This window comes from Lissotriton vulgaris, chromosome 1_1, assembly GCF_964263255.1.
Source record: "Lissotriton vulgaris chromosome 1_1, aLisVul1.2, whole genome shotgun sequence".
Lineage (NCBI taxonomy): Eukaryota > Metazoa > Chordata > Amphibia > Caudata > Salamandridae > Lissotriton > Lissotriton vulgaris.
Window position 1 is genome coordinate 251,886,616 of NC_141685.1, and position 72,089 is coordinate 251,958,704.

The 72,089-nt window shown below is 47.1% G+C and overlaps 6 non-coding genes across 6 annotated transcripts; 1 reads left to right on the forward strand and 5 right to left on the reverse strand.

Moving 5' to 3' along the window:
* Window positions 1–15,385: 15,385 nt before the first annotated feature.
* On the reverse strand, window positions 15,386–15,457 carry TRNAE-CUC (transfer RNA glutamic acid (anticodon CUC)). Its single transcript has one exon. It is a non-coding gene; the product is annotated as a tRNA-Glu (tRNA).
* Window positions 15,458–16,619: 1,162 nt separating this feature from the next.
* On the reverse strand, window positions 16,620–16,691 carry TRNAD-GUC (transfer RNA aspartic acid (anticodon GUC)). Its single transcript has one exon. It is a non-coding gene; the product is annotated as a tRNA-Asp (tRNA).
* A 528-nt stretch (window positions 16,692–17,219) lies between these two features.
* TRNAY-GUA (transfer RNA tyrosine (anticodon GUA)) lies at window positions 17,220–17,305 on the reverse strand. The gene is given in 2 exon segments: window positions 17,220–17,255; window positions 17,269–17,305. It is a non-coding gene; the product is annotated as a tRNA-Tyr (tRNA).
* A 1,191-nt stretch (window positions 17,306–18,496) lies between these two features.
* Window positions 18,497–18,569, reverse strand: TRNAF-GAA (transfer RNA phenylalanine (anticodon GAA)). Its single transcript has one exon. It is a non-coding gene; the product is annotated as a tRNA-Phe (tRNA).
* A 700-nt stretch (window positions 18,570–19,269) lies between these two features.
* TRNAP-AGG (transfer RNA proline (anticodon AGG)) lies at window positions 19,270–19,341 on the forward strand. Its single transcript has one exon. It is a non-coding gene; the product is annotated as a tRNA-Pro (tRNA).
* A 33,874-nt stretch (window positions 19,342–53,215) lies between these two features.
* On the reverse strand, window positions 53,216–53,298 carry TRNAL-CAG (transfer RNA leucine (anticodon CAG)). The gene has a single exon. It is a non-coding gene; the product is annotated as a tRNA-Leu (tRNA).
* Window positions 53,299–72,089: the final 18,791 nt, after the last annotated feature.

Consider the following 72,089-nt stretch of genomic DNA (forward strand, 5'->3'; position numbering starts at 1 on the left):
AAGCCTGAAGATCGTGAGAAGCTTCGTGTGGAAATTCTGGAGGAAGGCCTGCCACTTCATCGACCCCTGTATGTCGTCGTGGTCTGAAAGTCTTTGCTGAAAGGTTCCCCGCTTTCCGATGGCTACGAAAGACGGCTGCCCTGACTGTCGCCCTGTCTTGGAGCCATTAGACGATTTGTAGTGCGAGACAATAGACGGGTCTTCTGGCGACGTCATCGATATTTCAGTTAAGTATGAGTGGAGCGTCTCCCAGTCCTTAGTTTTGTTTTGGGTATCCCCTTGGGATCTTTGATTTGGGACTTGCAAGCTCCAAAGCAGAGGGACTCGTGTATTCGCGAGGCTATAGTATTCGATATTCCCTTGAAGTTTGAAGCTAGACTAGAGAGCGCCTGGTCTTAGCAAACTTGGAAAGATATTTTGTTGCGGATGTAATAGGGATTCCCGATTGGGGGACTCGTGTCCGGTGGCTCTGATTGGAACTCCGACCTATGAGCTCTATTTAAAACATGGTGTGGGCCCTATCAGGTATAATGACGTATGGATTAGATATGCTAGGAAGGATGGTGTCCTGAAGTGGCCCCAATATAGTAGCTTTGAAACTGAGATTTTAGATAATTTAGAAGTCAAACTGTTCAAGAAGAAAGCCCGGCTGGCGATGTTTGACTCTTTCCGCCTTTGGCGAAAGGAAGCCAAACAGAAAGAAATTAAGTTAGCGAAGAGAAATAAAAGAGAACGAGGTATTTCGATGGTGCAAGCTGCTATACAGTTTAGAGATAACGAAGAAGAACAAGAGAGTGAACAGTTGCTTAGGCAACGTAAAATGGCGATAGATAAATGTTATCCAGCTTTGCCACCTCAGCAACAAGATGCAAAGAAAGACCTTGAGAAAGATCCTTTGATGGCACATTTGTTGAGTTTGCCACCCCCTTATGTGCAGAGTGCTACAGCACCTCCGCCACCTTTAGTTGCGCAACCTCCGGTTGCTTTGCCTCCTGTGGTTCTACAACAGCCAGCTCCTCTTCAGTTTGCTCCTATTCCTTTGGCGCAGCCTTCTCAAGGGCCGCCGACTTTTCTACCTCCTTCGTCTCCAACTCCTACTCCTGTATTATCTACTCCTTCTGCTACTGCTCCTATGCATACTTCTGCTCATCCTGTTTTTCCTCCTGTTCTGTCGTCACCTTCTCTTTCTGTTAGACAAAGAATGACCAATACTGTTACTGGTCTCTTTTCTCCTCTCTTTGGGTCATTGGGTATAACCCCTGTTTCAGAGCGTAAACAATTGCGCAGCCAATTGCCTGGTCCCGATGAGCGGACAGTTTTGGATCATTTAGCGCGTAAATGGGTTACTTACCCTTTAAGGTATAATTTTGAGTCTGTTATGGATGTTTTCCATCAATGGGAAGCACAGACGCAGAGATATGTTTTTGGGACAATGTGTACTTTCCTTCGTGAAGAATGGGAAGATGGTGAATTGGGACAGTCTCCGCCTGAGTTGTTCCATATACAGTCCGAGTTTGCGAAGGGAACTATAGTGGGTGTTGATGTTGAGAAAGCAGTTGCGACATTGTTGTCGTTTAGGAGTGAGTCACCTTCTAGGCCGTTGTTTGAGCCTGATCCTTCTGTTAGGAGAAAAGTGCGACAATATCCAATGAGAGAGGTTCCTCCGGTGTGGAAAGATGCAATTCAGGCTGACGCTGGGTTGGGTATTATAGCCGCACCGGCTCATTTTCAGCGTGTTTGGGTACATGTTCCATGAAAACGAGTTGAAGTTTTGGCCCTTTAGCAGTCTTTGCCTGATCCACGTAAAAATCCTGCAGGGTACTATAAGGAATTATCACAGACTGCCGATTCATGTATTATGAATGTAGCCGACATAGACATGTTGTTTGGGAATATTGTCCCACAGCCTATATGGGGAATGATTCGTCATACGGATCATGCGCAAGAGTTAGGTGATACATGGGCTAACATTGGCGCTACAGATGCTAGACAAGTTGGTGGTGCTAAAGCAGAGGCTTTAATTGCAGAACTCCCTGGTAGGATTGTTAATTACATGAAGACTTTCATGCCTGCCGTGAGTGTTAATTGGGACAAGTTGTCTGAATGTAAGCAGAAGAAAGACGAAAGTGTGTCTGACTTTTTCACTCGGTTCGAAGAGACGTTTGTTGACCATAGTGGTCAGGACATGAGTACGGAAGCTGGTCAACGGTTGTTCGTTGACAAGTTTGTGAATAATTTACTTCCCGAGTTGAAGGATTCTGAGAGTGCTTGGGCTGTTTCTTCATCAGCGCAGATTTTGGCTACTGCCCAGTACTATGAGAATAGAGATAAAGACGAGAAAGATAGAGCCGACAAGTAGACTAAAGAGCTAAAGACGAAGGTTCTTTTACAGCAAGCGTATCCGCCCTGTAATAATCAGCGCGATTATCAGCAGCCTCAGCAGTATCAGAGAAACTCGCAAAGGTTCGAGTCTTCTCAACAGCGGTTTCCTGTAGGTCCTAATCAGTGTGCGTATTGCAAAGAAGAGGGTCATTTTAAGAGTAGTTGTCCGGTTCTGTTACAGCGCACGAATGGTGCTTCTGGTGTGAGAGGTCGAGGTGTTCAGCAAGCTCCTAGAGGTAGAGGACATGGTGTGTTTCCTCGGAATGTGCGTTCTTTGCCTCCACAGAATTCTATGAATAGCTTTGATCAGCAGAATGGTGCGTCTGGTAGGACGGCTCAGTACTATGCGGATGATTACTATGTCGAAGGTGAGAATATGGATGGTAATGATTGCTAGGACAGCCATAGACAAAGAGAGGGAGTTGTTTCAGTTCCAGTAGATCAGAGTGGACCTTATGTTAAAGTGATTGCATCAGGTGTGTCAGAGCCTTTTCTGTTGGATACTGGTGCTGCAAAGAGTTCTATTATGCACTCTAAACTCCCTAGCGCACCTTTGTCTGGCTTAACGAATGTTTCTGTAGGTTTTTCTGGCACCCCGGTTACTAATCGGATTTCCAGTCCATTGTCTATTTCTGTTGGACCTTGTGAATTCGAAGCACCCCTTATTCTGACGACAGGTTGTGGTGAGAACTTGTTGGGATTAGACTTGTTGAAAAGATTGTATGCGACGCTACATTGTTCTCCTTCAGGAGTACAGCTTACATTAGGTAAGAGAGTGATCTCTCCGATGTACTTATCTAAAGATAAACTTTCAGTTGAATTGTCTTCTCTCCCTGACTCTCTTTGTGCGACTGGTCCTAATGATGTGGCTCTTTTGGAGATTCCGCCATACGTTGTGACGTTGAAAGCGAATGCTAGATTGCCACGTATTCCCCAATATCAGATTTCCAGTGATGGTGAAAGAGCACTTCTGGCGATCATCTATGATCTGATTGAGAAAGGTGTGATTGAAGAGACGAGAGGTAATGTGTGTAATAGTCCGGTTTTGCCTGTTCTGAAAACAACTGATTCTTCACAGCCTCCTGTATATAGGTTCGTGATCGATCTCCGCGAGGTGAATAAGATTGTTGTTCCGCAAATTCCTGTTGTTCCAGATATCACCGCTTTACTGACTTTGATTCCGGCTTCAGCCACGTGGTTTTCAGTGATTGACTTGAAGAATGCTTTCTTCAGCATCCCGATTACCGTGGAGAGTAGAGATATTTTTGGCTTCTCTTTAGGAGGCCGAAGTTTCCGGTTTAAGCGCGCTCCTCAAGGCTATTGTGAGAGTCCATCGATCTATAGTCAGGCTTTGAAAACACAGCTTGATTCGATTGTTTTACCTGATGGTGCTGCCCTTATTCAGTATGTCGACGATTTGTTAGTTGCGGCTGACAATGAAGAGATTTGTAAAGAGGCTACTTTGTTGTTGTTGCAGCATTTGTCGGATTTCCATCATAAGGTGTCTCTTTCGAAGTTGCAATATTGTCGACAAGAAGTTACCTACTTAGGTCACCTCTTATCGAAGGAGGAAAGAAGATTGACCCCAGAAAGAATTCAAGCTATTGCAAAAATGAGTGTGCCTACGACACAGAGAGAAGTGCGTGCTTTTCTGGGTATTACATCATACTGTAGACAGTGGATCCCTAATTTTTCTTTGCATGCGAAACCTTTGATAGCTCTTACTGTTAAGGATACTCCAAATCCTATTCCTTGGACTGACGAATGTCAGAATAGCTTTTCAGAATTGCGCGATGTGTTGTGTTCGGCTCCTGTGTTGGGTACTCCCGACTACAGTAAGCCTTTTACACTCTATGTCCACGAGAGAGAGGGATGTGCATTGTCAGTTTTGACACAGCAGTTTGGCGATAAGCAGCGTCCATGTGTTTATTTTTCGTCGACTTTGGATCCGGTAGCTAGAGCGTTGCCGAGTTGTTTGAGAGCTACAGCGGCAGTGGCTGTTTCTATTCGACAGTCTGCTGGCTTGGTGATGGATAATACATTGGTTGTGATGGTTCCACATGCAGTGGATACCTTGTTGAATCGCACCAAGACACAGCACTTAACTAGTGCTCGGTTGTCAGCTTATGAATTGAAACTCTTAGCGAGTCATGTGCATATAAAGAGATGCAACACGTTGAATCCAGCTACGTTGTTGCAGATTTCAGTTGAGACAGATGTTATTGAACAGCATGATTGCTTCCTTAGGACAGAGGAAGAAACGAAAGGGAGCATTGACCTTAGGGACACTCCTCTTCCAGAATGTGATGGTACCTTATGGGTTGATGGTTCGTGCTTTAAGCTTCCGAATGGTGATACGACTGCGGCGTATGCTGTTACGACTTTGCATATGATTGTTGAAGCTGCACGTATTCCACATAATTCAGCACAAGCAGCAGAGTTGATTGCATTGACAAGAGCATGTGTGTTGTCGAAAGGAAAACAAGTGACTGTGTATACTGATTGCCAGTACGCGTTCGGTGTGGCTCATAGTTTTGGACGTTTGTGGAAAGAGCGTGGGTTCCTGACTTTGCATGGGACTAAGATTCAGCATGGTCAGTTGGTGAATGAACTGCTTGAATCACTTACTTTGCCGTTGCAAGTTGCGATCGTGAAATGCAGTGTGCATAAGAAAGTTATTGATGATGTTGGTCGTGGTAATGCGTTTGCAGGCAAAGTTGCGAAAGAAACTGCGAGAGATGTGATGAGTCGAATGTATGTTGCGGGTCCGGCGAGATGGGTTCCGGATAGAAGTATGTGTAAAATACGATAGAGAGCGTGAAGTCCATCCAAGCTGAAGCTACAGAGAAAGAGTTGAATGAATGGAGAGAAAGCAAGGGTAAATTGGATTTGAATGGTTGTTGGATTGAGTTGTCAGAGCATCAGCGATGGTTGTTACCCGATGCGTATGTACTTCCAGTAGTTACGATGGCTCATATAGGTGTGAAAGGGATTTGTAAGTTGTTAGCTCCAGTGTGGCACAGTGCAGGAACTCCTAAGTGTGCAGAGAATTTGGTCAGGAATTGTATGGTTTGTTTGAAATACAATCCTGGTAAGGGAACTCCAACTCCAGCTGGTCATTTTGCTCCTCCGACGTATCCGTTCGAGGCTTTGCAGCTAGATTTCATCCACATGGAGAGGTGCAACAACCTGAAGTACGTGCTCGTAGTTGTTTGCTCTTTTTCAAGATGGGTGGAAGCATACCCTTTGAAAGATAATACTGCCCTGTCCACAGCGAAAGCCCTTATTAAGTAATTTTTCCCTAGGTATGGATTGCCGAGAATGGTCTGGAGTGACAATGGGAGTTAATTTGTGGGTCAAGTGATGAAGAGAGTGTGTGATGGGTTAGGAATTTGCCACAAATTCCATGCTGCAAATCAGTAGAACGCTATAATGGCACCCTTAAGCTAAAACTGGCCAAGATTCAGGCGAGCTCTGGTCTTCAATGGCCCGATGCCTTACCGTTAGCACTCCTGTGCACAAGAATGACTGTGCATTCACGAATGGGACTTAGTCCATACCAGGTCGTGTTTGGTCGCCCGGCAAATATGTGGGGAGTGCCGCGGCCGACAAAATTCAGTGAGATAGAGCACCCTGTGTTGCTTGATTACCTTTATGAATTGACAGCCAAATTGCGTGTTTTGCATCAACAGGTTCATGATACCTTGCCACAAGCATCTGAAAATCCAGGACATGCTATCGAACCTGGATTGTGGATCTTCGTGAAGAATTTCCAGCGGACGAAGAACGAGCAGCCCCAGTGGACTGGTCCTTACTTGGTACTTTTGTCCACACGATCAGCAGTGCGAGTGCGTGGTAAAAAGAACTGGATCCACGGTGTACATTGTAAGAGGGCCCCTTTGCCTCTGCCGTATGACTGGTGGGTCCAGAAAGGACTTCCTGACTCTGAGACTGAAACCGTGCCTCGTTTTCTGCCTTTTAGCGATGCCCATTTGATTGGAAAGAACTCTGAACCAGAAAGCGATGACCTTCTGCAAGAAGCTGTGCCTCCGTCGAATCGTTTGGATACTTCTGAACCTGAGCTTTTGTTTCGAGAACAGACATTGCCTGGCAAAGAGCATTATAATTTGAGACCAAGAGTCGCTGGACTAATAAACAAATAAATTCTTTCTTTTCTGATTTTTAAGGTTAAGCTCTCCTCCGAGGAACTGTTTTGATTTTTGTTTTTCAAACATCCATCCGGGTTCAGCTGTAAGGTCGCGGTGTCAAGTCTTTGAAGTGCAAGCCGAAGACTTAAGGTCGACGGTTCTGGTTGGTCTTTGGGCGTCCCCTGGACTGACAGACGCATTCCTTAGCGCGGAACACCCTACCGCCGCGAACAGCACGATTAGAGGATGGAGTTTTTCGAGATGGAGACCTGTTGAAAGAATGAGCTTCAAGAGCAAAATATGTACTATAATGAGTAGAAAACATTTTTTAATATTGTGTTTGTTTATGCTGTTTAGCTTAATGATGTTTTTAATTGGATATGTAACATTCTCTTTTCAAGTGACGTTCATGCCCATTATGTAAATGTAGATGTATTTATATAGCGCAAATCGCCCACATCGCAGGCATCTATGCGCTTGCTTAGGGAACCCGTCCTGGTATTCCCCTGTGAGATAACATGGCAGGGTATCCACAAGGTGAAAGCCAGGCATCCCGCCGCGAGGGGCCGTTGTGGAGATTAAGCAAGCTATTGCCCAGAGTCACAGAGTGTGAACCCGTGAGTCGAGTAGGCACCGGAGTGAGAATTATCGAGTCCGTGGAATTATTGAGCCCAACCCCCGTCGGGGCGGGGAATTGAACCCTGGTCCAGGGCCGATCTCAGCTTCCGGGTCTGCCGCCTCTAACCCCTGAGCCACACTTCTCCACTGATTACACAACCTATGCCTCCTCCTACTGTTTCTTTACATTCTTTTCAGCCTCTGCCCGAACATGAATCTGTTAGAAGACTGAAATTCACTAGTAATTCCTTTGCTCAGCTTCTGCACCTACACCAGCCAGTAGTGAACACGACTAATTGTTGGGTGTGTGGTCTTATGCCTCATACTACCGATAAAGGTATTCCTTACCTGGTTTTGCCTTTTAGCTATAATGGTTCTGTCTGGGCACACAGAACGATGTTCATCTATGCTTGTGAAGTCTACCCCCTATGTTCTGTAAAAGATAGTTCAAAGACTAGTGCTCTAGTCAAGGGTATAGTCGACATGATTAGAGAAATTAGTTCCTATGAGACTATCCCGAGAGTTGAGACAAAAGCATATATTGGTTGGAACGTGACTGGATATGGAGTTAGTCTGAGTGTTAACCAGCGAGCGAAAAAATCCCCTCCGATTTGGATAGTGCCCCGTAAGGGTCATATTTGTCTGCAAGGCAATGGCAAGAATCCGAGAGCTCAGTTAGGGAAGAGTGTCTGCACTGAGACATATGTTTTTGCGTCCCAGTCTTCCCCAGCGTTTCTAGCAGCTAAGGGTACCTATTTCATTTGTTACGATAGAGCGTATACATGGTTGCCCCCTGATTTCTCTGGCACATGTTTTGTCTCATTCCTGTTGCCTCCCACGTATACAGCTGCAGCAGATAACCACAAGACGAGAGTTGTTAGAGGTGTCTTCAGTAAGGAAGATACTGAAGGACAAGAATTGGGAGATTTTCTGAAGGGTTTTCTGCCATTTTGGGGACCTATGGCTAACAGCAGGAACATTCGACAGTTGACGAGAGTGGTTGAGTCCACCATAGTCGAAACTGCCGGTGCCCTTAGTAACTTGACTGCTGAGCTCCAGTCGGATCGTCTTATGACTCTCCAGAACAGAGTTGCGCTAGATGTCATACTTGCAGATAGAGGGGGGTATGTAAATTGATTCAATCGAGCTGCTGCGTTTTCATTCCAGACAACGCTCCTACAGTTTTCCAAGCCATTTCCAAGCTACATAAGATCTCCGAGTCTGTACATGTGGACGAAGGAGATTGGTCGTTGATGGGATGGTTATGGGGATTGTTGTCCACGTGAGGATGGAAGATTCTGATGGTCATTGGGATGATCTTAGCTCTCCTTTTCCTGTTCTGTCTCTGTGTGCAGTGTGCTCCTGCTATTTGTGGCCTTTGTGCTACTTCGTGTGCAAGGAGACCTGTCCAGGGAGAGTTGCTAATTACTAGGATGATGCTACAGCAACATCTTGATGATCTGATGAATATAGACCTGGATTCAGACTGACATGAGTTTGGGTTTGTTGCCTATGTAAGGGCAAAAGGAGGGTCTGAGGTTCCGTGATTCTGAACCCGTGAAATAAAGGTTGTCGTAAAAAGTAACTTGTTTTAGCCTCAGGTTGGTAGTTCCTCCTCCAAGAACGTTCAAGATGTTTACATTCTTTCTTTAGAGTTAATAGTTCCTCCGAAAACCGTTCCGCTGAATGGTTGAGGCGGAATGAAGTTCCGTGATTCTGAACCCGTTCAATAAAGGTCGTCGTATCTAGGCAATTTTGGTATCAGCGGACCGCAAATGACGAGTGCGGTATGTACGAGTGTTTTCGTCATAATCGATCAATGGAAACACTACGTATTCAGGGATTTCGTTTGAGCCTTCGGATTCCATTTTGTGTACGGCAGCCATTTTGTGGTTGCCCTCACATAGGCCGATGACTACGGCCGAACGAGCCGTTGGGACACGTACACCTTTAGTTGACTTCTGAGTGACCTGAATGAACTGACTCCCTTGCCCGAGGCTGACCTCGTTGAGCCAGTTCCTTGTTAGGCAGCTGGTCAGATAGAGATCAAAGAGCAGGACATTGCTGAGTTTATGGTACATGCACACACCCTTTTATCTTGCTTCTCATCTGTTTCTGTTCCTTCCTTTTTATGGCTTAATTATGGTTTGGGTTGAGGTCCTTTTATTAAGGGTTTGTCGGGCCTGTGCGAGCAGGAATGTTGGATTTTGCCTTGTCATTTCTGGTGGGCTGAATAACTGAAAATGGGTTGAAATGTCACTGTTCGATTGGTCCGTTTGTAAATAATTGATGCTAGTCAGGAATGTGATTTTTGGCATAAAAGACGATGTCTCGCTCTACTAAATTGTACAGTCTCTAGCGAACCACAAGAGTTGTGCTTCCTAGACCTCTGTTCCTGGTTGCAGCCAATAAATTTGGTCTTTGGCGTCACCTAAAAGTGTCCCGTGTCTCTGTTAGCCAAGACAGGGGAACTCGAAGACATCAGGCGTTTTCCCTGGCGCCGCTGGGTTCTAAACCCCGGTTCTTCAGAAAACCATTATAAGGTTTCAGCTGCGCTAATGAGTCCACCACTTCCGTGATCCAAGCCGAAATTTGTTTGTTAGCTACCAGTGGGCAGGCTTCGAGCTTTGGAGTACTCGCTGTCAGTTTGGCAGTAAAGGCATCAGGAGCTGGTTGTGCGCATTTATGGGTCATTTTAGGCACTCTATGCTGTTCCGTCTGGCCTGAACCCTTCCAGGATACCGAGATCTTTAATGGGAGGATGGAGTGGTCAGACCATGTCACCGGTATGGGGGGCAGGGCTTTTATCTGAGCACTATTCGAAAAGATGTTGTCATGGGTACTTCCCTTAGTATGCATAGGGACGTGTACTAGCTGAGCCAATCCTAAAGCCTCTAATTCAATAGTAATCTCTGAGGCTTCATGACTACGTCTGTCATCAAAATGTAGACTCAGGTCCCCTAGGACCACAAAAGTTGGAGTAGTGAATTGCAAAAGGGGTAACACCTCTGTCAAAGCATTGACCATTGACCAACACCCTAGCAGGTTTGGGCGGCCTATAAACTAGAAAAAAACAGCCACAGACCAACCACTATTAAAGGATAAAGAAAAAAATGACACTTCAAAGCCAGAAATCCACATTGCAGATACTTTCACTTTAAAATCCTTAGAAATCACTGCTAGCCCCCCCACTTCTCTGCACAGGTCTGTCCATTCTTAAAATGGCATAGAACTCAGGTACCGCCTCCAATATGTCTGGAGCTGACTGCCCAATGAGCCAGGTTTCTACCAAGAACAGCCCCACTGGCTATTAGTTAATCAATATATCTAGAATTTCATATTTGTGCTTACTAAGGGGCCTACAGTTTAACGATAAACATAGTAGAGAGCTAGTTCTGAGTCGTGAACCCTTCACGCTCCCATCCACCTTAGGTAAGTTATTAAAGGAAAAATGGTACCTATTACAGACGCTTGCCCCAGTACCGACATCTATAGAGTGGAGACAATCCTTGGCCACGTCTGCATTAAAAGAAGCAGTCTGATCGTCGCTGATTGCTGATCGTCGCGGGGGATATGAACCAAGTTCTTGACCCGGCAATCGACAAGCACCCACTCAGACCTAGCCAATCAACAAACAATCCCAACATCCTAAAGAAACTTTGCTCCAAACTAGGTTTGAGAGACCCATGGCGCTTAAGCAACCCAGATGCCAGGGAATACACATTTTACTCTAACCCACACAACTCATACAGCCGAATAGACTACATCCTTATGTCAGAAACACACACTCACCTCATAGACCACACGGAGATAGGACTCAGATCAGTATCAGATCACTCGCACATAAGCCTAACACTATCTGGCAAGCACAACGAAAAGCCAACACGTAGATGGCGACTCGACGACAGTCTGCTCCGGCACACTTCAGCGAAAGCCGAGATAGAGGAAGCAATTAAAGAATACATGCTAATGAACGACACACCAGAGACAAACAGGGAAGTACTATGGGAGGCCCTAAAAGCCACCATCCGGGGAACAGTCATGACAATCAAGGGCAGAATGAACAAAGGAAGGAACAAGAGAATAGAAGACCTAGAGAAAGAGATTAAGAGGCTGGAGAACAGCCACATAGCCAGAATGGAGGATAAGAACACACTCACGAGCCTGACCAAACAGAAGTACGAACTTAATAGAATACTGAGTGAGAGAGCAGGGACATGGATTAATAAATATAAATCTATCAACCTCTGCACTGCAAACAAAGCGGGCAAAAATCTAGCATCCTACCTAAGGGGGAAACAGAAACAACACCCAATAGCGGCCATCAAGGACAGACTGGGCAACTCCATGACTGCAAACAAAGACATCCTAGAGGTCTTCAGAGACTTCTATGAGGGACTGTATATCAAAGATGAAACGCTAAAGGAGGACGGGGGCAAAGAGCTGCTAGGAAGCATAACCACACCCACACTGTCTAACTGAGAACACGACATCCTAGAGCTGTCCATAACAGAGGATGAGATAGAGAAAGCCACGGCAAGCCTCAAGGACAATAAAGCACCAGGGCCAGATGGTTTTACAGCTGGCTCCTACAAGCATTACCTACACATTCTCAAACCCACAATGAAACAGGTATTCACGGAATGTGTCCAGAATGGACGCATGACACCCTCAATGGCTGAGGCAAACATAATTGTCATGCCAAAGGAGGGGAAGGATACAACTGAGGCGAAAAACTTTAGACCGATCTCCCTCATAAATGTAGACTGCAAGATCTATGCAAAAATACTTGCTAATAGACTCAACGCATACCTACCCAAACTTATACATAACTCTCAAGTTGGCTACCTTAAGAACCGCATGTCCCACGACAACACGAGACTACTATGCCACAAAATTAACCACTCCTCCCGAAGCAGCAACGCAGCGGTAATGATAGCCCTCGATGCGGAGAAAGCTTTCGATAGAGTTTCATGGCCTTTTTTAGATAAATGCATGGGGAAATTCGGGTTTGGACCAAACTTTAGGAAGATGGTTATGGACCTATACAACAACCCCAAAGCGCGGGTGGTGGTCAACGGTAGCACATCAAACACACTCAATTTAGGCAGGGGAACAAGACAAGGTTGCCCACTCTCACCAGCCCTATTCCTATTAGCCATAGAACCGCTCCTCACGATGATCAGAACAAACGAAGACATAGTGGGGATACCAATAGGGGGAGAAACCTTCAAGTTAGTGGCGTATGATGACGACGTATTAATAGTCACAGAAGACCCAGAAGGATCAATCACAGCACTAACTGAGACTATTGAAAAATACGCACAGGTATCGGGGTACAAACTCAACAAAGATAAATCAGAGTGCAAACCTTTAAACATCCACACAACAAGCACGGTACTAGGGACGTCAGGACTAACATGGCAACAGAAGCCCATAAAATACTTAGGCATCCTTTTTGAGAGAGACCTAAGAACAACACTGGAACACAACGAACAAGCAACAATCCAGAAAATTAAAGACAAAGTAGAAGGGTGGTCCCCCAAATTCACAACATGGTGGGGGAGGGTAGAAGCGATAAAAATGATGCTTACACCGGTGGTCAACTATATGCTAACCATGCTCCCTCTGACTAACACAGAAGACTTCCACAAGAGGCTAGACAGATTACTGAACAACTTCTTATGGAGAGGGAAAAAACCCAGAATAAGCCTACACAAGCTCAGGCTCTCAAAAGACCAAGGAGGTCTGAACATAACAAACTTCAAACGATTTCAGGTAGCATGCATAGCGAGACAGGGGCTACACTGGCTGGACCCAAGACAGGAATACACCCCAGCGTGGTTAACACTAGAGCGGGGACTACTAAAAGGCATGAACCCCATCACCCTCCTCACCGCCACCCGACACCCAGCAGCCAAGGACAATCCAGTCCTGAAAAACACGAAAAGAGCGCTCCTGAGCATCGACAAAATACTTACAACAAGCATCAAGGGAGGCCAATTTGAATCCATTTGGCACAACCCCACAGTGAAATACAGAGATAAGGTTCTAGACATGCACGAATGGTACAGACATGGCATCTCCACTGTCCAAGATCTTCAGAAACAGGGTGCAAACACAACTTTTGACACCCTCAAAGAAACTCACAACCTACAAGGCATAGAGCTCTACAACTTCCTGAAAATTAAAGTAGCCGTCAGGAAGGCAAACCTCAACAGCCAGACGCCATCGCTTATACAACTTGCAACCAGTCTCAACACATTAGGACACCAAGTAGCACACCTATACAAAGTCCTCCGCCCAAAAAACACCAAACTCAATGATAAGGTCACAAATTTCTGGGGAGCTTGAGCTAGTAGGGAACTAAGCGAGGCTGAGAAAGCAGAGTTATGGAGATCCACCTCTAGGAAAAAGATAACGGCTGCGCTCAACCAAACCAAATATTGGCTAGTACACAAGGCATACTGGACACCGGCCCGCCTAGCCTCCTCAGGGATCCGAGACAGTGATACATGCTGGAATTGTGGCCAAGGGAAGGGAGACTTAGAACACCTTCTGCTCAGCTGTCCTAAGCTCAGGGAATTCTGGGATAGAATTGGGAAACTTATCAATGAGATCACAGGAGTAACCATACACATAGATTTCCCAAGTCTAGTCCTAGGTTTTGCGTCCCCGTCAATCACAACAAAAGAAGATCGGACCTCATTGATCTACTGCTGACAGCTTCAGTCAAAATAGTCCTAAGCAACTGGAAGGACACTTCAAAAGCTGCCCCCAAGGCATGGCTCAACTGGGTCACGTTCCTAAGGGGGGCAGATAACATCACAGCGAAACACTCACCGAGAACACACAGGCAGTCGAACATGTGGGGACCCCTAGACCTCTACCTAACATCGCACGAACCCCCATAGGCTCAGAATCTAGACAACATCAGAGATAGCTCACTCCGTGGATCCGAGCACCTACAAAAGCGAACCATTGTGCAAGGCTCCGCCTCCCTTTTTCACCCTCTCACTTTCGACCCTTATTCTTCTCTATCCTCTCAATCGTCCGGGGCGAGGAAAAGGAACACCAACGAAGCATCGCGAAGGGGGCGGCAGAAGACAACGACAAACTGAACTTGGACAATGGAACTATCGCAAAGACGTATAAGGCCGAAGGCCAAACTCCCCCCCCACGCCTTCTCTTTCTCTTCTTTTTCCTCTCTCCCTTCCCTTTTCCTCTACTCATGTATATCCCATGCTCCATGTAAATATATATTTTTTTATACAATAAAAAAATACGGAAATTAAGAAGCAGTCTCCAAAGGTGAGTAGCAGACTGCACTCCTACCTGGACGGGCAGGGGGCCTGGGCCCTGGCGCCGTCCAGGGGCGGATGGGCGCAGACGGGATTACCTTTGGCGCACCAGCGGCGCGGCCGCGCAGCTGCCATGAATTTGTAGCCTGCCTCTAAGGACGAGGCTAAGCTCCGAGAAGGCAGGCAACTGAAACAGCAGGTAGGCAAAAGTGTGCAGCAATAGAAGCGGCCAATGGTAAAAGGACATTGACAAGGCGCTATATAGCATGAGGAGTGAGCACCGAGGCTGCCCATCTAGGCAGGTTTTTCTTTCTAAAAACCAACTCAAGGGCTTGATAAAGTGCCAAATCCCACAATGGAAGGTTTCCTTTCCACAGAAACATCCCCTCGTATGCCTCAAAAAGGCTGAATAGAAGCAGGCAAATCAATCATTTGACTTTTTACCAATCCACATGCACAGTCACTTCTCAGACACATGAAAATGGGGAATAATAGCCCTTAACCTTTGCAATAGTTCTCCTCCTGGGTGGTACCAGGGCTGCCTGCTTGTACACTTACTTACAGGCTCTCACCCTCTGCCCGCTTGCTGCTATGTGTGTTTAGGCGGATTGTTTCCCCCTTGCTCTGGCTACACATCTCCATGTGTGCCTGATTTACATTGAAGTGCCTATCAATGTGGTGTTTCTCAAGGCAAAGCCCATAAATCAAAAGAAACAGACCATCTACATTTGTCAATGCTTCTTCCAAGTGGTAATACATCCATTGTGAAGTATAAGCTTTGATAACCAGCTTTCACTTTTCTGTGATAAAATACTTGTAATAAAAAAAAAAATTAAAAGAGAAATGTGTTATATGATCAAAATAAATAACTTGAAACAAATCCTTCCCTACCCGGAACAGAACCATACACTAAAAAAAAAAAAAAAAATTGTGAACTTCCCTGACCGGGAATCGAACCCGGGCCGCGGCGGTGAGAGCGCCGAATCCTAACCACTAGACCACCAGGGAGCGTACCTTCTCATTTCAAAAACGTCAATCAAAACAAGGTTGCAAAGCACATGTGTTGTTCATGGTGTGAATTTGTCCATCATCCAAAGGACACATACCAGGGCAACACTCTCAACCTAGTGTTTACTAAACTTAAGAAAACATCAACAGACACAGAAATTACACAGCTTTATATTACAGACCATCAGGAAACCAATTTAAATAGACTCAGAACTCGGGAGAGTTTCCATCCCTGGAAGATGCAAGGAACCTTCAAAACACACAAGGAACTGGAGAGCGGAAAACAGCAAGAACCAATTATAACCATCCAGAAAAATACCAGTCACTGTTCTAGGTCAGCGCCTCTTCTCAGGGCACCGGCGGGAGGTCAGTGCCTCTTCTCAGGGCACCGGCGGGAGTCAGCGCCAATTTTCAGGGACCCCTGCCGGAGGGTAGCAGCCCTTCTCGGGGATCCCTGGAGCTCGTCCGAGGCCTCCACAAAGCTCTCAAGTTAGCCCAGACCCGAACATGAGCGCGTCTCCCAGCCCAGGGGGTTACTTTGGATGCTGGCTCCCCTCGGCCTGAGTTTAGAGTGTTAGGAACAGGACTACAAGTCCCAGAATACACTGCTATAACCTGACCGGAATTTGGTAGGCGTGCTGGACCTAGGCAATATAAGATCTCTGATGAGGCTGGTCGGGAGTGCAGGCCGCCAGTGGAAATTTTACTTTCACAATATGACTGGAAGTTCTAACCCATTAGACTTAAACAAAGAGATTTTAAAAAAGCTTCACCGTCATATAAAACAATTCCTCCTTCAGAGCACGATCCATCATTTCATTTATGTTTCTGTAGAAAGGGAAACGGGCTTAAATGCATTATGTTGATCATGCAGTCCGTTGATTTCTGATGTCAATAATAACCCTTCGTGCACGCTTCTTTTTCCAATAAAGTACACAGAAGCTGAACATGGAAAGGCAGAAATGCTTCCCAAAAAGTGTGCGCCTTAAAAATCGCCCGTGTTTGATTTGAAAAATGGTGAGATTGTATTAGTAAGTCTTTCTGTTAACGGAGATGACGTCATACATGAAAAGCGCCAGTAAACAATAGCAGGGGTGTCACATTCTAGATGCCACTTAAAATAGAGGTAGAATTGTCATGCTTTAAAAAAGGCGACCGAATCCTCCCCGTCGGGGAATTGAACCCCGGTCTCCCGCGTGACAGGCGGGGATACTGACCACTATACTAACGAGGAACCGATGCATCTCGACCTGCTGGGCCGCTCCTCGTGTGGCCTTCGAGCCGCCTCTTCACTATATGCTACCGGTTCGTGCCATTTATCAACTCCTTGACACCAACACAGGGGGCCACGGGCTCAACAAACACACACACACTCTCTCCCACCATACACACACAAACACACTCCTCCCTCACACCTCACAGCAACCCTCTCGCCTCCAGGCAGACGCTCTCAGCAGCATCCCCTGATGCCAGAGTCACCACAACCAGCTCCCAGGGCTGCTTCAGACGGGGCCCCGGACTGGCCCTTCAGCCCAGGGGCCCCTGGCTCTGTCTGATGAGGGGGCATTGCAGCGGGGGCTGCACACAGGGAGGGCGGGGGGGGGGGGGCGAGAGACACCACCCCCCTCACCCCCGCCGGAGGAGAGAGCTGGGCTGCAAAGGTGAAGAGGGGAGGCAGGAAAAGCCCCGGCGTGTGAGGGTCCGAGAAAGAGGCGCTTTCCATTGGGAAGCAGAGGGAAAAAAAGTGAAGAGTTTGCAAAAATCCTTCGAGCCGGATTTGAACCAGCGACCTAAGGATGACAGTCACTCCACTACAGTCCTCCGCTCTACCAACTGAGCTACCGAAGGCTAGGTTGGGAGGGGATGACAAGGCGCTATATCGCATGAGGAGTGGGAGCGGAGCCAAGCCATCTACCTCGCATTCTGTTTCTAAACACCAACTCCAGGGCTTGAGAAAACACCAAACCCTCCAATGGAGACCTTCCTTTACACAGCAGCCCCCCACTGCCCCTCGAAAGGGCTGAACAGAAACAAGCACATCATCTATTTCATATTACCAACCCGGACGCACAGGCACTTCTCAGACACATGGGGGGGGAGGGGGAAAGCCTCCTTATGGCGCAGGGCTTTACAACGTGACGCATCTCCTAGATGCGTCACGTTGTAAATAGGGCGCATTGTATGCGCCGCAGTTGCGTCAAATAAAGTGACGCAATTGCGGCGCAACAGCCTCATAAATCTGCCCCCAATGTTTATTCAATTCTCCGCTTACTTTGATATCTGTTACTATGAAAAGCACGTCCCTCTGAGAAGGTTTCCCCAGGGCACTGCTCTCTGACTCTGAATGCACCGGGGTGTGGGGTGTTCTTGCTACAGTGTGACCCTAACAGCTGATAACTCAAGCTTCCATCCTTCGTGCATTAGCAGCTCTGCCATCCACGTTTATTGCTTTGCATGTTGGGATCTGTAGTCCTGGATAGCCCATTAAACAATCAGAACTTCACGTCCCAGAATGCACAGGTTAAACTGGGGAAGAGCGGACCGCTCGCCCTTTGACCTGGGGATCTTCAGCTCACTGAGGGGCCAGTTTAACTATGAAGGGCAGATCACAAGTCCTTGAAGGATTGATGGGAAGTGAAGCGCCTCAGTGAGCCGCGTGGCCGGTAAAGCATTCATCCTTGTCTCCAGCACAGAGACCCCCTGCTGTGTGCCCTAACCCGGGTCCCAAAGCAAGTTATGATTCAGCACCTCGAGAACACGGTAGGGCTCTATTTGAATGTGCGCTTCACCCCATAGGGCACCTTCGTGCTGGAATAACAGATGTTTTTAATCATCATCCATTTTTACATGTTTCACTTGCTCAACCGTCCACACATTTCCCAAGCCACACAACCCTTCCGAACATGTGCGTCAAATAGTGAAACTCACACGGAGTAGGATTGAGAGAAACATGTGTCAATAAAGGAATAAGGAAGGAATGAAAGGAGGGGGGTTGAAAAGTGGAAGAAAAAACCGATGTGTTCCAAAAATAAAAGGTTTTGCCGAAACCCGGGATCGAACCAGGGACCTTTAGATCTTCAGTCTAACGCTCTCCCAACTGAGCTATTTCGGCACCTGCTCCGAGAGGCTCCTGTTGAGGCTCAAATCGCAGTAAGGGTCAATGCTGTATTGAGAGCGTATAGTCCCCCATGTGTGCAAGTGTGGGAATGTACAGAGTAACTGGAAGAGTGACGCCCCCCACAGACCGCCGAAGAGACTTCTCCAGACACTTCTGATTGGCCAAAGACATCAGACACAGCTGTCACACCGCCCCATAGACAATGCACAACTAGGCAATGGCAGTGTGAATTTTGGGGGCCCCCTGGCGGCGAGGGCGGACATTGCACCTGAATGTGTTCCTTAAACTGGTGTCTGTCCATCAATAGTTTTAAAAAGAACACTTGGTATACAATTCCTTGTTCTCCACAGCAAACCCTTCAGCTCCGGGTGAAACAGGATCATACGTGTATTACCCTTACAGACCCATGCTGCAGGCGGCGTGTGCGAGAGACCCCTCGCACAATATTCTGGGTACATATATGGGATGGCTGCTTCCTTCCTCCTTCCGCTGTTGAATACAAGGAAACACGTGTTTTCTAAAGCAGGTCCTCACTCCTATCAAAAGACGCCGCCCTTCTGCCTTCTCACCTACTTGGTTATTCCAGGCTATACCCAAGGGAGACAGAGACATAAGAGAACTATGCAGATTAAAATATACACGTGTTGGAGTTGCTACATGGGACAAGTAAAGAGAAAAACCCTGATGACGACATGGCTCGTTGGTCTAGGGGTATGATTCTCGCTTAGGGTGCGAGAGGTCCCGGGTTCAAATCCCGGACGAGCCCTCTTTTTGACAGGAAACTTTTTCATCAACAAATTATTTTATGAAAAAAATGTGAGAGAGAACAGCACATTTTGAAAAATTACCTCGTTGTTGGGGGATTGAACCAAGAACCTGCCCCGCTCAGTGCCTGAGCAAGGAACAGAAACGCCTAGGGATTGGGCGGGAGGGGGAATAGGGTTGCTGAGGGGAGCAATGTGTGTTATGCGTGTTTAAATCTTTAAATCTTACGCGGGGGCTGCTAACGTTTGTTAAAATAAAACTCTTGGGGCAGTAGGCTGAGCTGTGGGAGAGCACACGAGTGTGAGACACTCTGGGAAGTGTGAGGGGATTGTGAAGACACCATCAGAACCCCCCCGGGAGTGATTGTAACTGGTACACTCCATGTTCCACGGGACATTAAATGTCACATAGATTTTCTATTGGCACAAGAATTCTTTAGAGACATTAATTTTCATGGTTATGCACGGCGGTATGGCGAATGTCATAGAGATAGGCCATCAATTATATTCTGTTGCACTTATCTTGAAGGCTATGTTTGGCGGGAAGGTAAATGCCATTGAAATACAGCATAGGTTTTGTTCTGTAGCACTAGTCCAGTTGATGGTTATGTTTAGCATAGAGGTACGGTAGTGATTAATTTGAGCCCCTGGTTTCCGGTGCTCAGCATCGGCACTTAATTTACTAACACTGGCACTTATGACAGCCTGCCACATGGTGGCGCTGTATGTGTAATGTGAATAACTATAGTTGTTTATTTGTTCAGTATACATTATAAGCAACTAATCCATGCCGACCAAGCCGTTGTTATAGCTCTGGGGGCCTGGAGTATCCTGAACTGTCACGCCTGTAGGAGTGTGATGGTTAATAGTTGTGTTGTTACTGACTGCACTGGATTCGGCAATAGTTAGTGCAAGCTACAGTGGACTCCTGATAAGGGCCCTGGGACCGATTTTTTTTATTTTTTACAAACGAAGCAATGAGGTACAGCACAGGGTTTGCTCTGTAGCACTTCATTTGATGAATATGGTTATGATAGGTTATGAACAACATTGAAATACGGCACAGGGTTTGTTCTGTAGCAGTCATGTTTAGTGGCGGCTTCTCAGCTAAGGCGGAGGAACTTTGCCTCGCTGCTTTTCAGCAGTGTAAAAAAGGGAAAATACAATGATAATAACACAAGGTTAATATCATTTTAATTTTCCATGCTGAAGCAGTTCTGTGGGCCGAGGCTGGGCAGAAGTGGTGAGCACTTTGTAAGTGCGTAGGACTTTTTTGCCGGCAGTCTTCGACCGGTAAAACAGTCATGTGCACTTTGCATGTTCTCCACCCAGGCTGCCTGGGTAAAGAACATGCTCAAGCTCCCTGGCCCCACCGGAGCACTTAACCACAGCGCTCAGACCAATCACAACACTGCATTGCAGCATACTGATTGGCTCAGAGGATCCTGGGTGCTTCTTGCTTTGTTCCGGCCAGAGGAGACGTGGAGAGACGACCAAGGAGGGACACAGGGAAATGGAAGGTGATTTTTTTTATCCCAATCCCGCTTTACCACCTCCGATGCGTTCCAGCCGCCACTGGTCATGTGGATCGCTGTGAGTGGTGTTGCAGTGAATGGTACAGAGATACGGCCCAGGTTGTTCTGTAGCTCTCGTGTTGACGGTTATACAGGGTAGTATAGTGAATGGCATAGAGATACGGCATAGGTTTTATTCTGTAGCGTAATTGTTGAACTAAGCGCAGACGGTTGCACGCACAAAGACACAGGCTGCGCCTAGTCTCCTCGGTGGCTCGGATGGAGGAACAACTGAGGGATGTGATAACATAACCAGGACTGACATTTATCATGGCTGAGCTGGACCCAGGTCCAGGGCGCCAACCTTTAGATGGCCGCACTGACCAGTCTGCATGAAGGTTGTGCATAAAGCTGTCCCTCTGGCCCAGCTCCAGAGATTCTGCATAAATCGCTTTTAATCTTTTTTTCTTCTTTCAACAGGCACCATGTTTAACACCTACCAACTCCCACAATTCCTTTCTGTCACACTCACATACCAATTAATCCACCACCACCACCTTGCCTCCAGTTTGAAGGGGAGATGTGGGTAATTAAGGTTGGTTGGACGCGGGGCCGGGCTGGGAACCCAAAGCAGCCCTGGCAAATTGTTGGACCAGCCCACAAAGGGGGAGCGCAGTGCAAAGCACCTCTGCTTGTGTTCCGGGGGGCCGATATTGCTGCACTGCTGCAAAACCAGCCCCACAGTAACAAAATGGGCCCTTATCGCTTCCAGCAGCGGCTGGTGTCAGGGAAATGTGGTGAGCCAGTGCAGGAGTGAGGGGGGTCTTGTAACAAAATAAACAATTAAATAAACATACCTGCCTGTCTTCTGCTCACCATCCCTTCTGCTCTTCTGGGCAAAGGCTGATGCTCCCAGACTCCCAACAACCAATCCAGACGCTGTTCTCATACCCATGTTAGCAGTGTCGGGATTGGGCAGAGCGGGCTTGTATTGCGCTCCATCGGGAGTTGGAAGCCTCTGTCTGCTGAGTTGGAGAGATGTAAGTGCACATGACGGTTTGGCCATCCTAAAACAGCCGCCGAACCGTCATGCACACTGACAGCGGTGCCCAAAACTCCTCCTCCCCCTGCTGCAGTGCTGGGGCCCCGGCCCCCAAGACTCGGCTACAGGACGAAAAAAAAAATTATGATCATTTAATTTTTCGTTTGCCCCTGCGGGCAGGTGGGCAATACTCCTCCGCCATAGCGGACGAGCCGCCGCTGACCACTTCAAAACCAGCCACTACCCATCCAGCCTCCAGGGGAAATGCCTAATGCCAGCTATGGTTAGCCCAGCCCTGGTTGGACGAGGGGTAGAAATGTTAGTGTTTAGAGGAAGTCAATGTAGTAAGGTGGCAACTAACCTCTGAGTAGAAACCGGACTATCTTCTACTTCCCGTATTAGTTACTAGCAGCAGCCTGGGCGCCAAATTTGTTTCTTCCAGGGCACTATCTGAGCAAAGGCTGGCTCTGGACATGACATACATGTATTTCAAGGTAGCTTAATAGACAGAACCCTGCCTGTGGAGGGCTGGATATTACCTGGTGGTTGTAGGTTTGACCCATGGTAAGGTCTACACTGACTATAATCCATCAGAGGTCAACAAAATGAACACCATTGTTAATGCTTGTCAGATGAACAGGAAATGGATGTTCCAGTCCTGAGCATTCATTTAACAACATCACGTATTCCGGTAGCTGTAATTTCGATGTTTATTCCATAACGACAAAATAAATCTGACAGGGAAAATACATGAACAACCACTCAATGTAAGAAATGTATGTTTCAATTTGTTCTCACAGACAAATTACTTCAGGTACTAAACATGCAGGGAGTACAGATTATATCACTGGGCTGTCCTGGTTTTTTAGCTCAGAACACTTTGGGGCATATTTACAATAAAGTGGCCAAGAATTCTAATGACACACTTCATCACTTTAGAAACGCAGGGCCTCACATATGTACTAGAATATGGTGCAGCCCTGCGTTTCCCACTGCGCTGGCCCTCACTTTAGCTGCTTAGCGCCAATGCCGGCACCCTTGCACTAGAGGGCAGGGGTGCCAGTGTTTTGGGGAAAGACTGTTTATATGCAGGAAGGTCCCCCTTCCGGCACACAAGCAATCTTTAAATGTTGTTTTGTAACTTCTATGTGTACTGCTAAATATGCAAACTTAGAAGCTGCAAAACAGCATTTTTTTAAATAATCATAGGCAATTTGCTGTTTCCATGTGTGCTGCACAAGGCAGCACACATGGAAACAGCAAAAACAAGGCAAAATAAGGCATTTCTCCTCGTTTCGCCTGTTTAAGACCAGCTTTTTCCTGGTCTTAATTCTGGCGCTGCCTCGTATTTACGCTGCCTTGTAAATAGGGGACAGCATCAAAATCAATAGGTGTTGCAGTGGGACACCCAGAGCAACACCCATTACCCTTCCCTTTCATGGTAAATATAGCATGATAGGGTGCCTTATTTACAAGGCAGTGTTAAGCCACTTTAGGTGACTTTACACTGCCTTGTAAATAAGGCCCTTATCGCCATCCCAACGTCATTGTACAGAGCTAATGCAGGGGGGGGGGGTTGGTTGGGTGTATGCTGTATACATAGTTAGGGTACAGTCTTGGCATGACCTCCAGTATGCATTATTACCCCCCTGGAGAGAGAAAGAAAGCAGAGGGGGGGGATAGGGAGGGGGGTTGCTGGTTTTAGTTCCGGCGTGTTTCCAAGTGAGCGTCGAGAGCTTCCCACATGTCGTTTTTGGCGTTGTGCTCCTTCGAGAATTTGCCAGTGATGTTATCTGCGCCTCTGAGGAAGGTGACCCAGTTTATCCAGTTTTTTAAAGTGGCTTTGGCCGTGTTCTTCCAGTTTGTTAGTTTGATTTTCACTGCCGCTGTCAGTAGGATGTCCACTAGGTCTCTTTCCTCCTTGTTTGCTAGGCAGTACGTCATGAACCCTGTTGCGATACTAACGAAACTGATTGGTATGTCTTTGCCTGTGACGGCGTTGATGAATTTGTTCACGTTCTTCCAGAAGTTACTGACTTTGTGACACTCGAAAATGAGGTGTTCCAGGCTTCCGTTCTCTTTGTCGCAGTTCCTACATGTTCCAGTGTCCCTTATTCCTGCTTTGTGTAGTCTCGCCGGTATCCAGTAGGTTCTGTGAAGGAGCCAGAATTTCGTTTGCGCCAGTTGCAGCGTGATCTTGTTAGTTGTGGCTGACCTCCACAATTAGCTTTTTTCCTCGTCGCTAAGTTGTCTTGTTGTCAGTGCTTCCCATGTGCTCATCACTTTCTTGTTCAGCGTGGATGTTTGGGGGCACAGTAGTCTGTAGTTTTTTGCTGTGTGGTGGCCTGTGGCGTTGAGGTTGTCAATGTATTTGATGATGGTTGGTGGTGTTTTGCTTAGGTTCGCCTGTTGTGGCCATTTTTATTTTTAGGAATGTGTACAGTTCTATGTCTGGGAGGTCATGGGTTTGTTGCAGATTCTGGTAGGTGATAGGGGAGTTTTTCGTTTCCAGTTGATTTGGGGTGGGGACTCCACTCTTCATCCATGTTTTGTTATTTAACGTCTTGCCCTGGTATCGTATCCTTGAGTTATACCAGATTGATTCCCAGTTGGTTCCCCCGATCCTCTGCTCCATTAGTTTGTCCACCTTCAGTAGGGCTTCTTTGGTGTGTTTGATGATGGGGTTTAGCCTGTGGAGGTGCCTGTTCGCTGTGAGCAATGCTATTGGGTTTAGTCCCCCCAGGATGTTCCTTTCCACTTCCAGCCACTCCGGTTCGTAGTGTTGTGTGTTTGTGACCTAGAATATTCCTTTCTAGGCTAGGCAGGCTGTTTGGAAGTGTTTGAAGTTCATTATGTTCAACACGACCAGGTTTTTCGTTAATCTCAGCTTCTGCAGACTGATTCTTGGTCCCTTGTCTCTCCATAGAAATCTGTTTATTAGTTTGTCAAGCTTCTTGTGGAAGTTCTCTGTCATTGCTAGGGGCAGCATGCTGAGTGTATAGTTGACGGCTGGGGTCACCATCATTTTAATTGTTTCCACCCTTCCCCACCAGCTGATGTATTTGGGCGACCAGAGGTCTAGTCTCTCCTTTATCTTTTTCAGGGTGGCTTCTTCATTGTGTTCTAGGGTTGTTTTTAGGTCTCTTCCGAACAGTAGGCCTAGGTATTTGAGTGGTTTTGTTTGCCAGGCAAGGCCTGATTGTCCCAGTACTGCTATTGTAGTGTGTATGTTCATTGGCTTGCACTCAGATTTGTCCTTATCAGACCCTCCAGGATATCGCGATTTCGCGATTTGCCGCGAAATCGGCACTTTTTAAAAAATGCCGCGATTTTTACAAAAATGTCTGCGAAATCGGCATTTTTGTAGAAATCGCGGCATTTTTCGCTATATCCTGGGGGGTCTGCTTTATGTGGCTATCGCCTGTGCCTCTGTCTCCGATGCTGCACCAAAGCTCCTCAGATACTCAGCAGCATTGAAGCGTCACAGCAGGATGGCAAACCTCACACCTCCAGCCCTTGATGACCTGTTAAGAGGTGCTTCGAAGGTGACTGAGAGGGAGGGGCTGCAGGTTCAGGAGCTGCGACATCTATTCACATGCAAACAGCCCTGAATGTGTCATGTCTCTGCTATTTAGAGCGGGGCTCACACATTCCATTTCTACCCAGGGCCCCAAACATCCGAGACTCGGCCAGATTACACCCCTGATTACACCGAGGCAGCTCGTGGTTCTCTTCACAGAGCGTAATTACTGTCACTAAATTGTAAGTAAACCTCGGTTCTTCAAACATGCAGTCTATAATTTAAGAAAATACAGAAATGGCACAATCGCACCCTCACTGATTAACAGAGTATGGTGGACAATCAGTTCAATCAGTTCTCTTAGAGTATCTCCTGTAAGTACTGTACATCACAGGGGGATGACATTTTGGACAGAGAGCCTGTCTTCTCGTTGTCTTGTGCAGGAGGGGGCAAGGAGCCCAAGATGATGCTAGAATACTGCATGCCCACCCCTGTGCCCACCCTGGTGGATCCTGTTCCCTCTCCTGTGATGGCTCCTGCCTTCCCCTCAGTGATGGCTCCTGTCCCCCCATGTGGTTGCTCCAGTCCACCCCCGCCTGTGATGGCTCCTGTCCCCCCATGTTGTGGCTCCGGTCCACCTACACCTGTGATGGCTCTTGTCCTCCCCTGTGGTGGATCCTGTCTCCGCCCTGGGTGGCTTCTGTCCCAGTCCTGGAACGACCCCTGCAGCGAGGGTGAAGTTCTTGATGGGCCTCTTCTCAAAAGGGCTCAGCTCAAAATTAATATGGAAAGTTCGGCGAGTAAGTAAGTGAAGGGATGGGTGAATGGCTGGATGAATTAGTGAAAGGGTGAATGGATGAATGAAAGATTGAATAAATGGATAATGAGAGAGGATGGATGGATTGATGAGAGGGGAAGGATGGAGAGAAAATGTAAATAGCTGGATGTATGGGTGGAAGGGTAGCTGGATGATGGATGAGGGGAAAGATGGATGAGGGGAAGGATGATGGATGAGGAGATGGATGGATGGATGGAGGGGAAGGATGGATGGATGAGGGGAAGGATGGATGGATGGAGGGGAAGGATGGATGGATGAGGAGAAGGATGGATGGATGGATGGATGGGTGAGGGGAAGGATGGATGATGGATGAAAGGAAGGATGGATGAGGGGAAGGATGGATGGATGAGGGGAAGGATGGATGAGAGGAAGGATGGATGGATGAGGGGATGGATAGAGGGGAAGGATGAATGGATGGGTGGGTAAAAGGATGGATGGATGATGAGGGGAAGGATGGATGGATGATGAGGGGAAGGATGGATGGATGGGTGGGTGAAAGGATGGATGGATGATGAGGGGATGGATGGATGGATGGTTGATGAGGGGGTGGGTGAAAGGATGGATGATGAAGGGATGGGTGGATGGATGGATGATGAGGGAATGGATGGATGATGAGGGGGCGGGTGAAAGGATGGATGGATGATGAGGGGAAGGATGGATGGATGATGAGGGGAAGGATGGATGGATGGGTGGGTGAAAGGATGGATGGATGATGAGGGGATGGATGGATGGATGGTTGATGAGGGGGTGGGTGAAAGGATGGATGATGAGGGGAAGGGTGGATGGATGGATGATGAGGGAATGGATGGATGATGAGGGGGCGGGTGAAAGGATAGATGGATGATGAGGGGAAGAATGGATGGATGATGAGGGGAAGGATGGATGGATGAAGAGTGGGTGGGTAGATGGATGGATGGATGATGAGGGAAAAGGATGGATGGATGGATGATGAGGGAAAAGGATGGATGGGTGATGAGGGGAAGGAAGGATGATGAGGGGAAGGACAGATGGATGGATGGATGGATGGATGGATGGATGGATGATGGGTGGGTGGGTGAAAGGATGGATGGAAGGAAGGATGGCTAAGTGAAAGGGTTGATGGAGAGAAAAAGGGAGGATGGATGGATGACTAAAATAGTGGATGGGTGGAAGGATTAGTAAGTGAAAGGATGGCTGGATTGGTGAAAGGGTAAATGGCTGAATGGATGAGTGAATGGATGGATGGGATGAAAAGTGGATGGATAAGTGTACAGATGGATAGGGTGAAAGGGTGGATGGATAATGGAGATGAGTGAAAGGATGGATGAGGGGATGAATAAAGGGATGGATGAGTGAAATGATAGATGGAAGGATACATGATGGATAGGTTTGCAAACGGTTGAATATGTTTGGAAATGGCTGGGCTTACTTATATACTATTGCGCGACCTCTGATGTGTCTGTAAAACGTACCTATTGTCCTGAAGTTTTGTCCTGAATTTTGAGCTCCTGACCTGAATTGGTGTCCTGAATTTTGACCCTTTGTCCTGAATTTTTACACTCACCATCCTGAATTTGCACCAATGCCAGATGGTCACCCAATTCGCTGGCTTGGAGACGGAGCGCCGTGCAGAGATGTCCCTCAAGATAAACAGACAGAACCACTTAGCCGAGAGAGCTGAGGCGCACACGGGACGGGGTATCTGCAGAGGCGCGCTGGACAAGGGATGAAGTCAGAGGGTTGAGCTCACCTATTGCAGACCATTTCCCCCTGGGAGTGAGCCATGGGAAAAATCCTAGAGGCGAGAAATTTAACACGGGCGTCAAGTGGCCCCATGTCATGGGTGTCAACTTCAACCAGTCCCCGCTTTTAAATCGGAGACGATTTGCAGGCTGACATTTTGCAACGAAACTACAAGTACCAACATGCAGTTCGCTACTGTTTAACAAGTGACCACTTGGCGGTTTTGACTGCTCTTTCTCTAGTGGTTAGGTCTGTCGAACGGGCATCCGTTGGGATATCAGGTTGTGTTCAAAATACACTGTACTATTTAACGTGCTTACTAATAAAAGGGGCGATAGGTATAGCCATCATTAGTGCAGCAGGTACAGTGGCACCAAGCTCTAAGGCTATTGCAAGACACAAACTGACCTGCAATGGTACGCCTCTTCTGGCGCAGGGCTTTGCAACGTGACGCATCTGGGAGATGTGTCACGTAGTAAATACCCCGCACCATGGTGCATCTTTTGCGCTGCCGCTGCATCACAAAAGTGACGCAACGGCGGCGTAAAAGCAGCGCAAGGGGCTTGTAAATCTGCCCCAAAGTGTCTACATTGTAAAGAAATCAAATATACATAGCTTCATGTTGTTAAATAACTAAAAAAACAAAGATATCTTGGTTTGTTGTAGGAAAAATGGCCACATAAAATGCCGCAAAATTGCAGCTAAATTTCCATATTTGTGCCGCTAAATTTCCATTTTTGTGCCGCTAAATTTGCTAATTCATGCCGCTATATCCTGGGGGTCTGCCTTATTGAGCTTGTACCCTGAGGCGGCTGCGTATTCTCCTATGGTCTCCATTAGGGCTGTGATCGATGTGGACATTGTTGTGGTTGTAATGAGAATGTCATCTGCGTATCTGCCAGTTTCACTGGTTTGTTTTTGATTTTGACGCCGGTTATTTCGTTATTGTTTCTTATCATGGCTAGTAAAGGTTCGAGTGCTAGCAGGAATAGTCCCGGTGATAGGGGGCATCCTTGCCTTGCGCCCCTTTCTAGCGTTAGGGGTTCTGATGTGCCTCCGTTCACCACTACTCTGGCCCTTGGTTTGTTGTACAGGGCCATTACCATTGTTCTGTATTTAATCCCCAGACCGAATTTCCCCATGCATGAATCTAGGAAGGGCCAGAAAACTCTGTCATAAGCTTTCTCGGCATCTAGCGCTATCATCACGGCCTGTTCTTCACTGTGTGTTGTTTGATTGATGAGGTGACAGAGCAGTCGTGTGTTGTCTTGGGATAGTCTGTTCTTAATATAGCCTACTTGCGAGTTGTGGATGAGTAGTGGCAGGTCTCTGTTTAGTCGGTTTGCCAGTATTTTTGCGTAGATTTTGCAGTCCACAATGATGAGAGATATCGGTCTGTAGTTTTGTGGGAATTGCAGGTTTTTCCCTTCTTTGGGGATCACAATGATGTTGGCTTCTGCCATTGAGTCCGTCATTATACCTCTGCGGATACAATGCGTGAATGTCTCTGCCATGGTTGCTCCTAGTTGTCCGAGGAATTTTTTGTAGAAGGTTGCGGTGTACCCGTCTGGCCCCGGTGCCTTGTTCGGTTTCAGTTGGTTGACTGCCACCTCGATTTCTGCATCTGTTATGTCCTCCTCGAGTACTTCACTGTGTTCAGTTGTCAGTGCTGGCAGATTGACTTTACTGAGCAGGTTCTGCCCTCCGTCGGCATTCAGGTTTGTGTCTGCACTGTATAGTTCCTGGTAGAAGAGTCTGAAGACTTCTAGGATCCCTTTGTTCGTCGTTTGTGATTTGTTTGTTTTGTCCGTTATGCCTGCGATTGAGTGCTGCCTCTGCTTTGCTTTCAGGTACGATGCCAGTTGTTTCCCTGCCTTGTTGGCTGAGCATAGATTTATGGCTTTGAATTTATTTATCCATGTGCCCGCTCTTTCACTCAGGTTCTTGTTAAGCTCGTATTTTTTCCTTGTTAAAGTTGTTAGTGTATTTTTGTCTGTGATGTTTGCACAATGGCCTTTCTCCAAGAGGCCTATTTGTTCTTCTAGTTCCTTTATTTTCTTGTTCCAGCCTCTGTTCATTCTGGCCTTGATGTTTATCAGTTTCCCCCTGATTGTAGCCTTTAGGGCATCCCATATGGTGCTTTTTTCCACTTCGCCGTTGTCATTGAGGTCCAAATAATCATTTATGGCCTCTTCAATTTCCTTTATATTGCTTGGGTCTTGTAGGAAATCGCTTTTCAATCTCCATCTTCTAGTTGGTTTGTCGTTGTTTCCCGCTCATTGAGAGTGTGATGTGCGCGTGGTCCAAGATGGTTATCGGCGCTATTTCTGTGTGGTCAATCAGGTGTGAGTGCGTGTTGGACATTAGGATGTAGTCTATCCTGCTGTAGGAGTTGTGTGGATGTGAGTAGAATATATATTCGCGTGCATCAGGGTGTTGCAGCCTCCATGGGTCTATGAGTTGAAGCTTGGTGCAGACGTCTTTCAGGATGTTGGGATTGTGGGTGTCGTGGCTTGCTCTGTGCGGGTGTCTGTCTGTTGCTTGGTCTAAGACTTGGTTCATGTCTCCTGCCACGAGGAGAAGGCCTTCTTGGGGAATTCCTGATAGTCTTGTGGTAACTCCTTCCCAGAATTCTTTGTCATCCAAATTTGTTCTGTATATGTTGGCTACGTGTATTGTTTCGTCTCCCCTTTTCAGACTCGTCAATAGTAGTCTGCCTTCTTCATCTGTATGTGTTTTTTCCAGGATCATGTTGGCCTTCCTGCTTACTATTGTGACTACTCCACGCTTCTTGTTCTTTGCTGGTGAGCAGAATACTCCCCCTATCCACCTTGCTTTCAGGTGTGTGGCCTCTTCTTGTGAGAGCTTGGTTTCTTGTAATACATAGACGTCTCCTTTCAGTTTTGCCAGATATTCGAGCGTCTTCCTGCGCTTGACTGGGTGGTTTAGGCCCTTGACATTTAGGGACACTACCTTGAGGTTTTTGTCTGGCTTGGCTGCTTGTGTTGGTGTGCTCATGGTGGTTTCTTGGTGTCGCCGCCTGTCTGTGGGTTTTCCAGGTTACTTGCTGTGGGCGCCATTGGTCTGCGTTTCTCACTCAGAGATGCCCCCCTGGGCTGTGGCTTAGTAAGAGTAGAGATTTAGAGATAGTAAAGACATAAAGAAAAAGTAGTGCATGCTTCTGTACTGTGGTGTTCGCTCGCGATCTCCCATTCTTCCCCTTTCCCTTTCGTCCTCGCCCCTCCCTCCCCTCCCCCTCTACCTGCTTTTTGAACTGTGAGCGTGTGACAGCAAGAGTCCTCCCTCTCTCCCTCCCCCCAAGTCCGTATCTATGCTGGAAGGAGAAAGAAAGCCCCTGGCGCACTGTGTCTTTGCATGGAGTTACCCGCCTTAGCTCGATAGTGTCTTTAAAGAAAAAAAAAAGGATATGGTTGCACTGCTGCGCCTTCCGTGCTGCTGCGTGTGTTTGTGAGGTAGTTGTTGTGTCCTTCTTTTCTCCTCCAATCGCTTGGGGTGGGTCTGGTCGGGTCATCACGCTTGTGTTTGTCTGGAAAAAGACTGAGGTAGACTGAGGTTGCATGCTGCAGTTGCGCTAGTGTTGTTCTGCGTTTGTACCAAGTGTTCTTTATCTTCTCTCTTCCGAGTTGAGGTAGGTGTATCACCAATGCTAAAAAGAAGAAACAGTGCTCGCCGACCTTGGGCAGAAATGTTTTAGTGGCAGTTTAGGTAGGCTTTACTCCTCTCCGCCTTCTGCAGCATCTGACGAGGCTCTTCTCTTTGCTACTGGGCTCTGTGCCTCCATGTTCTCTGGTTCTGGTCCTCTCAGGTATCTCTTTAGTTCTTTGGGGTCATCGAATAAGAGGGTGCTGTTCCTGTCTGTTATTTTCAGCCTAGACGGCCCGGCGAAGCTGAAGGTGATATTGTTTCTTCGCATTTTGCCCCGTAGGGCTAGGAACCCTTTCCTGGTTTCTACTGTGAGTTTAGAGTAATCTTTCGTGATTGTTATCTTTTGGCCGTTTATGGTCAGCGGTTGGCCCTTTCTGGCGATTGCAAAGATTGCATCTGTTTGGTTGCCACGCAGTGGTTTGCAGATGATTGGTCTTGGGCTGTTGCTGTTTTGGGGCTTTCTTGCTGGGATCCTGTGCGCTTTCTCTATTTCGAAGGGCCTGTCGAATTTCAGACCCGTGAGTTTAGGTAGTAAGTTTTCCAGCATGGCTGCGCATGATCCTGGGACATCTTCTTCTCCTTCTGGCACTCCCAGTAGTCTTATGTTCCCTTTCCTGCTTTTATCGTCGTGCTCTGCCTGGATTCTCTCCAGGGTGTTTGTTTTCCTTATTACAATGCCCAGGTCCTTGTGAGTCACTCTTGTGAGGTCTTCAAGGTCACCGACTCTTTTATCTGCCTCATCTATTCTGCCATCCGCCCTGCTTTGCGCTGCTCTTATGGCTATTAGTTCCATCTGGATGTTGTCAACTGTCTTTTTCGTAGCGTTTGCCAGATCATTACCCTCTGTAATTTTCTTTAGGAGTGTGTCTAGCGTAATTGCCTCACTACTTGGGCCGCTCTTAGGCTTGCCTGGGGATTCTGGGTATTCGTTCCTGCTCTTTTTCGGATCGTTGGCGATCTTTTTATCGTCCTTGCCCGCCATTGTTTCAAAACCTCTTCTGATCTGGTGCGTTGGGTGCCTGCCTGCTTCTTGCTGTCTGTCGGGGTTCCCCGTAGGGATTCTGGCCATCTTTATGATCGTGCTGTTCTGTGCAAGTGGAAACCCCTCACGAAATCGACTTGGCCCCCTGACTGTTCTGGCTCTGGTCTTTATCTCCGCCAGTTCCTTGGAGTGTCGCCCCTTGGCTTAGTGGCTTGTTGGTACTCCTTTGTTATGGCTGCTTGCCTTGAACTGCGCGTTTCTTTAACGTAGCTGTTGGGGTCCGGTCGCGCTACTTGTGTTGCGCTGTGCACTGCATACCTGCTTATGTGCAGGGTTGGTGGGCTTGTCCCTGTCGCCCTTGGAGACTCTGTTTGCTTCACTTTCTTCTACGCTCTTATACTTGTTGATTTGTGCTTCGTGCTTCGTGCTTCTCTGTGCGCGCCTAGGTGTGGTGCTGTGTCTTCCGAGGGAAGCTTGCCCCAGGGGTTACGCTGTGCATTAGGGCCTCCTAGCCGTGTACTCGCTGGCGGGAGCGTTTCCCGCTTTGCTCGCACTCACCTAAGATGGCCGCCTTGTGCTGGGTGCCTGGTTGCTCTCGGGCCCCTCTCAATATGGGCGCCGCTTGGGGGGAATCGAAAACCTTTGGGGGGCATACCTCGGTGGACCAGACCAGCGCAGCTCCAACGCTCCCCTCCGCCGCCGCAAACCCAGACCAGCGGCCGCAGTGCGAGGGGGGCGTAATCGACCCTGAAACTACACTACCCAGATGCCCGAGCGGCGGAATACGCCGCCACACGGATTTCCTGCGCCAGGAGGCGCTTTTAAAGGACTCCAGTACCGGTTGAGCGGGGGGAATCGAAAACCTTTGGGGGGCATACCTCGGTGGACAGACCAGCGCAGCTCCAACGCTCCCCTCCGCCGCCGCAAACCCAGACCAGCGGCCGCAGTGCGAGGGGGGCGTAATCGACCCTGAAACTACACTACCCAGACGCCCTAGCGGCGGAATATGCCGCCACACGGATTTCCTGCGCTAGGAGGCGCTTCTAAAGGACTCCAGTACCGGTGGAGCGGGGGGAATCGAAAACCTTTGGGGGGCATATCTCGGTGGACCAGACCAGCGCAGCTCCAACGCTCCCCTCCGCCGCTGCAAACCCAGACCAGCGGCCGCAGTGCGAGGGGGGCGTAATCGTCCCTGAAACTACACTACCCAGACGCCCTAGCGGAGGAATACGTCGCCACATGGATTTCCTGCGCATGGAGGCGCTTCTATTGGACTCCAGTACCGGTGGAGCGGGGGGAATCGAAAACCTTTGGGGGGCATACCTCGGTGGACCAGACCAGCGCAGCTCCAACGCTCCCCTCCGCCGCCGCAAACCCAGACCAGCGGCCGCAGTGCGAGGGGGGCGTAATCGACCCTGAAATGACACTACCCAGATGCCCTGGTGGCAGAATACGCCGCCACACATATTTCCGGCACCAGGAGGTGCTTCTAAAGGACTCCAACACCCGCGTCTCGGAATCGCGCGCGGGTCGGCGCCGGGCAAAGCACGGGCAAAGGGCAGGCCCTCTGTGGCCCTCAGAGGCACGAAGAGGACGGGACGGGGCCACCCCCCTTGACTCCATCACACCGCCAAGGTAATGACTTTTTTGACCCCTCCTGACATTCTGGCAAGGGATTACCCCACTGGATTTTAGTAGAAAATTCCCAAATATCCCCAGATTGCCTTGTGGCCTTGCTATTTTCTAACATTATCACACTCCATAATGACTGGCAAGGGGGTGACCACTATACCTATCAGTCAGAGAGGCTTACGCTCTGGGTCACAAGTCCTTTGTAGGTCATCTCCGCCCACCGCCATTACGAATGAACCTGCCAAGATTATAGATAGCATATCGACCAACCAATCTCCCGTCCCAACGAATGGTATAGCGCAACACCTCTCGCTGTTGGACGAGTTAAATTCCCTTTTCAAAACAAGATATGCCACTGTGGAAGTTAGAAATGAAATCAAAAGTTCCTCCCCTTGCCCCGCTACACGTACTAGTATAGCAACTCTTACCGCCAGCCCCCTGGAACACCCCCCACTACCCAAAAACACAAATACACAAAACATAGTTCTTCCCCAGTCCTTATCCAGCAAAAGGAAGTGGGATGGGGTCAACCCCACAGGGAATAAATCAAAACAACAAAAATATTGTTCTAGCTCCCCATTGACAGTAACTAACCCCCCTTTAAATTTGGATGAAAAAATAGACCAACTGGTAACTTCCTTCAATTCAAATTTTTTGGTCGAACAATTGCTTAGATCACTCATTTCTTCACTGATTTACAAAATTACCACTCTAGAGGATAGGCTGCTGGGAATAGAGAAAAGTATTAAGGCCAACCCAACTCCCATTGAAAAACCTGTAACACCAATCTGTTCCAACCCATCTGGTACAAATAGTAATAATCAAACTCATCCTCTAGTCTCTATCTTACCACCTCCAAATGCCCCTAAAGTTAACTCCAAACCTGGCCCTTTACAATACACTGCTACAAGAGTAGAGCCTTATAATACAACCCATATACAGCTAGCCCCGGAGGCTGCACCCTTCGTGTGCATTCTTGCGGGAGTCCCAGCACTCAAACATGGAAAAACTGAGTGGGAACAAGACCTACTAAATAAAGTCACGTATTGGTTAACTAAAAACAGGCCCCTGCCCCTAGATCTTGATGGTACAATCATGTCTGTTAGAAGAGTGGGCTGGCTAGGTCCCCTACAAAAAGATATTGATGGCGACCTAGTTCTAATAAAATTTAGAAGCAGTCTAATTGTTCCCTACCTTCAAACTTTGTACCCCCGTGAAGTTGATGGCCCTATATCCATCTGGGATCTACACGATTTTTATCCAAGCATGGCATATACCCCTCGACTAAAACCAGAGGCAGAGATAGCTTACTCGAGGGGCAGAAGCACCCATGCATTGTGTGGCCGTGGCTTTTCTGCCTTCAATCACCCCGTAACAAGGCACATTGGCCATAGGTATAGAAAACCACGAATTCTCCTATGAAACCAAGGAACTTATTCCTGCAGCATGGACAAATGTTTTATCTTTTTGCCATTTTGTGCTTTTGTATGTAACTTTCATTATGATAGTTTTTAAAAGTACGCTTTTAGGATTTTAAACCAAAATCGAATAAAGCTAATAAAGAAAGAAAGAAAGAAATATGGCCGCCGCTTGTTTTCTGTTCCTCGAGGGATTCCCCTTGGCCTTGCCTCCCAGGTCAGGTCGTGTTGTGGTTCTCCGTTGCTGCTGGCGGCACGTTTGCTCTGGTCGCCGCTCTTTGCCCCCTCTTAGCAAAAGGTGTAGACTTCCTTTGGCCCGGCTCGCCGGTTCATGTGCCCACCACAAGATGGCCGCTGCCACCGCACCGATCTGCCTCTTGTCGCTCCAAAGAGCCTCCCCCTCACGTCGCTTGCTCTTGATTCACCTTGTTTGTGTTGCTTCAGTGGCTCGCTTTCCCGCTGGCAGCTTTCTCTGGCTGTCCTGCTTGCTGGTTGGCTGCTCCGCCATTAGTAGCTGCTTGCCTGTTCACCTGGCTTGGTAAAATGGTCACCTCACAAGTGGCGCACAGCCTGCTTGCTTTCAGTTTCGTTTTGGTTTCGGTCTCCGCTGCCGAGTGCGTCTTGTGGCTTTCACCGCTTCTTGCTTGCAGCGCTTCCACCGCCTTCACCGCTTGTCTCGCCACGCTCCTCTCTGCTTCTTCTTACGGCAGGGATTCCAGCGGGTAGCACTAGCAGTACTTCCTCCTGGCTGATTGTTGGTCTCTCGGTTACGCCTTGCTCGTTGCCGCCATCTTGGAATCTCATCCGCTTCCTTCGCTCGTCTACTTCTTTTCTCGTATTTCCTTTCCTGTTGCTTCTTGGGTGTGACTGGCTGCAGCTGCGTGTGCCCTCCACCTTCACACACCTTCTCCTGTGTGACCTTCTTGCTTCGGGCTTATGCGCCGCTGTGCTCGCCGGTAGTTCGACTTGGGGGTTAGGAGCTCTGGACTTAGGTGTGCTTCCTCCTCGCCATCCAAGCCACGCGCCCTCTCTCATGTTTTTTGCGATGGAAATCAGGATGTCTCGGTGCAGCCTCCCCCTACCTGTGCAAGACCCTGACTTACACAGGGGCGGCCCACGTGGCCAGGCAGCCAGCCCACCAGGGGGCCATGCCCTAGCTGCATCTGCGCACACTAGTCTGAAGCCCTTCCTTTTAAACATATCTCTAGGCACAGGTTTGTGGTACCTTAATGCGGAACACAACAGGTGCTTGTAAAACACAGCATGGGACGTGCACATCGGATCCGTCTATTAGATACATACACAATGTCATGTCGTCGGCTCAGGCCTGGTCGAGGATTTTGTGATGTCAGAGTGGCGGGAATGCTGTAACTTGTTTCCCACTTTCCCTTTTCATATTACACAACGTCACTTGTTTGGGTTTTTACGTTTCTGAATGGAGGAAATAATGTCACTCTGTCATTTTATCTAGCATGGGGATCATTTTACAGTGCCTCTCCCAGCCTTACGAGGCGCTAACAACCTTTTTAACAGGAAATGAAAGAGAAGCAGCATGTCACTTATGTTTAACGCTGTGCTGTTTTATGATATTTTTGCATCACGTCCGTATGTTTGCCGTGAGTTGTCATAGTAAGTTATGCATTTATAACATGCTGTGTTATATGTTCCTTAGTATATATCTCCCTTAGTCTGTGTTTGCCTTGTCCCAGTCTTCTGGTATCCCTGCTCCCTTAAGTTTCCAATTGTCCATGTCTACATTTGACCTGATATTATCAGCATGAAAATGAAACTAGAGTGCAAACTATTTACCTGTAAACACCGGTACTATGTGATAACGCCTCACCAGCGCTTAAGTTTAAGCTATTGGCATTTCCATGTACAATAACTCAAACTCTCGTAAATGCGAGACCTATTGTATTGCAAATGCTTGTTTCTGTCATTTTTACTAACCAAGCAACTACATTTTCTGGTTCAGGGCTTTTTTTGTCCTATAGAGGTCATTCAGGCAGAAGACTCCAGGGGGCATATTACCAAGAGCCCTTATTGCCGCTTTAGCAGGACTTTTTCCCGCTAAAGCAGTGAAAATTTGATCGCCCTATTACCAAGCTGTCGCTAACACCAGTTAGCGACAGCTAATAGGCGATAGCGAGCATCTTGGGACCCGCTTTGCATGTCAGCGATATTTATCACTAATGACATGCAAAGTGGGCGTGCCAAGATGTTAGCGACTGAAAACAGTCGCTAACATCTCTATCTCCTATTACCTGCAAAGGCGTAGTTTTGGAAATATTCGGACTAAGCGCGAATATCTCCAAGAGCTAACACCTGCCCAGAGCAGTTATTAGCCATGTTATCCAATGGGAGGTGGATAACATGGCTAAGAGCATTGTCACGATAATGTGTGAATATCGCTGTATTTCCAGCGATATTCACACATTTCGAATGATTTTTATCGTTTCTGAGTTAAACCTTGATGATAGCAAGGTATCTCAGCGATAAAAATCGTCGCAGCGCGGCGATAAAATTATTCCCACTAACCCTGATTAGCGATAAATATCGCTATTTCTAGGTAATATGCCCCCAGATTTTTTAATCCAATAATGGCTTTATATTAGGTGTTTCCCACCTAAAATTGCCTCGGTTTCAACATAAGCCAATGGGGAAAATACATTCCCTCATTTTTTTTCCGAGATCTTTCATTTTCTTGTTTTGAAAATGTGTTGATTTTTAAACTGTCCCGATAATCTCCCATCCCTCCCTCTCCCAGGGGATGTCCCAGCATGGATGCGGCCCTCAAGCACATCCAAGACTGTCCTTTGTGGCCCCCGAGAAAATAGTTATAAGTGCCCATGTCCTAGAGCTTCATGTTGAGCCAAGGGGGTACTTTCTTATGTGTATTTTATTATTGGTATTTTACTGTGAGTTTTTATTTACAATTAGGTTTTACTCTAAGTGTCACACAAAAGGCATGAAATGTCACTCATAAGTGCACTTAAACAATGATAATGTCACGCATAAAACCTACCAGCTGAGTTGTTGAGCCTGGATTATTTTTCGAACCCCTTTTTTAGTTTAAAAATATATGTCACCATCCAGGGGCGGCCTTAGGCATGTGCAAGCTGTGCACCTGCACAGGGCCACCAAACCCCAGGGGCCACCACGCCAATATATATCCACCATAATATAATAATCCTCTGAGGATGGATACATATCTGCGTGGCGGCCCCTGGCAGGGATTTGGCGGCCTTCGGCTCTGTTCCAATTCCAAACACCCTGACCACCCTGTCTGAGGGGCTCCGCCCCACCTGGCCCCCCTCTTCCGGGGCCCCCTACCTACGCTTCCTGCCCAGGGCCGCCATGAGCCTAGCGCCGCCCCTGTCACCATCTTTGCGACTCATTATGTTTTAAAAAACATATAGGCTTTCTAGGGAAGAATGCCGTATATGTTCACCAGATCTATGTTCACAGCTGCAAGCACCCTTCGTGGTAAAGTGTCACTCACACAGTAAGCAAACTGAAAACATAAGAATGGCTAAGGGAATCGAAAACTTGGCAACATGGATGAAGCAGATAAGTGGAAAAACATGGAAAATGAGTTTGCAGACTAAGTAAGTCAGTTATACAGATTTACTTTCTTACTTACCTACTGAGTTGCAGAGTGCTACAAATTTCATAGACACTGTAAAGTAATGGCAGGTCTACATGGGTAAAAACACCTTTACATGTACTGTGTTCATCAAAATCAGTGGGAAAATACCATGTCTATGGTGCATACTAATGACTGTTAATTACTACCCAAAGAGATCCCTTTTACAAACCTTAAAATATTTTTTTTAACAGATAGAGAAAAACAGATTTGTTTTAACTTATGACTTGCATTTCACATACAGCTCCTCAATACTGGCTCACATTGTAGAAAGCTATGTAACAAGAATTGCAATGGGGGTGCTGTAACTAACACAAGCATCTCTTCCGCAAAAGCAGTAACTCACTGAGCTACCTACATAAAAATACAGATGTGAATATTACGTTTTGCTCTACCCAGAAAGCACATTAACCACCCGAGTTATCGTACTGTTATTATATCCTTGAACTTACTGGGCACACAAAGACCTCTGCAGCAGGTGCCTAAACACTGTGTAATTCAGCCTGTTTTTGACTATTTAAGTAAACCAGAGAAGATTTAGTATTACATTTGTCCAAGTTGCCGATTTCAGATAAAAAAAAATTGCATTCGTTAACTGTTTCGAAGCCGTTTGTCAAGACTCCGCCACCTTTTACAGACTCCCCCAAAATATGGTACCCAGAAGTACGTGTTCCATTGCTCTATGTAAAAGCAACTATAATGCAATTCAAAATTTGCAAACATACGTGACAAGAGTTTTGAATTCTATTAAGGACTAGGAGGCGAGGATTATGCTTTCTCATTTCTTTAATGAAATGCTCAGCAGCCAATAAAAATAACCAAAAACTACATTTCCCATAAACACTAGGGAATGACCATAGAAACTATAGTATAAAAGGTCCCAACATTAGTCCTTCTTCCTCTTTCTTTGTGGAAACAGTTCCAGTCCAAAATGCAATCCCATGTATATCAACAATAACAGCTCCAAACACGCCGCAGAAATCCAAAGGATCTTGAAGTAGAAGTCAGAAGAACACTGGGTCCGTGAACTAGGAGACGAAGGAAACCCAGGAGGAAGATGATCAACATCACTTCGGATCTGAACCTGAAAGAGACACATAGCCGTAACACCCAAAGAATGCAAGAGAGTCAAAAGCAATCCAGGGGGGGAAAGAACAAGGAGTAATATATTTGCAATAGCAGTTAAACATTGTACAGTACATAACAATGCAAATGAAGTACAAAGGGTGGGATAATCCTCGCCTCCTAGTCCTTAATAGAATTGAAAATTCTTGTCACGTATGTTTGCAAATTTTGAATTCTATGTCAGGACAGGAGGCTCCGATTATGCTTGTTCAAAGCTCGTCTACCACAACAGAGGCAACACTATCAATAGGCTTGTAATAAAACGTTTTGAAAACTGAATCAGAAGACCAATCTGCGGCCTTCATAATGTCAAAAAGCGTGACACCCATGGAAAAGGCCTTAGAAGCCATAGCCCCTTGTGCAGAATGTGCACCAAACACAGACACATCAATGCCCGCCTCGGACATAAGCCAACGCACCCAGCGCGCCAGAGTAGCTGGAGTGACAGGGCGAAATGGTTTCTGTAAGGCAATTAACAATTGACCCTGCATGTCTGAACGCAAAGAAGCAGTACTCACCTCATAATCCTTAAGGCACTGCACAACACAAAGATTGGGATGATCGGGAAAAGAAGGATACGTAATGGAAGTAGTATTAGACTTAGACCGCCTAGAAAGACGAAAAGTAACACCCTCAGGAGTGAAACTGCTACCCGCAAGATCCAATGCGCGGACATCTGATATACGTTTGCAAGATACCAGGGACAACAACATTGTCAATTTAGCAGACAACTGTTTACGGGATAACAAGAGATTGGAAGGCCAAGCCTCCAGGAACCTCAGAACAACGGAAACATCCCATAAAGAGACATACTTAGGAGTGGGAGGTTTCGAAAGACAAATCCCTTTAAGCAATTTGGAAATGAAAGGGTGCTCACCCGCAGGTTTGCCATCAATCTGGACGTGGCCAGCTGAAATAGCGGAACGAAAACTATTGACCGTCCTATAAGCCAGACCTGAAGAGGCCAGGGAAGCCAAAAAGTTAATGATCAAACTGATATCCGTTGAAACGTGATCAGCTTCCCGTTGAGCACACCAATCACACCACCGCTTCCAAGCACCTTTATATCGTTTGTGAGTATTGGGAGACCATGCCTCACTAATGAATTTGGAAGCGTCGCTAGAAATGCCCGGGATCGTCCAGCGATCCCCGAGATCCGCCACGCCAGCAGCTGAAGAGAGCCGGACAGAATTAGGGGATGTGGATCTCCGAGAGGATCCAGTAAAAGATTCCACTTCTGGGGAAGAAGGAGAGGCGGCTCACAACACATTTCCAGGAGTTCCGGGAACCACGCCTGAGCCCTCCAAAGAGGAGCAATCAGAATCAGATCCGCTCGAAATCGTTTGGTGTAAGCCAGAACTCTGGGGAGCATCATGAATGGGGGAAACGCATAGCACAGAGTCAATGGCCACTGCTGAAGAAAAGCATCCGTGGCCAGGGCTAGTGGATCCGGTCTCCAACTGTAAAATTGAGGGAGTTGCGCGTTGAGGCGAGAGGCAAACAGATCTAACTGACACTGGCCCCACCACCAAAGAATGGCACAGAATACTAGAGGGTGAAGCCTCCAGTCGCTGAAATCCCGAAGATGTCTGGAGTGCCAATCCGCAACTTGATTGTTGCAACCCGGAAGATACTCTGCAATAACAGTGATATTCCGTTGCAGGCAAAAATGCCAAAAATCCTTGGCTATCTCCGCTAACACCTTGGACGGAGTCCCGCCCAGCTTGTTGACATAGCGGACTGCGGACACGTTGTCTATCCGGAGAAGAATGCAGCAACTTGGTTGAAGGGGAGAAAAACACTTGATCGCAAACGAACCCGCTAGGAGTTCCAGACAGTTTATGTGGAGAGACAACTCCTGAGAGGACCAACGACCCCCCGTCGAGACAGACCCGCAACAGGCTCCCCAACCCCACCGACTGGCATCGGATTCTATCACTAGTTCCGGCGACGCACCGAATAGGGCTCGACCATTCCAGGCCTCCATGTGGTCCAGCCACCATTGCATCTCCCACCTCACTTCCTCCGTAAGAGGAATCTGGTCCGAATATCTGAGACCTTTCCGGAGATGCTGGATTTTTAGCCGTTGCATCGCTCTGTAATGTAGAGGACCTGGAAAGATCGTCTGAATGGAAGATGCCAACAGACCTACTACACGTGCCAACGATCTCAATGACACAGTCTGTCTGGAAATAACAGATGTCCATTCCCTCTTGATGTAACGCATCTTCTGGCCGGGCAAGAGAAGCTGGCAAGCAACTGAGTCTATCTGGAAACCCAGAAAATCTATAGATTGAGTTGGAGTCAAAACCGATTTTGGAATGTTGATCAGAAAACCGAGAGACTGCAAAAGACCGATGGACCACTCCAGATGTTGCAGAAGCCTGAGTGGACAATCCACCATAAGGAGAATATCGTCCAGATAAATAATCAATCTGACCCCCCGAGATCGCAGATGTTCCACAACCGGTCTCAGTAGTTTTGTGAAGCACCATGGTGCTGACGAAAGGCCGAACGGGAGAAGCTGATATTCGTACCAAACTCCCTGCCACTGAAACTGGAGAAAACGATGATGGGGTCCGTAGATCGGCACCGATAGATACGCGTCCTTGAGATCCAGGCGGACCATCCAGTCCCCTTCTTGCAGAAGATCCCGCAAGATATGGATGCCCTCCATCTTGAAATGCCGATAGACTACCCCTCCGTTGAAGTCCTTCAGGTTGAGAATCAGGGGGGATCCGCCTCCTTTCTTCTCGACCAGAAAGACTGAGCTGGTAAACCCCATCGGATGACGGACGGTTTGAAGAATCGCCCCCTTCTGGAGCAGAGCGTCGATTTCCTCGGAGAGACAAGCCTGATCTCGAAGGGAAAAACTCAAACAAGGGGGAGGACGGGTCTGATGCATAGGGTGATAGAACTCTATCTTGAACCCCTGTACGGTTTCTAGCACCCATGCATGGCTGGAGATCATGCGCCAATTTTCGAGAAAACATTGTATGCGACGCCCCAACATCACATTGCATGCATGAATCAGGCTCACCTGCAGAGTTGGAATCCTGGAAGTGTCCTTGCTGTCCTCCGGAATGTCCCTTGCCATACTGTCCCTTCCCCTTGCGGGAGGGATAAAAGTTGGCCCTGGTGGAGTATCCGGTGTCGTATGCTCCTCCTCAATGAGAGGTGTTACCTCGCTGGGACTGGTCAGTGGAACCACGGCCGAACGAGCGTCCCCGATGTCGTCCGGCCTTTGCAAAAACCGGACGCATAGCCCAGCGCAAGGAGGCCTGTGCCTTGTCAATTCCACTGAAGGTTGAGACAAACCTCGTAAGCTCTTTTAAGAAAGGCTGACCAAATAAGAGACCTTGTGCATCAGGACCAGACTCCGAAGTCGCCAGCTCGGACAGCTTAGGATGTAATTTCAAAAGAATCGACCTGCGGCGTTCAGCAGACATAGCACAATTGGCGTTCCCCAATTGGCAGATCGCCCGTTGGGCCCACTCAATCAACTCGCCTGGGTCCACAAGGGCTGAGGCCTCCTTCGCCTTAAAGCCCAGATCCAGAATCTTGGTAAGAGGCCCAAGCATGTCCAGCAACTTGTCTTGACAAGACCGCCAAGACCGGTCAAGGCCCTTCTTCGGGTCCTTTGCATATTTCTTCAAATACGTGACCATCATGGGGTCAACTTCCGGAGTATCAGCCAAATGGTCAGCCAGGTCAGGCCTTGGACATTCTGAACGTAGCCTAGCACGAACCGAAGCCTCAAAGTGTTGCTGAATGTGTGCCTGAATATAGGCGGCAACAGCAGGCGAACGTAACCAGGAAGATGAATTCGGATGAAATATATCCGCAGGTTCAAAATTGAGCACTGGAGGACGTTCTGGAGCATCCACAAAATGTTCTTTACAGACACGCTTTTTTGGCGGGGGTGAAGTATGGTCCGAAGACGTTGAGGAATGAGCGTTGTCCGAATCAGTATCCTGAGGTGCAGAAGCTGTGGAAGGCGCAGCCGCCAAGGTCTTAGCCAGTCTCTGGAAATCAGATTTATGGGGATTAACCGGTGACTTAGTTTATTGTTTAGAAGCAGGCAGCCAGCCTTGCTGCTGCGCATACATATTTAAATGACGCTTGAGAGGATTAATTGCACGTACCAGTGCTTTATCAACCGACTGTTGGACACCTTTATCCAATTGTTCCACCAAATTATGCTCCAAAGAGCCTTCATCGTCATCCCCATAATAGTAGCCATCATCTGCGTCATAGTAGTCTGCCATTCTACACAAGTGTAGCAATTAGAGCCCACAAGACGACTACAGGAATATGGAGTGTCAAAGCACAAGTCAAGGGGGAGTGTGAGAACCCCACAGCAGGCTTTGAAAAGAAGCAGGCACAGAGACGGTGGCAGAGTCTCCAACCCCGCTTGCTGGAATTGGTACAGCGCTACTAGAGATTTGATGCTGGGAAGCAGCTCTGAATTTTAGATGCTCACTGCTATGCTTTGCGCGCACTTGGGCAATTTTAAATGCATTCACCGTGTGTGTGTTGATTAAAAACACGCGCATTGTTTTAAACTTAACTGTATTTTCTGTGCTGTTTACATAGCGCTGGAAGTCATCGCGCTCACTCTCCCTCATTGCTCCATACATCAGGGAAGCAGCCTTAGGCAGATAGACGGCTAGCGAGGACTGGTGGTTCAACTTTACTTCCTGTCCGCCTCGTTCCGACAGGGTAATTATTACCGTTGTGCGGAGGGCGGACAGGTGAGAGCCACACACTTAAGCCACTTCCTGTTTTCACTGGAGCGGGTAGCGCTCTAGTGGTTAAATCTCAGGGGCTATTTAAGGCTGAGCACCATACACAGCGCGGTCGCGGCAAGAGACGGTGGCAGAGTCTCCAACCCCGCTTGCTGGAATTGGTACAGCGCTACTAGCGATTTAATGCTGGGAAGCAGGTCTGAATTTTAGATGCTCACTGCTATGCTTTGCGCGCACTTGGGCAATTTTAAATGCATTCACCGTGTGTTTGTTGATTAAAAACACGCGCATTGTTTTAAACTTAACTGTATTTTCTGTGCTGTTTACATAGCACTGGAAGTCATCGCGCTCACTCTCCCTCATTGCTCCATACATCAGGGAAGCAGCCTTAGGCAGATAGACGGCTAGCGAGGAGTGGTGGTTCAACTTTACTTCCTGTCCGCCTCGTTCCGACAGGATAATTATTACCGTTGTGCGGAGGGCGGACAGGTGAGAGCCACACACTTAAGCCACTTCCTGTTTTCACTGGAGCGGGTAGTGCTATAGTGGTTAAATCTCAGGGGCTATTTAGGCTGAGCACCATAAACAGCGCGGTCGCGGCAAGAGACGGTGGCAGAGTCTCCAACCCCGCTTGCTGGAATTGGTACAGCGCTACTAGCGATTTGATGCTGGGAAGCAGCTCTGAATTTTAGATGCTCACTGCTATGCTTTGCGCGCACTTGGGCAATTTTAAATGCATTCACCGTGTGTGTGTTGATTAAAAACACGCGCATTGTTTTGAACTTAACTGTATTTTCTGTGCTGTTTACATAGCGCTGGAAGTCATCGCGCTCACTCTCCCTCATTGCTCCATACATCAGGGAAGCAGCCGGCTAGCGAGGAGTGTTGGTTCAACTTTACTTCCTGTCCGCCTCGTTCCGACAGGGTAATTATTACCGTTGTGCGGAGGGCGGACAGGTGAGAGCCACACACTTAAGCCACTTCCTGTTTTCACTGGAGCGGGTAGCGCTCTAGTGGTTAAATCTCAGGGGCTATTTAGCCCTCGCCCCCTCTGGAGCGCGCAGCGATCGCGCGCAGCCGAACTCCCGCCAAAGAGCTGCCCGTCTGCGCCAGTCCACGCCAGGACGGAGCCAGGAGCCAGGGGCTATGCTCAACACAGACACCCAACAGAGAACTATTAGGTATTCCGCCTTAGATCTACTGGCCTTGAAACCAGCCCATTCATCATACTGCATTAAAGATAATTGGCCATTTCCGGAAAGCCCTTTTTCATGCAATATATTTCACTTTCAAGCCAACCTTCAAACTCACCCAGAACCCACGATCCCAGAGGCAAGCAAACATAAAAATGGACTACAATGCATATTGCTGAATGTACGTTCGATGCCCAAACACCAACTTCAGTTATGGGACTTACTCCACACATCTCAGCCAGATCTATGTTTCCTGACGGAAACGTGGCTCAAACCCCATACAACCCCCGCTATAACGATAGCCATTCCCTCAGGGTACAAGTTTTTAAATATGGACCAACCAATTAAGACAGGAGGCGGATTAGCCATTATATACAAGGATCATCTGAAAGTCACTTTACTAGAAAAAAAATGTAGTCCTATTCTAGAAATTATAACTTTCAGAATTAATCTCTCTACTAAAATAGCCAAGAAAGGTGCACTAATATACCGCCTACCGGGGCCATGTGCAGGGTTTTCCCTTTCCCCTATGGAACTACTAGCCCCCTATCTCAGAGCCAAAGAAGAATTTGTCCTCCTAGGTGATTTTAATATACATGCAGACAACCCTGAACTCACGGAAACAAAATCTCTCCTCGCAGATATGTCCACACTAGGGCTTAAACTCCATAATTCCGGTCCCACTCACGAAGGAGGACACCTCCTAGACCTACTCTTCTTGAACTGCCCCTCCTTGCCCTGTAAAACCACATCTCAGTTGGACTGGACAGACCACTATCTGTTAGAATTTGACCTTCCTATAACAAATAAACGGCCATCCAACAAAACCCTCCCTCCAATATGGCGGCGCCAGTGGCACAAAGTCACTACAGAAGGATTACAGAAGACCTGGAAAAAACCCAAATTTCTTGAAACAGATAAGGTAGAAGATACTCTAATCAAATTCAATGATTCTCTTATGGAAGCAATAGATAAGCTAGCCCCGCTGAAACTTCACAAACAATTCCCCACTCACTAACAGGAGAAATGGTACACGGACACATTAAGAACTGAGAAGCAAGGGTGTAGAAGACTGGAAAAAAAATGGAGGAGGTCACACCTCGTAGAGGATAGGAAAGCCTATTTAGAAGCCCAGTCAAAATACTACAAAAACATCAGAAAGGCTCGCAAGAACAATCTGGCCCAACAACTGTCAGAGGCAGGCAATTCCTCGAAGGAATTATATAAGATACTTGAATCCTTTGTAAAGCCCACAGCATGTGTGAGCTCGGATGACTTCTCACTGCCACTCTGCAATGAGATATCCTTGTTTTTCGAGAGCAAAATTAATACCATCCATACTAATATAATAAAGAGAGAGCCCAAACCTTTGAGGCGGGTAATCTCAGGAACCACAGCACCAATCACAACACCCAATACAGCGTTGGAAAGGGCAGTTGCAGCAGAAGGACATAGGCTATGCAGACGCCCACCATATACAGTTAAAAGGTAAAAGAACCGGGCCAGCAAAGTAGTCCCTTGTGGGCGTGTCTGCATTTTGCTGTGGGCGTGTGCTGGGGGGCGTGACAAACGCTGGGGGCGTGTGGTACGGTCCGCCCTTCGGGCAGAACTGTTCCCATGAGGCACAGGGTCAAGGCTAATTTGCATATGGCCATTTCTGAACTGGATTTAGGCCCAGATTTCCGTACTGGGGTAAATGTATGACATTGTTCTGCATTCTGTCCATCAACTGTTGTTTTTGCATTTGTCACCCCGAGTGGGATGGGTATGCTCAGACGTGAGTCCCATGCTCTCCACACCACTGAAGTCAAGCTATCCTGGCCGATGGCCAGAAACTGGCTCTAGAATGGTTGACTCTGGTTAAGGATTGACATGGCTTGGCAATTCGGGCTGGGCTGGACTGTTCCCATGAGGCTCAGGGTCAAGGCTGATTTGCATATGGCCATATCTGAATTGGGGTGGTGTGGAGTGCAAAAAAAACAATGGATTTAGGCCTAAATCTCTGTACTGGGGCAAATGTATGACATTGTTATGCATTCTGTCCATCAACTGTTGTTTTTGCATTTGTCACCCCGAGTGGGATGGGTATGCTCAGACGTGAGTCCCATGCTCTCCACACCACTGGAGTCAAGCTATCCTGGTAGAAGAAACCGTTCCTAGGATGCTTGATTCCTAGGTCCTGGGATGCTCGATTCCGGTCCTGGAAAGACATGGCTTTGGCAGTTCGGGCTCAACTGTTCCCATGAGGCACAGGGTCTAGGCTGATTTGCATATGGCCATGTCTGAACTGGGGTGGTGTGGCGTGCAAAAAAACAATGGATTTAAGCCCAGATCTCTGTACTGGGGTGAATGCATGACATTGTTCTGCATTCTGTCCATTTACTGTTGTTTTTACGTTCCGCCCTTCATGCCATGTCTTATATCGTGTGCTGGGGGCCTGGGCGTGTGCAGGGCGCGGGATTACGGGAAATAAAAAGCAAGTGTTGTGCCAAATATTTCATTGCTTTTTCTTCCCAGGTTCTGTACATTCCAGCTCCGGGTATCCACCCTGCACCCTTTAAATATCCCTGCACCCCATAATCATAACCCACCCTTACTCCTTAAAATACCCCAACAGCCTTAAACACTAACCCATCTTAACCCTATGAATATACCCTGTACCCCAAAACCCAAACCTATCCCTAAACCCTAAAAATACCCCTGTACCACAAAACGCAAACCTAGCCCTGAACCCTATAAATACCCCTGTTCCCCAAACCTAAACCTAGCGCTGAACCATAAAAATAACCCTGTACCCCAAAACCCAAACCTACCCCAAAACCCTAAAATACCCCTGTACCCCAAAACCCAAACCTAGCCCTGGACCCTAAAAATACCCCTGTATCCCAAAACCCAAACCTAGCCCGGAACCCTAAAAATACCCCTGTACCCCAAAACCCAAACCTAGCCCTAAACCCTTGAAATACCCCTCTACCCCAAAACCCAAACCTACCCCTGAACCCTAAAAATACCCCTATACCCCAAAACCCAAACCTAGCCCTGAACCCTAAAAATACCCCTGTACCCCAAAACCCATACCTATCCCTAAACCCTAAAACTACCCCAGTACCCCATAACCAAAACTATATCTGAACCCTTAAAATACCCAAACACCCCAAAACATAAACCTTAGTACCCCAAAACTTATACCCCTATACCCATACTTACCTTATCCAAACATAAAAAAAAATGCTTTTACCATTCATGCATTTACAATGAATTTCATTGTAAATGTATGCGTAGTAAAAGCATATGAAATGTAATGCTATGCGTTATAATGGCATTGTGGAGTCATGGCACTTTCGTAATGAACGTATGCGGAGTGATGGTATGCGGAAAGAAAGTTGCTGAATAATGGGTGTTTATCCTCCCCCGGTAAGTACATTGGTGGCACGGCGGCCCACATCTCCAGCAACATACTCATATTTTTTCACCACCGATTTGAAAAATGCACAGGTCTCTCTCATTGATGGCCAGCACCGATATACACTTTTATGCACACTTCCCGCCACAAGTTCTAGAATTGCGAACTGTAGAGCTGGGGAGCTACGTTCGAATCTCGGCATCAGCTCAACATCCTGTGATTCCAGGCAAATCGCTTTGTCTCCTCGTGCCTACCACAAATGAATGTGTTCTTCTGTAATGTAAATTGTGCTCATGCCATGTTGTCGAGTTCGCGCTATATAATATTTCAAGGAAAAATAAAGTAGGGCAACTCGAGTTCACACACTATTGAACGCGCACTCTTAAGTACATCAGCAGTGCACTGTGAATCGGAGCGTTTCACAGGCCTGTCACAGATAAGAAATGCTATCAAAACGAAATCCTACAAAACAATATACTACTGGCCGGCAGCAATTCATACCCGTACAACGTAGGGACTGGCTACTATTATATGATAAAATCTTGCAAACCACTAGCACCAACTCTGGCAACCATGTCCCCACTATATCGCAACATAAAACAGTATCTTTACTCTCCTTTCCCCCAGTTTCCAACACCGATCTCCCCCTCCTAATTAGCCATATAAAATCTGGCTCTCCTAATGACCTAATACCAGCGAAAATGATGGCTCCTCTAAACTCCTTCCTAGGCCCACTTATTCAAACCATCATAAATCAATCCCTTAGTAAAGGACAGGTACCATCTGAGTGGAAACAAGCAGTAGTCAATCCCATTCGGAAAAATACCACACTACCCTGGTCTGACCTTTCAAACCTTAGACCCATCTCCCTCCTACCCTACCTCAGTAAACTCACCGAGAAGCATGTTAACACCCACCTGTCGAAATACATCGAGGCAGCGGAGGGCCTGGACCTATCCCAATCTGGTTTTAGGCCCAATCACAGCACTGAATCAGCCCTCCTTTCCGTGACCGACAACATCAGGATGTCACTGGACAGGGGGGGATCAGTGATCTTAGTGCTGTTAGATTTGTCCGCTGCCTTCGACACGGTATCACATGAACTTCTTCTCGAGAGACTGAGTGATATGGGGGTAGGAGGAACGGCTCTATCATGGCTGCAAAGCTTTCTTTCTGGCCGAACTCAAGGCGTCAGATTGGGCTCTCACTCTTCACCATCAAGAGTGCTAACTAAGGGAGTGCCACAGGGCTCGTGCCTGAGCCCCACGCTTTTTAAAATTTTGTGGCCCCCTTAGCAAACCTGATAGGGTCCTATGGATTCACTCCGGTGTCATACGCTGATGACAGCCAGCTTTTGTTTCCCTTTCAAACTCTCACACCAGCAATTCAGTCATCATTTGCGGATGGGATGAGAGCAGTAGCGCATTGGATGGCTCAAAATTTCCTCCAATGCAATGTGTCCAAAACCGAGGTCATGCTGTTTGGGGGGGCGACTCTTCTATGGTCCCCAGAATGGTGGCCCCTGGAGCTAGGCCCTGCTCCCAACCCCAAACCAATAGCAAAAAACCTCAGCGTCAAACTAGATCAGGCGCTCCTGCTTAAGGAGCACACCACTCAAGTAGCAGGTGCTTGCCTCCATGTGGTGGGGCTATTGCGACGCGTCTTCCCATTTCTGCCAGACCATCATAGAAGAACACTCATCCAAACCCTTATAATAAGCAGAATGGACTACTGCAATGGACTATATTTATCGGCAAATGAGGAACAGCTGGATAAACTTCAGGTTGTCCAAAATACGGCAGCCAGACTGGCTCTCAATGCCCCTCCCAGAACGCCTTTCCGCCCTCTACTTCGCCAACTTCACTGGCTGCCAGTAAAGCAGCGCATCAAATTCAAAATCTGTAGCATGATACATAGATGCCTGTTTGGTACAAGTCCCAAATACCTAAAAGAAAAATTTGTACCATACACCCCTGGACGTACACTACGTTCAAGCAACCATCAACTTCTACAGGTCCCAAAGATAAGAAGAGCCAGACAGGGAGGTCGAGCCCTGTCTTACAAAGGACCTTTCCTCTGGAATTCCCTACCCCATAAACTGAAACAGATCAGCAATCTTGAACCATTCAGGAAAAAACTTAAAACTTACCTCTTTACCCTGCCATAAAATTAATCAAAACTCCCTCCAACTGCTTCAAGTCACACGGTAAGCTGTCCAATGTAAGCAACAGCGCAGAGCTATCCCTTCGGGAATTGAATCAGGCGCTTAATAAGCAAATAAATAAATAAACCTGACTCCAAAAGAATTCAAACGTGGAGGGAGCAAAAGCCTGCGCAGACCGGAAACACTTTAGGCAGAGCCTATGCTACAAAGTTGCAACCGAAGCCTTCACCAGACTCCAGTGTCACACGGGGTTAAAATTTGAGACAGGCTGTGGGCATGGGCGTTGAAATGACCTTGTCACTCAACCGGCGCTGTGGAAAACCCCAGACTCCGGAAATAAAGCAGCGCGCATGCGTGACTGCCGCCTGTCACCAAAACCGGCTCGAGAGCGCTCGCGCTCTCCTAACGAGACGGAATCCCCTGCTCCCGCTCCACCAAAGCCTGCAAGCAGCAAACAAGCGCCCGGATTGAGAAACGGAGGTGAACACACGCTCCAGAACAAAGACGCCGAGCGGCCGACAGAAAAACGAAACCACGCAATAACAGTCGGAGTCGGGAGAGCTCCAATGAAGCGTGAACACAGCGCGCTACTGAAAGACGCTAAATACAAGTAAGCAATAACAATAGCACAGTAAGCAATCAACAAAATGAAGCACAAATAGATAAAGCACTTAACTGGCTGCGGAGCAGCAAAGAAAGAGGAAAAAGGACTAATGTTGGGACCTTTTATACTATAGTCTCTATCGTCATTCCCTAGTGTTCATGGGAAATGTAGTTTTTGGTTATTTTTATTGGCTGCTGAGCATTTCATTAAAGAAATGAGAAAGCATAATCAGAGCCTCCTGTCCTGACATAGAATTAAAGTCCTGATTAAGTGTTGTCTGAAGGTAAAGGGCCACCGCGTGGTTGGTTGAGGAATGGCGGTGTTCTCAAACAGCAGATTAGGAATAGCAGAACCAACATAAACGTTGGTGATGAAAATATAGGAATTTTATTCGATTGGGAAACATTGCTTAATTTTCGCCAGATAAATTACATGCCGTAAGAGCCACCAAAGCTGAAATGGTTTCAAAACTCAAACATTTATTGCAGTCTCCTACACTATTTCACAGAAATTCATTCTAGGCCGTTAAAGTACATATTGGTGTTAATTAAGAGACTTCTTTGACTTGACCCTATGATATCTGAACGTCAAACCAGGTGGCATGAAGACAAGAAAAAACAGAAGTAATAAAATTAACTTATTAGGAATAAAATTGAACTTGTCAGAGGTGGGATTTGAACCCACGCCTCCAGAGGAGACTGCGACCTGAACGCAGCGCCTTAGACCGCTCGGCCATCCTGACTTATGAACAGTGCGTTTCCAAGTGCATTTAAAATGCATCATTCAAATCAGAAGCTTGGGGTCTATTTTTGTATTTTATTTTTTAGATAAACGTTTCCTTTCATATCTTGAATTTTTAGAGTTTAAAGATAAGTGAAAGCAGCTGGTCACTGAGAATTGAAATTTATCGTGACATATTTTGTTTCCTTTTTGAGCTACATTATTTTGCGTGGAGAAGACTTGCCATAGTCAATCATGTCGATGATAACCGATATCCTAAGAAATATGGGAAGATGATATGAAATACAAATCAAGCGAAAAACGCACACCATTAGCAATGAGGCTTTTTGCACATTTTGATATAAATGAAACACCTAAGCTATAAAATATGAATAAAAACACTATGTACGAGGGGGGCGTGGCTAGCAGCCGAACATGGCAGCAGCTTAGAGGGCTAGCTCCGTGAGAGAAGTGGCCTCTGCTACCATCCGTACCCTAATCCATGGCTAGTTCAGGACTCCGTGGGAGGAATCGAAGGCCCAGGACCGGGCGGCTTTAGCGGCAAACACTCCGAGGAGAATCAGACATTTGAAGGCGGAATTACGATCGTCTATCCTGATGCCCTGGAAGCCGGCCGGAAGCAGGGGACTCCGCTCATAGAAGTGCCCGACAGGAAGTGCCATCAGGCCGGCTGCGTGGGACCGGATGTGACCGGCGACCGGAGGGTGAGGATTGAGGCGTCCCATCGGCGTATCCTGCGCGACCCTGCTCACGACAGAGGAGAGCCCCAGCGGGTAACAGACCACCGGCGGCGGAGCGACAAAGGAAGCCGCCGCCGGTAATTCATACTCGATGGCAACGCGGCTGAGTGACCGGGCGCCGGCGAGGGGGAACAATACAGAAATAAACAGTGATCCTCCCCCCCCTCGCCCCGTGTTGAGACTGACTGGCAACAGCAATAAACTGTAAGTGACATTGCAGTGCACATATAGAGAGGCTTGGGAAATGGAGGCAGGCCTGGTGGAGATGGGACTCGATTTCCCTGCTGGTCATTGAATAGCTGGCTCACGAGGGACCATCTCGAGTTTGGCCAGACAGGCACACAAGTGGCACATCGGGCAGATCGACACAATTAGGAGGCAGTACCTGCCATAGCGCCGAAATTCACAACTGCCCCACACCAACTGCGACACATCTCAAGTCTATCGCAGGGCGCAATCCACAGGAGGATGCCGCAAGAAGTGCCATCCACAGGAAATCAGGCACCCGCGGCCTCCAATGGGACTACTGCTGCATGAACATTGATGAGAGACTGGATACCCATTGTGAAGACATATACCGCGCTGCCCAAAAAGGAACACAGAAACCAAGGTACGGAGCCCGCCCCACCTGTCCTCCGGCTGTCTGGACACAAGAACGCGGGGTAAAGGCTACAATAACAGCTGGACAGAGAACGCACACTTAAGCCCCCTCCCCCGGACAGCTCCTTGTAAATACCATCCGGTGCTGACAGCCAAAGAGGAACAGCAGCAGTTATGGCGTGTAAGGGCTCCAAAAGTGGCACAACACAAACTCGTATCGAACGATACGCCTGCGACAAAAACGCCTCACCCCCAGCGGAGGGAAGATCGAACGCCACGAGGACGGCGGATGGCGTAGGGGGCAAAAAAGCAACATTGGACGATGTAATGAGGGCACTGGCGCAGGTACAGACCACGGTGGGTTCCATCTCCACAGAGGTAACTCTCATTCGAGCGGATCTCCACAAAATGGCTGAAAAAGTGGGGTCGCTGGAACTGGTCACAAAGTCCCTGGTGGAAGATGTGTCAGAGCTGCAAACAGAGATGGAGAAGATCACGGCAGAGAACAAGGCGCTGAGAGAAAAGCTGGATGACCAGGAAGGGCGTTCCCGAAGAAACAACATAAGAATCCTCGGAGTTCCGGAATCTGAAGGTACCAGAGCGACAGATCTCTTTGTGGAAGACCTGATTAAATCGAAACTCCAACCTAAGGGGCTATCGACCTTCTTCTCCGTTGAGAGGGCACATAGAGGCCCGGGAGGACGGCCGAAGCAGGGGGCATCCCCGAGACCTATCTTAGCGAGACTTTTTAACTTCCGAGATAGGGATGCAATCCTACACGCAGCAAGAGTCTCTCCTCCGGTGAGGATACAGAACTCCACTCTGGCCTTCTTCCCGGACTACACAGCGGAGGTGGCTCGTAAGCGGAAGACATTCTTGGAAATTAAAAAAGAATTGAGACAGAGAGAAATTCCATACTCCATGCTGTATCCAGCTAGACTGCGAGTGGTGGCCGAAAAAAAGACTTGGTTTTTCGATAATCCGGAAGTAGCCCGAGACTGGCTGGTGGGCTGGAGACCGTCTTCTCAATCCCACCGATCGGTCAGGAATGCGAGAGACCAACGTACGAATGGACGAGCGGACGTCCAGACAACGGAGCCCGAGACAGCGAGTCACTCACCAACAAGAGACAGTGTTCACGAGGACGTGGAGGCGGAAGAGTGACAGTCCGATGGACAGAGAACATTTAATAATGCTGGAGATGCCTGGTAGGCTGCCATGGACACTGGGCTGAAGACCTCCAAGGAGAGTATGAGGGGTCGCCGACTCCGGAGTGTTCTTCTCCCCCAACGAGCAAGTAACTTTGAGTTTATATGTGGGACGGGTTAGGCACTCTGCTAAGTTGGGGTGGCGGGCAGTTCAAGGTCCGTGTAGCAGGGGGGCAGGGTGGGGGGACGCAGGGGGGAATGGGAGTATGTTACAGGTTGATTGTTTAAACTGTTTGACTCTTAAGGAATATGCGAGTACACTGCATGGCACCATGTACCGGTTAACACATGTCGGTCACGTTGGCCTCAGTCCAAGGCACGAATAGACCCTCCACGACAGCCTGACACCTGCAGCTATATGGTTAGTCTTGGGCCGTGGTTACTGCTGACGTCTCCTGTGGAGTTGATCTCCATCTCTGCATTTAAGCGATGGCGCAGGCTGCACAGACTGATAATTTAGGGGGGAGTCCCCATTCAGACCCGGTGGCCCCACTTCAACTGATGTCCTGGGACTGGGGGACAAGATAAAGAGAGGGTTAGTCCTGCAAAGTATTAGAAGGCTAACTCATGATCTGGTCCTCCTGCAGGAAACACATCTAATGGGTGACACTACCAAGGCACTAGATAGACGTGGCTACTGCATGATAGTCCACTCAGACTTCCCTTCAGGGTCCCGGGGTCAGGTATTTTAATGAAGAAGTCATCCTGGTTCATACTACAAACCGTTAAAACTGATGACCGTGGCCGATTTGCAGCGGCATGTGGTCAGTGGGAAGGGACGCCCCTTAACGTAGTGTCTGTATATATTCCACCGGCGTTGCATGCAACCGCACTTCCAGACCTGGGTAGGTTCCTGTTGGAACTCCCAGAGGGTGATCTAATAGTGGGGGGAGACTTTAATGCTGTAGCACACAATACACAAGATAGATTCCCGGTCAGAACCCAGGCGCCCGGCCCATCTCGCTTTAGTGAATTTATGGAGGCACAGGGTCTGCGGGACATATGGCGACATCTCCACCCAGAAGGCCAACAATACACCTACTACTCGGCAACCCACAACAGCCTGTCCCGTATTGATTACTTCCTCACGCTGGGAGAGGGCCGCCTCATAATTACTGACATGCTGATTAGACCCCGGGGTATATCGGACCACTCCCCACTAACGCTCAACTTGTCATGTTCTGAAAGTACACGCAAGAGAGTGTATCCGATTTACCCAGGGTATCTCAGAGTTCCACACATCCGTAAGGCCCTGAAAACGACGACCAAGTATTACTTTTCGGAAAATGCAGACTCGGTGTCATCCCCCACGACTTTATGGGAGGCCTACAAAACAGTGTTACGGGGACAAGCGATAGCAATGAGAGCAGGACATAAACGCGCGCAACAACAGGAACTGATAGATTTGGAACTACAGTTGGAAAGGGCCAATGCGGAACATATGGCAGACCCGACAGAGGAGGCGCTTCATGCGCTTCATATCTGTCAACAATTGCATGACGATCACCTTCGACGACGGACAGTAGAGAACATAGAGACGATAACACACAGAATATATGATATAGGGGACAAGGCTGGTCAGCTCCTGGCATTACTGGACAAAAAGAAGGAAGGCAGCAGGGCTATTCTGCAACTGAGAGACGCGGAGGGGCGGATACATTAACGCCCTACCGAAATTATAGACATCCTAGCTGACCACTTCCAAGGGGTATATACCCCGGAAGCGGAGGTCACAGCAGAAGCGGTGATAGCAGCACTTACTAATGTACAGCCTGAGACCCTGCCACAAGAGGCCGTAGACGACCTGGAAACTGACCTGTAGGTGGAAGAGATACGGACGGCGATTAATGCGCTACATACGGGTAAGGCACTGGGCCCCAATGGGATCCCGATCCAATGGTTTCAGACTATGACAGATGTACTGTGCAAGCCCTTACTAGACATGTTTGTGGAGAGTCGGGAGCGAGGCATGTTACCTCTGGATCAACGAATGGCGACCATAGTGGCCATTCCGAAACCGGATAAATCACCCACAGAATGCACCTCGTACCGTCCGATTTCGCTTCTTAATGCCGAAGCCAAAATCTTGGCGAAATTGTTGGCTAAACGACTGTTGCCCCACCTCTCGCACCTGATTCATCCAGACCAGTCAGGCTTCATGCCACATAGAAGCATGCTTTGAACCTCAGGCGCGTGCACGGTGCTCTCGCTAGGGCACACACGCTAACAGACCCGGCAGCTATACTTTCCTTGGACGCCAGGATGGCGTTCGACATGGTGGAGTGGCACTATCTCTTCGCGGTCCTAGCCCATATGGGCTTTGGCCCCAGGTTAATTTCCTGGGTAAGACTACTGTACACGGAACCAGTAGCACATGTAGCTGCCAATGGCCATATTTCCTGAGGCATCCCTCTGGCCAGAGGGATCCGACAGGGATGCCCACTCTCACCCCTACTATTCGCGTTGGTCATAGAACCATTAGCCACAGTCCTTCGGACGACACCATTATTGAAAGGAGTGCAGTGGGGAGATAATTGGGAGGATAAGGTTTCCCTGTATGCAGATGACATGCTAATCTATCTGTCTGACCCGGAGGCCGGTATCCCGAGATTACTGGCGCTATGCGACTCACATGGCATTTATGGAGCGGTAATTTCTTCTGGTAATTTCTCAATGCAAAACCCTCATGCTACCTCTAATTTACGGCTCAAAAGGTGTTGGGCCCTTCACACCATGTATTACCTTCAGGAGACTTTAATAATCATGAACAGTCAAAAATGCAATTATTATTTAAAGCCAATAAAGAGAGTTGTTGAGTATTTAAAGGGTTTTATTTTCTAGTCAAAAGTTAATTTTTCTCTGACAGTATATTCATTAGGAAAATATCAATCAGGTTACAGAATTTGGAAAACAGGAAAAATAGCATAATACAGAACATATTACAGTCTGCATATAAGCATTACATATAGGAATGTGGCGCAAAATGTCATTCAAAATTCTTAAAAAGTTCCTAAGAAAAAATAGTCTTGCAAGGCTAATCAAAAATCAAATAGTTTGCAAAAATATCCCATTTAGAGAAATAAATGCATAAGTCAAATACATCTTTTCAGACCTAATTAATTAGTCAAAGCATAACTTGAAGTTTAGCATCTAATTCTATTTAATCAGCTGCACTCTCTGTCTGTCTGTGTCTAAAGAGCATGCAGGGAGTGAGATAGCCCCTCCTTCACCAGACCTCAAAGGAATGTGGCCTGAAGTGCCAAGATATGACGTGGAAGCAAGAAACCTCCCCCTGACTCTCCTCGGACGCACCTCCCCTTCAGCAATCTCCCGGGACGTTCTCGTACCTAACCCATAGGATGTCTGGCCTAATCTGTTCCTTCTCTCAAGAGCTCACACACCCCCCTAATGAGCCTAGAAGCCAGCTGAGCTGAGAAAGCCAGCCCCTCCTCCGGAGAGGTAGTATTTATACACAAAATTTTGGCAGACTACACAAAATGTTTCAACTTTCAGGAAAACCTGTACCTGATTGGTCCGTCATGATGGCATGAGTTCTCATCACTCTGACGCATTCAAAAAAACCTGACTATATCAGTTTTAACAAAAGAAGCATACATAATAAATACATTTTATACGTTTGCAACAATTGCTAGGGAAAATGTTTCTATAGTTTCCTTCCTTCCTGCCACAGAGCAGTCAGATGGATACTTTTAACTAACACTGGTACATTGGCAGAATCACAAGAATGTACAGTTCAAGCTGTCCTTGACTTCTTTTGTGGTTTGAGTCAAGCTGCCACAGTCTGCGCATGCTCTCTTCTCTTTCAAAGCAAGCCATAGCCTGGTTTCACAGGCAGCCATTTAATGGTAGGCCCCAAAATAAAACAAACAAAAAGATAATATTAATGTCATGTATAAATGTTTACCTAGCCAAGCTACTAGTGTAAAGCAGCTTTTCTATTATTTATGACAACATGGCAATGTGCAACAAAGAAAAAGAGGTGTTATTAACTGAAAATATTTATCAAAATATGCAACAAGTCAAAGTCTATTAAGACAGGAATAGTGGATTTAGGGATGAGCTGGGAAGAGAGAAACATATTCTATTAATCTTCAAAGCTAAAAAGGCCACTTTTCTCTACATTGCAAAACCACATGTTAATTCAGCAAAAGCATTTTAGACTAAATAGGCCTCACTTTCATGCTTTTCATGTGCCATATTTTTAACTTGCACCAAAATGTGCGTGGCAATTTAAATGCAGTCAGTCTGAAGCACAAAAAATAAAACAATGCCTGACTGCAGATGAAATCTGCTCCATCAGCATAACCTCTGGGTATACGATCAATTGGTCGAAATCGGTCATCTACGTCTTGTGGGGTCCTGCCCCGACCCTGCCTGGTGACTGTCCATTAACGATTGCAAATACATCGTTTAAATACCTGGGCGTCCACATTACTCGAGACGCGGAGGTATTCTATACACTAAACCTGCTACCACCACTTGTTCGCTTAAAGGCGGACGTAAGACACTGGAAAACCCTGCCTCTAACGCTGTTGGGAAGAGCGGCATTGTTTAGAATGGTGGCGCTACCTCCTCTCCTATATATATTAGAAAACACCCCAGATATGGTGCCGCCTTCCTATTTTCGAAAAGTGACTGCGGCGATGACAGGCCTCCTATGGGGAGAGCGCCCAGCCAGGGTGGCACACGCAAAACTTAATCGAGGATGGTATGACGGGGGAATAGCCCTGCCAAACATACAATTTTATTACTGGGCATCACAGCTTAAGGTGATAAACCAGTGGATCCATGCCCCGCAAAACGACCCGGCATATCTAGCGGACAGAGCACAATTAGGTACACACAGCCTCTTAGCCTCGCTATATAACCAGGGTCTCTCGGCGAAGCTGATTGGCCCAACCAGACACACGGTACAGCTCTGGCATAAGGCGCAGGCACGACTCAAATGGAACGGGGTTATTACTAAACTTACACCACTTTGGGACGCTAAGCGACTCGGTTGCCTGAGATTCAGTAAGGGGTTTACCCAATGAGATAATATTGGACTCACAACTGTGGGGGACCTATGGACCAGCAACGGGATGATCCCTTTCTCACAACTGCAGCAGCAGTACGAGTTGGGTTCTAACGAAACCTACAGATACATACAAATAAGGCATGCTTTGATGGCAGTTATCGAGCCAGGGTCGACAGTCCCCGAATCTTCACCGCTAGAAGACCGTCTACTAACCGACTTTATGCAGGCAGGTGCCACATCACTCACATATCGGAAGCTACTGAATAATCTTCCAGACCCCCTGCTTAAATTGAAGGAGAAATGGGAGACTGAATTGGGTGACATGGACGAGACTGACTGGAATGCCGCATTGGCATCACCGCGAGAAGCAGGCATTTCAGCGCGATTTAGATTGGTACAATTCAAAATACTACACAGAGTTTACTACACCAGAACCACCCTACATAAAATGCACAGAGCGGAACGCCTGAACTGCCTCAGAGGCTGTGGCGAGGAGGGGACACTGCTTCACACACTTTGGGATTGCCCGATTATCGCTGCATACTGGAGACAAATCATGCGCACCATTTCCCAAACCTTAGAGACGTCACTTGCACCAGATCCCAGGGTGTGCTTACTGAATGTTTGGGAAGGAAGCGATCTGACGCGTCGAGGGCAGCAGTGGGTTACGATTGGGGTCATGGTGGCCAAGCGAGATATAGCGCAAAAGTGGGGAGTGGCAGAGTCACCGACACTTACACATTGGTGCAGGGGGATGGACAGACTTATGGTAGTCGAGCGAGCAGTATATAAAATGAAAGCTAACCCTCGCAAGTGGAATCAGATATGGCGAGCATGGAACAGCTATAGGGGAGATCTGTGCGAACCTCTACCTGAGGACGACATAGACAGCTCAGGGGACGAAGAAGAGATGGAGGACTGATACACCAGAGGATGGTTGGGTGGAATTGAGAAAGGGACTAGGATACGCATACATCTAAGTTCTGCCAGGGTACAGGACAGGAGAGGGCTACGGGGGGACGAGCGGGACTCGCAGCCAGCATGGGGTGCCTGAAGTACATTGCCTTTAACACTTATAAATACCTGAACTTATTGAGTCTAAAGTTTTGTTATATTAAAATAAAAATGTAAGACTACTAGTATTGTATATATATTATGCGAAAGCCTGACATAAAGAAATATCGACAATCGCTGCCGGACCGGAAGGTTGTTGGCTGAATAGCTGTGTAACCATACAAGAGAACTTTATGTTTGATTAACCATGAACCACCGGGTCATACTGAACAATGATGTATTTCTTGGCAATTACCAATAAAGTCTTACCCCCCCTCCCCCCCCCAAAAAAACAAAGAAAACAAAAAACACTATGTACATGTGGCAGAACCTATTCAACATTTTAATCAACAATATTTATGTTAAATGACCTTTATTAATACTATCCGTACTACTGCTCTGAGTAAAATAGATTGTATAAAACTGACACAATGTTTGCACTTTGCAGGAAACATGCCTACACCTACCCCTCATGAGGCTAAATCCCACAGGAGACAATAGGCTCATGAAATCATTGGAAAATATATGATCTTATGATATAAATATTTCCATCATAATAAAGGCTACATATGATCAATGCACTAATCATTTTAAAGGACAAATTCCCTCACTCACAGTAAGGGGCATGCTACATCATTGGGAACCACCTCACACCATGATGCCTAGACACAGTGTGGGCTGCACCTCCCTCACTAGAGGGAGGAGCTCAGATATGTTTTCGGAGGTACAATAAATACCTTTATATTGAGCAAGGAGCGGTGAGAGAAGTAGAGCGAGAATGAAAAAAGTGTGAGAATTAAAACTGGCTCTGGAGTACACAACACATATTATTAATGCATCTCTGGGTCAGGATTAAAACAAGCAAGGCTAACTAGGTATTTTATACCCACTAGATGTTACCAACAAAGTAGGTTGACATGTTTCTGCCCACGACCCTCCTCGGAGGTCTTATGCATTCTTCAGGACCTATGTAATTGGTGCTTCTGCTCAAGTTCTCAAATTAAAATGTGATAAGCGTGTAATACAAACGTAGTGGTCCATTTATAAGTCCAGAGATGTCATCAAAACTTTAAAGAAAACACATACACTAGGAAGAGAAACCAGTGCACAAAAAAACATTGGAATGTGGTAGGTCTATTTTACTTATGTATCATCCGTGCAACAAACCCTGTTTTTTCGTGGAAAACTAAGGGAGCAGGTAAGTGTAACAGGGGCTGGATGAGGCTTAACCGTGAACGTTAATAATGGAGCCTCAGCTCAGGCCCTGGAGTTAAAGCTCAGAGAATAGTATAAATAGAAGAGAGAAAAGAGAGAGAGCAAAAAAGAGTAAGACCTTTAAATCTACATGTCCAGATGCTACCGGGGCCAGCAAGTCATTGACCAGAGCTTCAAACTTTAATATAGTGCAGGCACGCGGAAGCTTGATTTTGTTTTTGACTTACCAAGCGTGGCGCCGCCGTGTGTATGCACTTTATTCCGGTTTGAAGCTCAGGCCAGGCATATTTACTGTAGCTGTACTGGTCACTGCACCCTTGGTATCTCGTGCCTGTTTATTAGCAATGTGTGGGCTTTAGTAAACATGGGTTGCCAGATGAACAACATACCTGACTCTGAATATGAACGATAAGGCATACTTCGTGAGAGGTTCTTGATGTCCTTGGTCCACCTGTGGCCGGGGCCCTTTCTCCTGTTTTTTTTTCTCAGATGATTTTCTCCATCACTCGTTACAAAGCAGGGTACTTGACATATAAAAATAACCCTATATCTGCATCTGAGGTTTTCATTTCCTTTTAGTTTTCATTTGGTCACTTAACTTTGAGTTCACAAAAATCTCAGCATTTTATATTGCTCTTACTCTTTTTTTGCTTTCTCTCTTTTCTCTCTCCTATGATGCCATACAGGGCAGACTATTCCCCCTGTTACACTTACCTGCTCCCTTAGGTTTCCATGAGGGTACAGGGTTTATTTCATTGCTGATAAATAAGTGAAATAGACCTCCGCATTCCAATGTGTTTTGATACGTTTGTTTTTGTGAGTTGGTTTCTCTTCCTAGAGTATGTGTTTTTAGGTCGAGCCTATCCCATTCCGCAGGAATGGATAGGGGAGAATTGTAGTGTTGCATCAGGAAAGCTAAACCAGCCGACGGATTTCCACAAGTGCATGTGATCGTGAACGCGCATCCGCCTGCTGGTTTAGCTTTCCTGATGCAACTCTAACAGTGCCTCACACACTTCAAAGGCTCCGCTCCCCGCCCCCCGCCTGCACAATGGGATCCGCTCCGCCCCCTGCTGCATCAAAGGCTTTTATTTCGCGGCCGCGTTTATTTACTTTCATTTTGCGGCCGCGTTTTTTTCAGGTTAGTACCACTGCGTCTCTCCTTCGGTCATTCAAAGCCTTTACGTTCTAACACCCCACAGAATGTGAGCAACAAGGCCATCAATGCCCGCCCCTACTCTCGCCCAAATACAGATGTAGAAACAGGGAAACTGTCCCATCCGCTCTATATCCGACCTGCATGCTTTGCTTTCATAGAACAAACGAACGTAGTGAGCGCTAGTTGTTTGTGCCTTTCTGCCCCTATTAGACTAGTTTTTTTCCGCTTGCATTTCCCGGCCGCTTTTCATTATTTTCTTTCTTTTTAATGTCCCGAGCCCTCTGCCCTCTGTTAGCGGCTATGCCCTCTGTTAGAATCGTTTTTTGTTTGTGCCTTTCTGCCCCTGTTAGACTCGTTTTTTTGTGCCCTTCTGCCCTCAGACTCGTTTGTTTTTTTCCCCTTCTTTTTATTCCCATTGGGAAAGCATGCAGCGGTCCATGGGACATCTTCCGCTACCGAAAGCCTGCACTCGCATTGATAATTTGTTTGTACTACGCAGGTAGTTCCCCCCTCCTTGACTAGTTGTTAACATTCCTGTGGTTTCCGCAGAGTGCATCTCACTCGCACACACTCAAGCCTCTGCGCCCCGATCCCCTCTGCACCCGAGTGACTTGTAGGGATTTCCAATGCGTCATTGCGATTGACAGGCGCTTGTGAATTGCAATCCACAGTATGTGTACTCTATATTGGTACTCAGCATTTGCGAAGCCTGCTTGCAGCGGTTTTGTGAGTGTGGCTCAGCTCTTCTTTGGGTCCGTTGCATGTAATATCTGTATTCGGACACATGGTGATGTTTGGCATGAATTTAGGGACAAGAAATGGCATAACTTGTAAATATAGGAAGTCAGTCGCTTCTAATTAACCAACCACTGTATGTCTTTAAAAACACATACTGTAAAACGCATGCTTTAGCCACCTTTCTTTTTCACCCTTTGCCCGCTCTCTATTCCAGTGCAGACACCAAGCCAGACCAAAGACCGCACTTCCGGTGCCCCACTGATCTATATTGACCCCAGTTCTCCCGGACCAAAGAATTGAGCCTGTCAGATAATTTTGTTTTGTTTCTTTCAGAAAGACCTCTCCTGTGACTGGGGCTTTTCCGTTTGCGAAATGAATGTTATTTAATTATCTTCCAAGGCTAAGCTTGAATACATTCTGCGTTAAACCCATCGCTTCTCTCTCTCTTGAACGGGAAAGGCCTAATATCCTTGTTAAAATCTGATAAAAAATAAAGTTGAGTTTTTTGAAGTCTGATTATCGCGTGAAATTGAATTTTTTAAACCTAATTACGGTCGGATTTGCATGCGGGTTTTCAGACCCATTGAAACAATTAAAACACGTTTATTAATGGCATCAATCGTTCTTGCCGCGGGACGCTGTGGTGACCGTAGAAATGCTGGAATAAACCTGCATGTCTTAAAGCCTCTGCCCCAGCCCTCTTCACTCACCTCTTCCTCACCCCTCATTTTTACTTCTGAAAATGGCATCATTGCATACATGCCACCAGCTGCGCACTTTCCTTAAACTAATTTTGTGCCTCTTGTGAACCTCCGTTTCCTCCTGTTCCCCACCCATTTGCGTGGCCTAGCCTGTTCTGAACCGGTAGTTTGGAAGACTCGTACGCCTGGCGCACTTTGATCCCATGTTGTGTGGAGTCAGGAAGTGTAAGATGTGTGATTTATACCAGTGCGCGCCCCTAAAGGCCACCGTATATTAGGATGGCATTGCTTTGGAATCCTCGGAGCTCCAAGTCCCAGCTCTGGTTTGTATTTAAAGTTGCATTGATCAAAGGGTGCTGTCTGCACCTGGAAATGTTTAGAACAGATGTGATCCAGAGGGCTGCATCGCTTTCAAACCGATGCAGAACGGACAAATGCACATGAAAATGCACTGCAGGTCAAGACATTTTTCAAGCGCTAAATATGGTTATCATGAGAATGAGTAAACAATCAAAATAATTACGTTACCAAACTGACAGCATAATTAATGGTTAATTTCAAATGTACACAAACACACGTCTAGGTAAAAAAAAATCCACACACACATCCACACAAAAACCACACACAACCAAACACACAACCACACACACAACCACACCCAACCACACAACCACATACACAACCACACACACAACCACACACACCCACACACACAACCACACGCACAACCACAAGCACAATCACACACAAAACCACACACACAACCACACACACAACCACACACACATCCACACACAAACCACACACACAACCACACACACACAACCACACACACACAACCACACACACAACCACACACACACAACCACACACACACAACCACACACCACCACACACACACAACACACACACAACCACACACACAACCACACACACACACACAACCACACACACAACCAAACGCAACTACACACACAGCCACACACACAACCACACACACAGCCACACACAACCACACACAACCACACACACAACCACACACACAACTACACACATAACCACATACACACAACCACACACACTCAACCACATACACACACAACCACAAACACACACACACAACCACACACACAACTGCACTGTCAGTGCACACTTTCCACAGACACTATCAGTCGTCAGTGCACACTTTCACTGGGCAAAAACACCACCAGCCATCAGTGCACGCTTTCACTGGGCACAAACACCACCAGCCGTCAGTGCACGCTTTCACTGGGCACAAACACCACCAGCCGTCAGTGCACGCTTTCACTGGGCACAAACACCACCAGCCATCAGTGCACGCTTCCACCAGGCACACACCACCAGACGTCAGGGCACGCTTCCACCAGTCACACACCACCAGCCATCAGTGCACGCTTTCACTGGGCACAAACACCACCAGCCGTCAGTGCACGCTTTCACTGGGCACAAACACCACCAGCCGTCAGTGCACGCTTTCACTGGGCACAAACACCACCAGCCATCAGTGCACGCTTCCACCAGGCACACACCACCAGACGTCAGGGCACGCTTCCACCAGTCACACACCACCAGACGTCAGTGTACACTTTCACCAGGCACACACACACCACCAGCCGTCAGTGCACGCTTTCACCAGGCACACACACCATCAGCCATTAGCCATCAGTGCACAATTTCTACAGGCACACACACCACCAGCCATCAGTGCACACATCAATTGTTAACGCATCCACAATGAACTATTGTAGCAATCGAAGTATGTCGCAATTTACTTTTAAACATATTAATCTAAAGCGCAGCATGAAACCATTGCTACAAAAATAAATACAATTTTTTCTGGCCTACAATTTATAGACTTTTGTTGCAATTGGTGTTGCAATATTTAGCAATGCCAATAGATCAAACTTAATTAATGCGAGACCTATTGCATTGCAAATGCTTGTTTTAGTTTTGATGGCATTATGCATACTATCTATTTCAGGTAATCACTAATGGATCCCTACTCTGGAATTATCATTGAACACTGGTTTTGTATGGCACATTTATCACATTTTTCGGTGAGCACTTGAGCAGAAACGTCAATTACATAGCTCCTGAGGAATGCCTCTACACCTCTGAGGAGGGGCATAGGCAGAAACATGTTGACTTACTTTGTTGGTAACATCCAGCGGGTATAATATATCTAGCTGACCTTGCTTGTTTTAATCCTGCCTGAGGGTTGCATGAATGAATATAGTGTGTTGTGTACACCGGAGTCATTTTTAATTTCCACACTTTCAAGTGGAGAAGTGTGGCTCAATGGTTAGAGCGGCAGACCTTGATGCAGAGATCTAGCCCGGGACCAGGGTTCAATTCCCAGCCTTAGTGAGTCTTGGGCTCAAAAATTCCGCCGACCTGATAATTCTCGCCTCGGTGCCTATTCCAATCATGGAGTACCACTCTGCAACTCTGGGCAATAGCTTGCTGAATCTCCACAACGGCCCCCACAATGCTAAGAATGACTGGCCTCCACCTTTGGGGTGCCCAGGAGTGGACGCCTCACAGCGAAAGCCAGGATGGGTTCCACAGTAGAATTTGTACAAGCGCCTTGAGACCATCGTGGGTGAGTAGTGCGCTATACAAGTATCAATTTAAATTTTACATTTGCACGCTCTACTTTCCTCTCCGCTTCTTGCTCATTAGAAAGGTATTTATTCTACCTCTGAAAACATCCCTGAGCCCGTCCCTCTATTGAGGGGGCTGTAGCCCGCACTATGACTAGGCATCACTGTGTGAGGAAGTTCCCAGTGGTGAAACATGTCACCTATGGTGGTTGACTGAATGTGTCCTTTAAAAGGAATACTCCACACTAGCTAGGCATATTGACCAATTATTATTTCTCTTTTTTCATCTCCTCTATCCAGACCCAGGTGTTTGTTGGTGTTTTGTTATTAGTATTGGGGAGTCTACGCCTGCTAGTCTTTAAATCTCCTCTGGGCCTCAATTTGTGTCTTTATTCAGTATTCAGGTAATCATAGCCAGGGACAGTAGATTAATGCGATTTTACAACCACAGGTTTTCCACATAGTCATAGATTTTCTGCATTTGGCAAATAATTCAGCATCTTTCATGCATAATTTGAGAACTCAGCCAAACAAATCTTTCAAGCTCAAACAGATCCAATGTTACTAAAGATGAAGTGCTGCACACAGTTCTGCATAGCTGCAAATCTTTTGCAAAGGATGGCTGACAACGTTTCAGATGCTGATCGCTGTATTCGGGTGTTAAACTCGTTCTGCTGTGGTGCAACTTGACCAGACACTAGTAATACTTGTCGCTAAAATAACAAAAAATGAATAGAGACTAATATACATATTCCTCCAAACTAGGACACCTAATGTGCCCTTTCTTGCTGCATACTTTTGTCAACCTGATGTAGACATACAAGCATGTGCATGCAAAAGAGGCTGCTCAGACCAATCTTATGAGAGCATCCACTGGATTGGGTGTGGAGACATCCCCATCCGGGCCAATGGGAGGAGCAGCAAGGCTGCCGTCAGCGGGAGTGGGATTTAACAAAACAAACGCCAGTGCTGAGAGATTCAATTGACAGCTAGCAATTTGAGAAAAATAGTTGCTTTGAATATAGCGAAAACAACTTGCTTCAGAATTTGCAACAAACAAGTTTAATTGTTTCTTTTTTGGTTTCTCTACCTTTTAAACACTATTTTTTTGTGCATGGAAATACAAACAATTTTTTATGTACAAAATATATACAATAACTATAAACATTATAAAAGTTAGCATTTACACACCTCAAGCATTCTTGGCCGATCAGTCATACAAAAATTCATTCATACAGACAAAAAACAAGAATAAACAAACAGTAGTTGGTCTCAGTATCAGTGGAACTGTAATTGTGAACTCAAGAAAAAAATCCTTTTGCGTTTTTCAATGTCAATGTCTTTGCAGAACGCACTTCAAAAGAGTGTCCACATCTCTTATTAATCATGAACAACCATTGAGAAGAAAAAAGTTATAACGAGATACGAGACCAAATTGGTCGACGCGTTTCAAATCCCTTTCAATAACGGGGTTCTCCTCAGGACCAAAACAGACGCTGCAACAATAAAAAGACATTACTTTAGAGTGGTGGTCTATAGAAAGAAACTTGTCCCCTGTGTAAAACAACAGCATTCTTATCATACCTTAGTAGCTTGATCAGCAATCCAAAAACTTAGAGAGTAGTATTTCCAATGGAAAAGCGAGCGGGGGCTATAGAGAGGTAAACAAATAAAAAAACGCGCTCCATTTAGTCATAACACTCATTCACAGTCACTCAACCCAAGCTTAGTCCATTCTCATCAAGACGCTTACCCGCTAATGCAGTGGCGTCTGATTCACCATGGCTTCCCTGTAGGTCCTTGTCACTAGGAAGAAGGGTTGGATCGAATTCCACCGCTGGAAAAGAACGGAGGTAGATTGTCAGATAGCCCGCTGCGTGAACGGGGTATATCCAATGTACACGACTGGGGGGCTTACGAAAAACATACCGGTTTGGAAAGATTTTCGGCTCTTCACACGAGCGTGTTGGATGAGTCGCCTTCACTCGCTGAACTGACGCGGCGGTTACTTCCTGGATTAGATATACTCCCATGTGGTTCTGGGAATTGTAGTTCAACCAGTAGTTCAGCGGGTTAGGACGAAGAAATCTTGGCATTAGCGAGCGCTACGCAAGTGGGCTGTGATTGATGTTGCACCAATTGCAACAAGAAAAAGGATAATGTAGCTCATTATTGGGGATATGGGCATTGCATAGTTCAAAACATAAGGTGCTGTGACTGCTTCCCCAAATAATGTCAGTGGTTTAGATCAATCTAGCTGCTTGTTTTGTACATTTCTGAAATTTCATTCAGGCCCCTCAGCGTTGTATTAAATTTCATGATCAACAGCGCTTCGCGCTGGCAAAGTTGGGCATCCAAATCCCCACCTCGTGGGTCCCTTTCGATTTTAGAAAGAACTGTCCATCTTAAGTCGGTATGCTTATGTTTTTGGCTTGTCCAGTGGTTGACCAATGGGGCACTTTCAATCCCTCTTCGAACTCGAGATTTATGTTGCGTAATTCGGTTTCTCACTTCTTGCGTGGTTTTTCCTATGTATACCAAAGGGCACGGACAGACAATGGCATAAACCACGTTTTTGGTTTTACAATTAGTAAAAGTATCGTGCTTCCAATGGATATTGTCAAAAGTGAAAACAGAGTCTTCAATGGTCTCATCGCAGCAAGTGCAAATCCCACACTTATGGTGTCCTTTGGTTGGTGGTAGTCCAAACAAACTTCTCAGTGTTGGGGCTTTCACAATCGGGAGGGCAGCTCTCACAATATGGTTAGCCACGCTTTTCTCTTTTTTATATGCAAATAACGGGGGTGTTGTGAAGTCCTCGTGTAGATCCTTCAATAAATGCCAATTAGACATTATTAGTTTTTTATATTGGTTAGCTGCTGGACAAAAGGTGGTAACACAGACCAATCTTTTAACATCAGGTTTGATTTTTTTTTCCAGCAGCGATTCTCGCGGGGTCCACCAAGCTCTTTTCAGGGAATTTTTGAGCAGTTTTTTTGGGTACCCTCTTTGGATGAGGCGGTCCTTTAGATGGCCAGCGTGTTCAAAATACTCATCTTTTCCTGAACAATTTCGACGAATCCTGAGAAATTGTCCGAACGGGAGGTTCTGTCTTAGGCTACGTGGGTGATTGCTGGTGAAGTGTAATGATTTGTTCCTGTCTGTTGGTTTACGGAATAAGGTGGTACTTAGGCCCCCTTCGTGCGGTTCTACTTTCACATCCAGAAATGCGATAGATTTGTTGGATGCTGTGGCTGTGAACTTGATGTCATTAGTCCGTGAATCGAGTCAGTTGACAAATTCGTTACGTTCTTCATGACCTCCTGTCCAGATAAGGACCACGTCGACGATATAACGCATATAGTTGGAAATGCGATCACTGTAGAGATTGTTGTTATATACAAATTTGTCTTCAAATAATCCCATAAACATCACTGCTAACTCTGGGGCGAAATGACATCCCATCGCCACCCCCTTTATTTGGTAGAAAAACTCAGCGTCGAAAGAAAAGAAATTTTTCTCTAATGCAAAGCGGGCCAAATCTAGGATAAAATCCGTGGGGACCCTCACTGGTCTTTCCCTGTTATCCAAAAATACTGTCAATGTCTCGAGAGCCTGTTCCTGCGGGATTTGGGTGTAAAGAGAAACCACGTCTAGTGTGACTAGAAGCTGTCTGTTACTGTCATACTGGATGGTAGCTATTCTGTTAAGAAAAG